This window comes from Castanea sativa, chromosome 6 (genome assembly GCF_040712315.1).
Source record: "Castanea sativa cultivar Marrone di Chiusa Pesio chromosome 6, ASM4071231v1".
In the NCBI taxonomy this organism is placed as follows: domain Eukaryota; kingdom Viridiplantae; phylum Streptophyta; class Magnoliopsida; order Fagales; family Fagaceae; genus Castanea; species Castanea sativa.
Window position 1 is genome coordinate 37,850,534 of NC_134018.1, and position 72,089 is coordinate 37,922,622.

The following is a 72,089-nucleotide window of genomic DNA, read 5'->3' on the forward strand; positions in this document are numbered from 1 at the left end:
ATCAAACTTTTTTTTTTGGTAGACGATTATATACGTTTAGTGCATATGTCTTATTCCTTTATCCATTAACTGCTAATAGTTAATCAAGGCGTTATGTATGCTTTCAGACAAAAAGAAAGATATTTGATTTTCTACAAAGAATGGTTAACTTCCTATATCAAACTTCTTATGAAGTGAAAAGTTGCTAAAATAGGTAAACTCAACTTTCCTTGAGTTGATCCCTCTTGCTTGCTTCTAGTTCTAGTACTAAGGAGAAACAAATCTTAATCGAACTTATATTTGCTCAACGAATACAATGTGCTTGTGGTAAAACTTTATAGATGTACTGGTAGAGCTTTACTTCTTTCTACATTAGCGCAGCCATCTAGTGCTATTTGAAATTCAAATGGTTGGGCATAAGCACAAGGATACTCGTCATTAAATGCATCTATACATATGCATCGGGCTATAAGCTAGTGTTGTTTTCAAGATAAGCAGTTTAAACTTTAAAGGCAGCAAAAACAAATATAAGTGATCACTAGACCTTTAATTAGGAAAGGTTTAAGCTTTAAAAACAAGTGATTATGACATGATGAGTTGTGCCTAACTTTTAACAATCATTTATAATATTCTTATAAAATTATATCTTAAGTTAAAGAAAATAATGTTAGAATTTTAGGCCTTAGTAATGAGTCCAATAGGTTAAACATAGCTATTGTAATTTTAGGCCTTAGTAAATGTGTACGTCTCTCAAAGTCCATTGGATTAAATTATTCTCTATTTGGAGCTGCAAAGTGTAAATTGGGTTAGATTAAAGTGAATATGGATGCTACTTGGCCGAAAGATGGGAAGGTAGTTGTGATTGTGGCATCTTGTGACCATATGGAAAAAAAGCATTTGTGTTGAGATTCAATAGGTATAAATCTCTCTTTAAGAATTAGATGTGGTCAAACCACGGGCTGTGAGGAAGGTTATTGAATTGGCGAGTGATGTTGCCTAGATTATTAAGATACTTAAAAAAACCCTAAACCTTAAAAAGAAAATATAAAGTAAAGAAATTAACCATTCAAGAGATTCAATCTCTAATTATAATTAAGGGTCTAATAAATGAGCGCCCTTAAAACATTTATTAATAAACAATTTTAGGAAAGTTTTGATACTATTGTTACGGGAAATATTAAAAATTGTAAGAAAAAATCAATTACTTTTTTCTTTTTCCATAAAAAGTTTCTAAGAATATTTTTTTAACCAATGCTTTTAAGGTATTTGTTAACTATTCCTAATAAATAAACAACCAAGAGTAGCGTGAAGAAAGTTTTTAACACCAAAAGCATATGGAAATGACAACGTATTGAAGATGAATTTTCACTCATTACTTATACTAATAAAAGAGTTATTTTGTCCATAACTTAGAACAAAAGTTGACAACATCATAAACAGCAATCTATATTATTGTCTTAAATCATAATATGAACATTTACATAATAATTGTTATGTTTATTCTTGATTTTTTTCTAAATATATGTCAAATATTTTATATTCCTTATGTTTATACATGATAAATTTTATTTTCATTCTCACTGAATTCAGCTAGAATAATTTTTTCAAAAAAAAAAAAATGATAATATACACAACCAAGTTGATAAATTTTAGGAACCAAAAGTGTATATTGGCCTAAGTGAAAGTATCATAATTCTAAATAAATAAACAAAAGTATCTTTTACTTTGTGTGGGTTACACACTAGTTAATTGATAAAGATAGTTTCTCAAAATAAACTTTCCTTAAACATCTTGAGAAACAATACTAGTTGGACAACAACTTACAAGGCAACAAATCCTATAAAATGAGGTGCCACCCAATCTTCCTCAAGTTTTGAGTCTTATTGTTGCGGCTCTACTTAAATTTCTTCAGTAATTGATTGGGTTAATTTCACTTTTTCACCTCTTATCTCAAATGGCACAAATTGAAGGTTTAACAAAGTCTGTGACAATATTGCTTTGTAAAATTTTGGATGCTCTTAGCTCAATTTTGGTGATCATGCTCGTTGATTTTTATGGAAGAAGAAAAATATTGTTGACAACGTTGGTTTAAGTATTTTTAATTTAATTTGTTTAGGCTTCCTACTTGGTAAAATTGACAAAATGGTAAATTTTCTGACAGCCTAGAAAATGAAGCGTCACCAAAACTATCGCAAGTTTTGAGTCTTATTGCTGTGGTTTTAATACAGTTTTTTCAGTAGTTAATTGGGTCAATATCTGTTTTTCACCTCTCATCTCAAATGGTGCAAGTTGTAGGTTTAACAAAGTCTGTAACATTATTGCTTCCTAAAATTTGGATGTTCTTAGCTCAATTTCGGTGATCATGCTCATTGATTTTCTTGGAAGAAAGAAAATCATGTCGACAACCTTACTTTTAGTTATTTATTATTATTATTATTTTAAATTAATTGGCTTAGGCCTCCTACTTGGTAAAATTGGTGGAGTGGTAGAATCTCAGACAACCTGGAAATGGAGTTTGACAAACTATCTTAAATGATAAAATGAACATATACATAATATTGTTACGTTTATTCTTGATTTTTTTTCAAATATATTAGTAAAATGTTTTATGTTCCTTATGTTTATACATGATAAATTTTTTTTTCATTCTCACAAAATTTAGCTAGAATAATTTTTTCAACAAAAAAAAATGATAATAAACATAAACAAGTTAATAAATTTTAGGGACCAATAGTGTATATTAGCCTAAACAAAAATATCATGATTCTACATAAATAAATAAAAGTATAGTTTATTTTGTGTGGGTTGCACAGTACTAGTTAATTAATAAAAGATAGTTTCTCAAAACAGACTTACCTCGAACGTCTTGAGAAACAATATTAGTTGGACAATAACTTGCAAGGCAACAAATCCTAAAATAAGGCGCCAGCCAATCTTAAATTAAAAAAAAAAAATTAACAAAAAAAAAAAAATTAACTTATGAATGTAGTTACTCTCTCTCTCTCTCTCTCTCTCTCACAGATGTATATTTATATGGTCTTTGTACTATTTTTTAAGAATAAAATTTATGTTACGTACATACTGAATACAATATTCTTTTTACAATGCTTATGAAACAGCTAAAATTAAAATGTTAAAAAATATATACACATGTTGTGGACTAGAAAATGTGAAGCTGGGTTATATTGCTACAATACCCAATTTGATTATTCGGAGGTCAAATAACCTAGCACAAGATCAAGGCTAAACATAACATCACTAACATGATAAATGCTCAATAACAATTTATTATTTAAAAATGTATTCAATCAGATCATATAGATATATCTTCAACACAACATAGGTCATTAAAAGGATCTCAGAGACTTGAACTTTTATTGTATTTGAAAAATGTTTCTAGAGGGATCTTAACTGATATTGTTCATCATCATTTAACCATTACATTAAAATTGGTTTTCGGTGCTGGTTATCTAGTTACAAAAGCAATCCAATCCAAATTCATTGCATTACATTGCTGGAATTCATGTTGATAACAACATAACCATTGACAATAACAACAATTTTAATAAAGACAAGTTGACCCATTGTTACTTTATCTTTTTTTACTCTGCTCAGAAGGTCTAACTGGGCTCATTCAAAAAGCTGTGAATGAAGACAAGATCAGGGAGTATTCGTTATGTTGGTATGGCCTACAAATATCCCATTTATTTTTGTTGGTGATAGTTTGTTGTATTTTCATGCTCAAATGAGTGACATTCAAACTATTCAAGAGATTTTGGAGTTATATGGAAAAGTTTCGGGCCAACAGATTATTATAGAAAAAACCACTCTCTTCTTTATAAGTTTGTTTCTCTTGAAGTTAAAAACTCTATAAAATTCCCTCCTGGAGTCCCTAAAATTTTATATATATATATATATATATATATATATATATGAGAAGTATATGGGATTACTAGTGGTGGTAAGCACAAATAGACAGGCTAGCCTTAGTTTCATTAAGGAAAGGGTGTGGGGAAAATTACAAGGTTGAAAAGAAAAATTATTGTCGCAAGGTGGGATGGAAGTTTTTTTGAAAGCAGTAGTGCAAGCAATTCCCACGTTTGCTATGAGTTGCTTCAAGTTACCAGTGGGCCTCTGTAAAGATATTGAGATGCTAATCTATAAATTCTAGAGGGGACATTGTGGTGATTGTAGGAAAATTCACTGAAAAAAATGAGAGACTTTATGTAAGCCAAAAATGGAGGAGGGTATGGGTTTTAAGGATTTATGTAAATTTAATGAGGCTATGTTGGCTAAGTAGGTTTGGAGACTTATTCACAATACCGATTACATTTTCTATAAGGTATTTAAAGCCAAGTATTTCCATAGATGTTCTATTTTTGAAGCAAAAGTATCATCTGGATCTTTTGCTTGGAAAAGTATTCTCCATGCAAGGAAAGTTATCTCTTTGGGTGCAAAATGGAGGATTCGGGATGGTTCCCGAACCCGGATTAATGATTCAAATTGGCTGCCAGGGGAATCACAAGGCCATGTGATATCTCCCTTGTCTTCTTTGCCTAAGGATGCTTTGGTTTCTATGTTGATTGACCCTGATGCACATATGGAAACCTGGATATAATTGACAGAAATTTTCTGCCCTTTGAAGCCCAAAACATTAAGGCTATCCCACTCTGTGCTACGACCTAGCCAGACCTTCTGTATTGGCCACGTAGTAGAGATGGCTCATATGTGGTTAACGAAGGATATCAATTGCTATGTGAGGAAGATAACAGGGAGTTAGCTTCGGCTTCTAGCTTTGAAGGAGCTAATTATTTTTGGAAGAAAATTTGGGGGTTGAAGGTTCCCGGGAGGATTAAACACTTCATGTGGAAAGCTTATTCCAATGCTCTGCCAACCAAGCAGAACTTGATGAAGAGGAAGATCATTAGTGATTATGTCTATCAGTTATGCTCGAGATAATTTGAATCTACTATGCATACTCTTTGGGAGTGTGAAGTGGTTTGATCTGTCTGGGAATCTGACTTTTCCTGGATTGATTGAACTGGAATGGCTAGGTGCTCCTTTGAAAACCTGGTGGATAAGGTTCGGGACAAACCTCACCTACTTGAACTCTTTACTGTAACTGCTTGGTTGTTATGGACTCGATGGAATAAAATCCGAGTGAAGGAGAATGCTCTCCCTTTGAATCAGGTTGCTCTTGAAGCTAAGAGATTTTTATCTCTTCATGGATCCCATGGACGATTCCCAGGGAAGAAAGCTCGACCTAAATCAGTGAAGTGGAGTCTCCTGACATACATGGCTCTAAAACAACTTTTGATGAAGCCGTCTTTCAAGATTCGAGTGAAGCTGGGTTAGGAGTGGTGATAAGAAATCATGAAGGTGATGTTATGGTTGCTTTGTTGGAGAAAACTCCTCTGCCTTCATCCGCTGTAGTTTTGGAAATGCTAGCAGCTCGACATGCTGCCCTCTTTGTCCATGAAGTAGGTCTTCATGATTCCATTATGGAGGGGGACTCATAAATTGTCATCAATTCTCTTACAAAGGGTTATATGATTCAATCTTCATTTGGTCATTTAGTTAAGGATACTTCGTTTTATGTTCACTCTTTAAGGAGTTTTTGTTTTTCTCATACTCTTAGGCAAGGAAACTATGTTACTGATGCATTAACTAAGAGAGCTAAGTCTTCTTCTTTTTTTGTCTGGATGGAATTTGTTCTATCAGATATTAGTAGTTTTGTAATGGCTGATAAACCTATTTCCTAATGAATGAATCTTTGGATTGTTCTTAAATAAATAAATAGACCTTCTTGGTGAATTTGAACACAGTACTCTTAGCAAAGGTGGCAGGCCCAGCTCACCGTTGGCTGGGCCTGAAGTTAATTAGTTCTAAAGTGGGCTCACGAGAAGGGTCAAGAGCTAGGGCCTAAAGTGGGCTCACAAGAAGGATGAAGAGACTCAACACAAACGAGTTCGAACATAGCCTCAAATTTCTTAAAGAGTAGTGTTTGTTGCTTCTTAAATTTCTTAAAGAGTAGTGTTAATTGTAAATTGCAGTAATGTGTATAGTTAGATTTGTAACTTTGTTAGACGCTGAAGAGATTAGAGTGATGTAACTAACTGCCATGAAATAATTATGAGACCAGATTCATGCAGAGATGGACATATGACATATCATATATGCGAAACCAGACCCGTAAGTCTGGGACTTATTCAAAAACTTAAAAACTTAGTGAACATCCCTCTTACAACAATAGCATCCCTTAAAACAAGAGGGGTAATATCGGCTGGAGTATCCTCCAACCAGACCTGAAGACCTGTCACTGTGCTCTCTTTTTTTGCGAGAGCATCAGCAACTAAGTACAAGCTCGGGGTACATGATAAATTCTACCAATTGAAAACCCGAAACTAGTGCACGAATGTCCTCTATAATATTTCCACAGCTGGTCAGATTGCCGTTGTCCTTGGTAAGCGCATTTATGATCACAGCTGAGTCTCCTTCAATCACCACCCAAGGCAAACCAATTTCTGCAGCAAACTTCACCGCTCGGCGAGACGCTAGAGCTTCCACAGCTGCTACTGATTGAGGCAGTGAAATTGGCATCGAAAGAGCACCTACAACCTCCCCATCACAATAACGCACAATGCCTGCTGAATTGGTGGAACTGAATGTGGCTGCATCAAAGTTCACCTTATAGAAATTATGTTCAGGGGGTCTCCATTTCTGCATAATGATTGGGCCAGGGGTCTCCACAGCAGCCATGCCATGATTGAGAAGAGCCATGCCTAGCATTATGCCCATCACACGCGCGCCCTTTAGTCTCCCTCAGGTTTGGCTCCTCTATTTCTTCCAGTTACACCCTGGTTATTCCTCATTGAATTAATAATAATAATTCAGCTCAAAAAAAAAAAAAGAATTAATAATAATAATAATAATAATAATAATAATAATAATAATAATAATATTATTATTATTATTATTATTATTATTATTTTGTATAAGATTACACTAAGACAGCGAAAATATATATATTAAAAATGCAGTGCATTATTTACTAATAGTCTATTCTTAAAATACCACCCATAATTATGACCTACCATCAATGGCGGCTCCAGGATTAATTATCAGGGTGTTCTTCGGTGGGCTTGCTCTGTTACAATTTCTTTTTTTTCAGATTCTCTGTTACAATTTTTTCTTTTTTAGATTTAAGTTCGAATTTTTTTTAGCTTTTTCTTTTTGCTTGAAAGCAATGTTATGAATACCGTTTTGGACCATGTTTCGGTTTGTTTAGTGGAACGGAATATTTCAGTACAGATCTATTTCGACGTACCGTTTCAGGGTACTTCGGGGTTTTTAAAAAAAATTAAAAATAATATATATTTATATTTTCTTATACAACATAAAATTATTGATCTAAATAAATAAACCTCAAATAAAACAAATCATTTAGTTTTTCTTTTTTGACACTCAAATCATTTAGTTATTACATAACAATTACTGTTTTAGAATATTAAAACATAAATATGTAATTAAATAATGAAAAACAACAACAAAAAATAGTACAATAAGAGTGTATATATGTATATCATATTGGGAAGAGGCAAGACTCAATAAATAAGTTTGAAAGAATATTTTGTTAGCTTTTTGAGTTTTGTCACGTGGGTGGGGTTAGCAAGCTAAAAGTCTAAAAAACAAACTAAAGAAAAAACTTGACAAAGCAAAAACTAGAGTAAAAAAAGAAAGAAGAGGTAGACTAGCAGAACGTCTGAGACGAAGCAAAGAAGACGAAAAGGAAGAAGAAGAAAGGGTGACCTTTGCAATAGCTGGATTTGTTTTTTAGGCATTCGACGCAAGTAATGACATGTTGTGCTGACGAGTTTGTCAGTTTAAGAGTTTTTCTTTTTTTCTTCTAAAAACTGGTACCAGCCAAAATGTAACAAATAATCTACCAAAATTTAATTTTATTGGCATAAAAAATTTTTGAGAGTGTTCCTAATTTTTTTTGAGGGTGTTCCTAATTTTTTTTAAAGGTAGATAAATAAATTTTTTTTATTATATATATATATATAAAAAAAAAAAAAAAGAATTGGGACCACCCTGACCTATATGTGGCGCCGCCAGTGCCTACCATTTCACTTTAAAGTACATATTATTTAAAAATTTAAATAATGTGATACTAGAAACACTTTTAATTAATTCTAAAAAAACATACTTTTAATTTTTAATTTTTAATTTAAATTATAAAATAGATCCATTTCAAATTAAGAATATTCTTGAGATACTATAATTTGATAAGAATTAGTCTCTTTATTCATACCAAATAATCTCTTTGTAGTTTTTACAATGAGGAGAAGAAATTATGGCAGTCTTAAATCCAAACTGACATACCCATCATTTTTTTTTTTTTTCAAATATCCATCATTCTTCTTAGCAAAAGCAACAAACGCAATAAGGTGCCAACTGCCATGCACATTATGTTCTCAACAAAAGAAAAACTAAGACAATTAATCTATATCATATATTATATAATAAAATTTGGGTTTAGACGTCGTGGTTGTACCAAATGGCTTCACCAAATTGAAGAAAGTTTTTTAGATTTAAAAAAAAAATAATATATATATATATATAAAAGTTATCTTCTCCTATAATTTCTAATTTGATAAAAATATTAATTTGATTACAATACAAACTCTTCATATAATCCTACGTAAAAAATGTCCATTTAATCCATATTTTAAAAAAAATATATTATTTTACTACACGTAAAAATTGCAATTTTTTTTAGATCTATAAAAAATTAGATATAATTATTTTTAGTCTTATCTTCTTCTTCTCCTATAATTTCTAATATTAATTTGATTACAATACAAACTCTTCATATAATCCTACGTAAAAAATGTCCATGTAATCCATATATTTTTTTAAATTATATATATATTTTTAAAAATTATGTTACTACATGTAAAAATTGAATTTTTTTTTCAAATCTATAATAAAAATAGATATAATTTTTTTATTCTTATCTTCTTATTCTCTTATAATTTCTAAGTTAATAAAAATCTTAATTTGTTTACTATCCAAATTAATTTTATCTAATCCTTATCTTAAAAGTATACGTTTAGGTCCATCTAATCCTTAATTTTTAATTACTATACGTAACAAAAACAAAAACAAAACAAAACAAAACAAAACAAAACAAAACAAAACGTATAGCTAATAAAGTTTATTTTCAAGCAAATTATCTTTAATATAATAAAGAGTTTAATTTTGAATAAATTTTCTTTCTTTTAATGTACAACCATTCTTTTTTATATTAAAAGACAATTGTTCTCTTGGGTCTATCCAAAAAAAAAATCTCTTAGGAAGTGAGAACTGAGTACATATCCAGATGTCTAACCATCAAAAAAGTAAAATCAGTTCTAATTAAACTCTTTGTCTCAAATTCAAACTCTTAATAATTAAACTTTCCCACCATGTCACAATTATTCATAAAGTGAAGGAAAAAATATGTTAATATCAACATTAAGTTTTTGTGTCTATCCAAAAATAAATAGAGGAAAGTTGACAAGAAAAATTAAATTTTTGTATTTATCCAAAGATTAGTAGAGGAAAAGTTGATAAGAACAATTTTTGTGTCTATCTAAAAAATTGCTGCAATTTTTGCTTACCTTCAAGTATATCTGAAACTTGCGATTATATCATAGGGAATAAAATCAATCAGGAAAAAAAATTATATTATAAATATTTTTGCTCCACGTCCCTCAAACTTCTAATTCAAACTATGCTCTCTCTGTGAATCTGTGATGAAGGTTATATTTTTTTGTATTCTTAGTTTTTTGTGTATATTTTTAGTTGGATGGTTTTGCTCTGTAATGGGTTTATTGATTTTTAAGTTTCAAGGTGTATCAACATCCTAATCTAATAGGAAATGGGTTAGCAATTGAAGCTATAATGGAAGCACCAGAGTTACTGTACCAGTCCAGATTGTGTGGATACTTTAAGGATGCCTACAATGAAAGCTCCAAGTTCTATTTTCCTCTCCAAGGTTATTTAACTCTTTCTTTTTTTCTTTTTTTTCTTTTCTTTTTTTCCTTTTTTTTCATTATGTTCATAAATACATCATATTTTTTAATACTACAAGTAACTATATTAGAACTCTTTGAAGCTATAGAGTTTGAAGGAAACTTTGAAAAGCTTAGTTACTATATAAGCTTGAATTGTTGGAACTTAATTAATTAGATCTTCATCACTATAATTTATTGGGATATGATCGCAACAAAGGATTCTCAAGAGGAATAAAAATGTAGTTGGCTTAGAAAGTTTGGGTCAATTAAAATATACACCGGAATAAAATAAGAAAATAATTTCTAAAATGAGATTTATTGAAGGTGTACGGTTAAAAAAGAATATTGGTCAAAATATGGCATGATCCATTAAAGTTTTAAACACCTTGAATTTATAACCTATATTCCAAATGCATCATTTACTCATAATATAGATTGTTGTTCACAAAAATAGCCTAGGAGGGATATGCAGAACCTCGCAAAAAGTATTACTTTTTAATTTTCATCACATCTTAATGCTAATGAAGCTATTTTCAATTATTGATGCAAACTTATTTTCAAGGTCTTAAAGGAAATAATGGCTAGCTGGCAGAAAGGGTCGTCATCCAAAGAGTCCCTAAAAACTCAACTTCCACCCACCCTTCCATCCAACCTTCCCCCTATCACAACCACAACCGGAACTAGCCTGCTCCCCATGGATAGCCTGAAGAAGAAAAGGAAGGAGCAGGAACTAGAGGAGGGAGAAGTGGTTCCCCCAAAGGGGGCCAAACAACAGAAAAAGGCCAAAGATAAACAAGTAACTCCTACAAATAATAGGGAGGAGACAACTGCTCTCGAGGTGCGCCAACAACGCGTTTGGGCTCCTCAGCTGGAGGTAGAGGGGGCTGCCAGCCCATTGAAGGCCTCCATTAGAGAATTTCAAAAAGGGCATTGAGCTTATATCGCTGAAGCCTTGGAGCAACCTCTACTCCTACCAAAGGACATGGACGCACTGAAGCGTATGAGGCAGCCAGACCTCTTCCTGTCGCTGAAGAGGGACCTTGCTATAGTAAATCCCACCATCATATTAGTTCGATAAACGCTAAGGCACTTTTTATCATTATATTATTTTTGTTTTATCTTTACCTTATTTTTTTTTATGGAAGCTTTACTATTCTTATGCAGGCTATCCAGGAAGTCTTCGTTGCTGAGGAGTGGATCAAGGACGCTAAGAAGGAGACCAAAACCGAGATCCAAGCCCACACCGAGACCATCAAGGCCCTAGGGACTTTGCAGGAAGAGAAAAAGGAATTGGTTGACAAATTGATTGCCGAGGAGAGAAGGCGGAAAAGTGCTGAATCTGGCATAGAGAGTGCACAGAGGCAGGCTGAAGATCAACGCAAACAACTCCATCTCAAAGAGATAGACCTCCCCATTTAGCAGAAAATGGTTCTGGACCTTAAGGCTGAGCTGGAGAAAGCCAAAGCCACTACTCGGGCAACCGAGGAAACTGCAGTGGCAGCAATACAAGCATCCTGGGAAATTGCATTACCATCCTAATATTCGTGAGATCCCGGTTACCCTCGCCATTATCCCAGAATCTTCTATACAGCCCTTGGCTGCGCAGGGTCTTACTCCGCCCCCCGAAGCCTCTAAAGGATCCTCCCAGACCAGTGATGAAGGTCAAAAAGGTGAAGTGAGCGAAGATAAAGGCAAAGGAAAAGAATTTAAGACCCCCTCAGAAGCCAAAGATGCTGCCAAGGCTAAGGATGATGCCAAAGCTAAAGAAACTGCCAGCCAAGAAAGCCACTAAAATGAAAGAGGTGGAGGCCAAGGAAGATGACCCCTCTCCTAAATCAAACAAGAAAGATGACCCTGCCCCTGCATCCAAGGTTTAGACTCCTAAGGTTTTTATTTTTTATTTTTTTTAGTGAATTCCCTTTGCTTTTGTAACTATATAATTAGATTTTTGTAAGCAAATTATCTCTTATCAAGAATTAAATCAATGAAAATTATAAGTTCCTTATTCGTGACAGTTATGTTTACATCCTTTCTTAGTGTAATTCCCTCTTTTTTTTTTCTTTTTTTTGATACTTAACTAGGGGGATAATAAGACATTCCCTACTTTGTTGTCTGCATAAGGAATACAACCCTCCCATCTATCTAATAGAATCAAAAATTACTAAGTCAACAATAATGTCTAAATCACAAATATATACATGTCATGCTTACGAATGCTTTAAGTGATGCTCATGGACTTTCAATTATCCAGATCACTGTAATGAGAATCCCCAATATATCCAATCAAAGGGACAAACCATGATCAATATGAACTTCAACATTTAGAGAACTAACTTGAAGTGTTACTTTACCTAAAGTAGGTGATTCGAGGAATCAAACATAACTAAGGGTTTGTTCAACACCTAGAAAAATGTTGGATGATATCAATTTTCACAAGGTATATGGTCTAAGGAGTCAGGCATAACCAATGTTCTGTTTGACACTTGGAGATAATGGAAGATATTAATTTTCCCAAGGTATGTGGTCCGAGGAGTCAGGCATAGCCAAGGTTCTATTTGATTCTTAGAGAAACAATGAAAGATATCAATTTTTCCAAGGTATGTGGTCCGAGGATCCAAGCATAGCCAATGTTCTATTTGATTCTTAGAGAAACAATAAATGTAACGCATACAGTAATAGGCTATATAGAACTGAAAAATATTTCATTAATAATAATAATACATTCGCAGGTTATTTACATTCCAAGGACGTGGTACAACCTTTTCTTCCAGATCTTCAAGATAATAGGCCCCTATTCCAACTACTAAGGTGATGCGATATGGCCCTTCCCAGTTTGGTCCTAGTCTTCCCCAAGCTGGATTTTTTGTCGTGCCCAAAACTTTCCTTAACACTAAATCCCCTGGCGTCAGTAGTCTTAGCTTCACGTTCGAGTCATAATCTTGTTTAAGCTTGTGGTAGTAGTATGCTAGCTGAACCATAGCATTTTCTCTTCGTTCTTCAACCAAATCCAAACTTCTCTCTAACAATCCATCATTCTTGTTCGGACTAAAAGAGCTCGGCCTCAGAGTTGGGAAACCCGTCTCTAGAGGAATTACGACTTCAGCCCCATAAGTCATTGAAAAAGGAGTCTCTCTGGTGGACCTACAAGGTGTAGTTCTGTAGGTCCAAAGGACATGTGGTAGCTCTTCCACCCATCTCCCTTTAGCATCATCCAATCTCTTCTTAAGCCCATTAACAATTACCTTATTAACAGCCTCAGCCTATCCATTCCCTTGCGGATAAGCCGGAGTGAAATATCTATTTGTAATACCCAGATCACAGCAATATCTTCTAAATGCCTTACTATCAAACTGAACACCATTATCCAAGATAAGGGTATGAGAAATTCCAAACCGGGTGACAATATTTTTCCAGGCAAATCTTCTTGCATCCAAATCTCTGATATTTGATAGTGGCTCAGTTTCAACCCATTTAGTAAAGTAATCCGTGCCGACCAGCAGAAATCTCTTATTCCCTGCTGCCTTGAGGAAGGGTCCTACAATATCCAAACCCCATTGAGCGAAAGGCCAAGGACTGGATAGAGGATTGAGAACTCCTCTAGGTTGATGAATATTGGGAGCAAACCTTTGACACTGGTCACACTTTTTTACATACTCCAGTGCTTCCTTCTGCATATTAGGCCACCAATATCCTTGAGTAAGAGCTCTATGAGACAAAGATCTTCCCCCTGTATGACTTTCACAAATCCCCTCATGCAATTCTATTAGAAGCAACTCTGTTGCTTCAGGGTGCATACATAGCAGATATGGTCCAGAAAAAGAACGCTTGTACAACTTTTGATCCTCAAACAGCCAAAACCGAGGAGCCTTCCTACGTACTTTGTCAGCTTCAGACTTTTCCTCAGGTAAGATGCTCTCTTTAAGATACAACACAACGAGGTCCATCCAACTAGGTCCCATTTTGATCTGATGAACATAGACTACGTCTACATTTATCTTAGTAGGAGTATACAAATCTTCCACTAAAATAACTCGAGGTAAACTCTGTGCCGAGGATGTTGCCAAAGTGGCTAGAGAGTCGGCATGAGGGTTCCTGTTTCTGGAAATTTGCACTAAAGTGAAAGATTCAAAATTTGATTGCAACCGTCTAACTTGACTTAAATATTCCTGCATTCTCGAGTCTCTGGCTTCGAGCTCCCCTTCCACCTAGCTTACAACCAACCTTGAGTCCAAAAACATCTCCACGTTCTTCCCTCCCATTTTCTGAACCATAGTCATCCCTATTAGCAGAGCTTCGTACTCGACTTCATTATTCGTGGCCAAAAAACCCATTCTCAAGGACTTTTCAATGACGATCTTGTCTGGAGAGATTATAACCAGCCCCACTCCAGATCCTCTTTGATTTGCTGCACCAGCCACGTACACCTTCCACGATAGAGATTCCTTCAGGGAGATCATGCCAACTAATTTTTCATCCATGTCTGATCTCTTTGTATGTTCTTCTAATGAGGGCTCAACAAACTCAACTACCAAGTCAGTAATGACCTGACCTTTCACAGAGGTGCGTGGCATATACTTTATATCAAAGCCCCCAGAATTGTTCCCCACTTGGCAATCATTTTCGTATAATTAGCGCTCCGAAGTAGAGACCTGAGCTAGAGTTAGGTTAGAACCACAACTGTGTGAGACTGGAAGTAATGGGGAAGCTTTTGCGCGGCATGCACCACCGCCAAAATGGATTTTTCCAGCGGTAAGTAGCGGATCTCAACTTCATGCAACAACTTACTTACATAATAGACTGGCCTCTAAACACCATTGTCAACCCTTATTAGTACCAAGCTAACAGCATAGGAAACTACAGTGATATAAGCAAACAATACCTCATCTACCTCAAGCCTAGACATAATAGGTGGCCGAGAAAGATATTCTTTGAGCTGTTGAAAAGCCAAAGCACACTTCTCAGTCCATTCAAATCCCTTCCACTTATTCAGCAACTGGAAGAAAGGCCTATATCTGTACGCAGACCGAGAAATAAACCGATTTAAAACATCCATCATTCCTGTCAATCTCTGAACTTCCTAAGGATTATGAGGTAGCTGCAAATTGTTAATTGCCTTAATTTGGTCAGGATTAACTTCGATTCCACGATGTGTAACCATGAAGCCTAGAAATTTACCAGATCCCACACCAAAAGAGAATTTGAAAGCATTTAGGGACAACTTATACTTCCTTAGTGTCTCAAAGACATTTTCAAGATTCCCAACATGCTCAGACACCATCTTACTCTTTACCATCATGTCATCCACAAAAACTTCAACGCTCTTCCCCAACTGTGACTTGAATATCCTAGTCATCATCCTTTGGTAAGTAGCCCCTGCATTCTTCAAATCAAAAGACATTACCTTATAATGATAGTTTCTAGTAGGAGTGACGAAGGCTGTTTTCTCTTGATCGTCCAAAGCCAAAGGTATTTGGTGATAACCTTGAAAAGTATCTAGGAAACTCATCTGAGGATGCCTAGTCATGGCATCCACCAACTGATCAATACGAGGCATGGGGAAAGGATCCTTGGGACACGCTTTATTTAAATCAGTAAAGTCTACGCACACCCGCCATTTGCCATTCTTCTTCTTAACCACCACCGTATTAGCCAACCAGTCAGGGTAAAACACCTATTTGATAGCTCCTGCCTTCTTGAGCTTAATTACTTCTTCTTTGACAACTTCAGAATGCTCTTTAGATGATCGTCGAGGTGGTTGCTTCCTTAGTACCACAGCGGGGTTGACATTCAAATGATGATAAATGAAACTCGGATCGACCCCCGAGGCCTCATAAGTATTCCAAGCAAAAACATCAAGGTTTCCCTTAAGGAACTTCACCAATTCCTCTTTCTCCTGAAGAGGCAGCTAAGCGCCTACCTAAAAATACTTTTCTTTATCATCACCTATAGCAACTCGCTCTAAAGCTTCACATTCTGCTTCCACCGATAGACCCCCTGATAATCCCAGCTCCTTTAATTGCTACAAATCATGATCATCTAATGTTGAGGACCCTACTCAAGACTGATGTCTAATTGCAACCACCATACACTGTCTCGCCGTAGACTGGCTTCCGATCAGATCTTCAACCCAATCCCCAAATGGATATTTCACCTTCAAATGCAAAGTGGAAGGGACAGCCCCCATGGCATGAAGCCAGGGTCTCGCCACAATGGCTGTGTATGGAGAATATGCATCCACCACTATGAAGTTGACTTCTACAACTTCTAACCCTATTTGTACCGGCAACTTGACCTGTCCCATTAGTATAACCATCTTTCCATTGAAACCTACTAGAGGTGAATCATAACTAGTCAAATCTTCTGGTTTTAATCCTAAACCTCTACACAAGTCGAAATACATAATTTCTGCCCCACTACCCTGATCCACCATAACACGCCTCACGTCATTCCCCCTATCCTGAGTGTGACCACTAGAGCATCATCATATGGCTGTATAGTTCCAAACTTATCCTTCTCCAAGAAACTTAATGCTAGTTGCAGTGTAACCTTAGCTCTCTTCGGCCTATGATTAGAGTTCTTGGATAGTGGCCGAGCTACAGTCATTACCTGGGAGGGACACGAATCCACCTTTCCAAGAGTCACAAAAATGACATTAATGGTGCCTAACGGAGGCCTCGAAGAAGTGTTCCCCTGAGTACCTAAGCCTGTATGACCGACTTGCCCATTGGCCTTATATAGGAACTGTTGTAACCTTTCTTCCTTAACTAATTGTTCCAAATGATACCACGAATTTTTGCAATTCTCGGTGGTATGTCTGCGCTCCTGGTGGTACTGACAATGAAGGTTCTGATTACGTCTTGTGGGGTCTCCATTCATCTTGTTAGGCCATTTGAAGTATGGTTCATTCTTGATTTTCTCCAGAATTTGATGAACTGGCTCTCGGAACACCGTGTTAACGGCTTGTGGCAAAATACCAGCCCCAGTCTGCCTAGTGAAGTCTCGCCGAGGACGATTATCATTGTATCTGTCCGACCTAAATTCCCTCCTATCTTGAGAGACCACCTTCGCCTTTCCTTTACCTAACTGCTGGTTCTCCTCAACCTGTTTATACTTATCAATCTGGTCCATAAGCTGGCGCACATTACTAACTGGTTTCCCAGTTAAGGACTTCCTCAAACCATACTCGGCTAGTAAGCCGACCTTGAAAGTTTTAATGGCCACATCATCAAAATCCTCATCAATCTCATTGAACATCTCCAAATATCTATTTGTATATGTTTTTGAGGTTTCACCCTCTCGCATGGCCACAGACAACAAAAAATCCAAAGGCTAAGGGACTCTACTTCATGTAATGAAACGAGATCCAAACGCTCGAGTAAGTTCCTTAAAGGAATTAATAGACCCTGATCCCAGGCCATCAAACCACCTCATCACGACAGGCCCCAAGCTGGATCGGAAAACCTTGCACATCAACGCCTCATTCTTGGAGTGCACAGCCATCCTCTGGTTGAAATGGCTTACATGTTCCACAGGGTTAGTTTGACCATTATACATGGTGAACGTTGGCTAAGTGAAACGCCGAGGAAGTTTTCCCCCTTCAATCTTACGTGTGAAGGGTGACTTGGAAATTTGATTCAATATCCTACTCATAGCATCAGTTGCTAAGCCCATACTGGATGAATTCCTATTCCTGCGGTTATGGGGGCTACTCTCTTCATACGAGTAAGACTCACCAGGGGGAGTTCTCGACCTTGGCCTATAGCTATCCTCCTTATTCTCATTCTCACCAGAAGAAGAGTCAGAGATGGACTGAATTTGCCTCCGTCGTTCGTGACGTAACTTTCTCTTTAAACGGTCAATTTCCAATTGCATGGCCCTGGCATTCTCTTCATGGGAGACTCTGCTTCCACCTCGTGACTGACTCCTGCTCGTATGGGTGGTATGTACACTTCCCTCCCGATCTCCACTTTGTTCAGGATTGTGGAAGTCATCCTGACGTCGGGACCCCCTAGACTCTACCTGGTGTGGACCTGAATTTGCCATAAATAGACTTTAGACTCACTAAAAACTCAAGATTTCCCACAGACGGTGCCAATTTTAAAGACGTAATTTGTGCCTAGGTCCAACAAGAAGGAGGGTATAGGCCCAAAGAATCCAAAACAATAAATTTATGGAGTATGGGTCAGAAACCTTGTTTCTAATGAGCTTACACAGTAACAACAATAGCCCAAGATTACAAAACAATAAGGATGAATGAGTTTATATGATGAAATTTATCCTCGGACTCAAGCCGAGGACCAGGTGCTTATATTTCTCTTCACCTAAAGATTAATTACCAACGTCCAGTCTGCAGTCTTCTTCTTTCTCTCCCTCGATCCCCTCTTCTCCGGGGCCTTCTTCCTTCTTATACTTCATTCCTCCCTTCATCCCTACTCTCCACATGTAGATCTAGACTACTAATATGGATACTTGTCCCATTAGCACGTTCTTGAAATCTTTAGGTAAAAGCTGTAAGGCTGAGAATTACTGTTCAGATATCACTTCCTCATTAATGCGGCCAGAGACTTAGGTACAGAGCATTCAATGTGGTGGCAACAGTTTTCTATGAGATATTTCCCAACCGCCCTTGCTCTCTGTGCCCTTATGAAACATGTCTTCATCCCCAAGACCTTCCAAAATATCATTCTAGTCAATATGACGTACCACCTGATCCTTACTTCACTTAGCCGAAGATGTACTCCTCCTCAAATTATCTACATTCACTCCGTCCGCCATATTTGCTCTTGGGTTTGTAAATTTGATATCATTATTACCTTCAATTCGTCCTCAGACAAGTAAACGTCCTCAGACCAAGCCCATAAAACATATCTTGGACCTTTTATCCCAACAGTTTAGTCTTTTTTTTTCAATAATTTTTAAGTCGTGAATCATTTGATTCTTTAATATATTTTGGTCTTTCAGAAGTTTTAATATTCAAATTTTTGAGTTTTTTTTTTTTTTTTTGCTGTATTTGAAATTATCTGACAAATTTTTTGTAACCCATTGTAAGCTTAAGCAACGACTTCTTCATCAAATTGTAACACAAATTGAAGTTATACAAGAGAAAATCATGCAATGGTGTAGTTTCTTAAATTTTTTATAAAATTATTTATATATATCTCACAAACAAGTAGACTCTCGTGCATAACACGGGTTAGCGACTAGTGTATATATAATCTAAACATTGGACTTTTGGTTGACCTCACCACAATTTTCCGCATCAGCATTTTTTATTTATATGTTTAAATTTGATTTGATTCGATTTAATTATTTTGATTTTATAGAACCAAATTGCAGAAATTTTATTAAATTTATTTTTTTTAAATTAAATTATGTTGTTTGGTGCCATACAACCACTATACTTAAAGGAGACCTAAATTATCACCTAATCAGGAAATTTTTAGATAATCCTAAGAAACTATATAATAATTCCATTAATATAAATATATCACCAAAAAAGAAATATTTCTCCATTAATTTGATAATTTCTATGTTGATGACATTTTTATAAAAAAAATTCTATCATATTTCCTTATATCTATCAATCTCGTTTTCTTTCTCTTCTTTTTTTCATTTTTTTATATTAATATTGATTAGAAATTATATTTTCAATAGGATTTAAACTCAATAATTATATCAAATGAGACTCAACAAATATATATATATATATATATATATATATATATATATATATATATATATATATATATATATCATTTCTAATTTCAATAGGATTTACATTTTATATCAAATTGACTCTATCAACATATCATCCTTTAAAAAAAAATTTATATAACCAAATTTGATTAGTTATCCATAACCCTAACCAAATTTGATTAGGAATCCATAACCCTAAATTATATTATAAATAGGTCTTTTAGGGATTATTTGTTACAATTTCAATTGGGCTTTTCATTCCTATATTATATTTTAAATAATTCTTTTTTTTGGAATTATTCTTCCAACACTACTCTGTTGTACAGTCTTTTGCATTGATTTTGGTTCTTGAAGCGCCTTCAAAACAAAATTTGATATTACATTTTAAAAAGTTTTTTTTTTTTTTTTTGAAATTATTCTTCCAACACTACCCTGCTGTACAGTCTCTTGCATTGATTTTGGTTCTTGAAGCGCATTCAAAACAAAAAGTATGTAAAGTTTTCTTATCAACTTTAATGTTAATATATACGAGAGATATTTTGGTCAATTAGAAAAATTTGATGAAACATAAAAGGAAAAAGAACTAAAGAACACACAATCTAAAAAAAAAAAAAAAAAATAGTGACTGTATTAGGCAGGGGCTTTTAGAGATTTTTGTTTTTATTTTTGGAATTCTTTACGTTCATGTGTATGTATTGGGTTTGATTGAATTGGAATTATCTTTGAAACTTTGGTTTTGATTGAAATGAAAATGACAGAAGAAATATGTTCCAATATTTGGAGTCTTCTGTATATGTGTTGTTATATTTAAACTTGGTATTTGAATTTTTAAATTGTTAATTCACGGTTTCATTCTTCATCTATTAATCATAAATAGTAATATTACCATTTGCAGCCATCATGATATGGTATCAATAATGTGATCATTCCAAATGCTTTCCTTTAGAGTTTAGATAGAGTCTATTTTCTGATTAAAAAATTTACAATTAAAAGACTTTTAAAATTACATTTTTAAAAAAAATTATTGGATACGTTGGATCTTAAATGGCTTCTATTAAACTCCATCCTTTATGGCATCATTAAAAAGAAAACTCATATAGATAGGTATTAGGATATTATTTGGAACTATCATAATAGACTAACGTATTACACATGATACGAATCTAACTATAACATCATATACTATAAGATAAAAATTGGGCCTGTGGTTATCTTCTCTTTGCAAAAAATGGTTAAATTCTCATTAATTGTGATAGTTCACTTTTAGGTAAAATAGAAATTCTATTTACTAAGCTTTAAGAAATTTAAAATACTATTTCAAAAAATTTAAAGAACATTAGATTTTATTTTAATTATTTTAAGAATTTTATATATATTGTAAAAGAATAAAATTTATACATTACATACAATCATTACTTCAATTACCTTCTAAATGATGGAGGATGTGAGAATGCAATTTGTAGATCTACTATCAAGATAACATAGATTAGATTGATGGTGGATAATTGCAGTTGAGTATTGTATGAAGTTATCAACATAGAATAGCTCAAGCCGGGATGTATTATGTGAAACCAGTGATACGAAAGAAAAAGAATGGTTCTAAACCACTATATTGAATAAAAAATTACTTATTTTTATTAATTTTCAAGTTATACATTTTTTTTAAGTCAAGTCATAGACCTTTAAGCAAAATAAATACTTTTAATTTTTATTTAACGATCCCGTGCATTGCACAAGTTAGTGACTAGTATATATATGATTTGAAAAACATAATGTCTTCTATCCTAGGGTCCAGCTCAGGGTGCACTACCTTAGCTGAGTTTGATTTATGTGGTAGGTTAAGATTTTAAAATTTTAGGGCAACAATATATATATTAGGAGCAACAAAAACATATTGATCTGGTTTAAGGATTATTATCTTCCACTGCTTTATATTCAACACAAGAAAAAGTCCGCTTAAAACAAATGAAAACTTCTGTACTATCAAGGATTTTTTTTATTAGGAAAAAAAAAAAATCTAAATCTTAGTTGATGCAATAAAAGAAATAACTTCCAAACCTCTCATTGCCCCTACAGCAATTTCTTTTCCCGGATAAGAATAAAAGAAAAATTATTTAATGCAATAAACGACACGAGTCCAAAACTCTAATGTCCCTACAGAAAAAGAGTATCACTGCTATAAGTAACTGAATCCTATTTATCAAAGTCATACAACGCAGCTGATTGGCTAGACAAACTAGCTCACTTCAGGAAAGTATCAGCAGAAACTAAAACTTTTCTCGCCAACCAAAAGTTAAAAATGAAAATTATTATGTCAAATCCTTTTCACATATTTATTAAGGGATTATTTTTTCACTCCCTAATCAGTGTCCCTTCAGTTCGTGGAATGTTCCATCATCTTTTTAATCATCTTAATTTATATTATAGAAACCCAAAAAAAAAAATTAAAGAAAGAAAACAACTTGGAGTGGAACTCTATGTAACATTTGTCAGACAATAAATAAATAATAAAATGTATATAAAGTGTGTTTTAGATTTTGCTATATATATATATATATATAATTTATTTATGAGGCTTTAATTATTTCAAGCTCTTTTTATACACTATCTATACACATCATATCATATGTTATTATATACTTATGTACAAAATGTGACATTCTTGAAAAATATGATTGCCTAACCAATTAAAAGCCACTAAAATTTTATAACTAGGTAATAATTAATATAATTAGTTCCACTTCAACAAGTTTATGAATAATTATTTGAATTACTTTTTATAATTGGTAACATTTTAATTTTTAAAATTTATGTAGTAAAATTTATAATATATCTAATATCGCTTATATAAAAATAAGTATATGTATATAAAATTATGTATATATATTAGGGGTAGGAAGTGTATATTAGAAAGCGTCAAATGATAATTTTTCTTTATTTATTTATCCCAACCCCAGTCCTTTAAGTCAGTTAGAAGCGTCATCAAACCCTTAGTGACAGCAACATGGCATCATTACCCAAAGCAAATCCAAAAACCATCTCAGAATTTTCAAAGAGACATAGAGCATACACATAGACAAGGTCTTGTGTGCTATGAATTCTCAACCTGCCACATACCCATCTTTGCATGCTGATCCCAAATACTATGCAGCCACGCATATTACCGCCCATAACTCTCTACCATCCTCCTCATGCTTCTCCACTCTCTTTCTCTCTCTTCCCCTCTCTCTCTCTCTCTCTCTCTCTAACCTCGCTTTATATATTTCAAATCCTCTCGTGCCCTTCTACATCAACATCACACATTATTTTTAGTCCTTTCTCTCACATAAATACACACACAGGATGAGCAGCATTTGTGCAGAGCAACAGCACAAACTCCACACCTCTCACCAACTCATCTCCTCCAAAAATTCACTCAAAACCATTGATATCCCACCAAGAAAGCTCCTCAGTCGCCGCCTTATCTCAGAGCCAGACATGTTCTTCTCCGATGACACCCTCTTCCAGAAATTCCTGTCCAACAACAACGTTTGTGGTGACAATCTTGATGGTTCAGATTCAGACTCTGACCCTTACTCCTCTGACCATTTCCGCATGTACGAGTTCAAGGTTCGCCGCTGCACGCGAAGCCGGAGCCACGACTGGACTGACTGCCCTTTTGCTCACCCTGGTGAAAAGGCTCGCCGCCGTGACCCCAGAAGGTTTCATTACTCGGGCCAGGTGTGTCCTGAGTATCGCCGCGGCTCGTGTAACCGTGGAGATAGCTGTGAGTTTGCTCATGGCGTGTTTGAGTGCTGGCTTCACCCTGCTAGGTACAGAACTGAGGCATGCAAAGATGGGAAGAATTGTAAGCGCAAAGTGTGCTTCTTTGCTCACACACCTCGCCAGCTTCGTGTTCTGCCTCTGAATTCTCATCACTCTTCGCCTGAGCTTGCATGCAAGAAGAAATTGACATCCAATCATTGCTGCTTGTTTTGCCACTGTGCTAATTCTTCACCGACTTCAACACTATTGGGTATGTCTCATTTGTCTCCGCCACTTTCACCGCCTCTCTCGCCAGTGAAACACCGTTCCATTAATGGGTTTTCTCCAATTTCTCGCTGTGCTGACCGGTTTGTGAGTTCTGAGTCCAGTGGTGGTATGCATGCCCAGATGAATAATCATGGGGTTCAGAGCTACAAAGATGCATTAACTGAGTTAATGTGCTCCTTGGAGGGTATGAATTTCAGTGAAACCTCTTCACCTTTGTCTGCTAAAAACCCAAATGTGCCTTGGCTTGATGTTTCTTTCAACAATATTGAAGATCAGCAACAGTTTATTCTTTCTCCTTCAACACCAAACCCGCTTTCTTTTAGGTCTGCAAATTTTTTCTGTGGCGATTGTTCAAGCAAGAGCTTTGCTGATGAAACCAACAACAACAATGAGGAGTACAACAAGGTCAATGAAAATGGCTGGTCTTGCTCTGATCCGGATCTTGGTTGGGTCAATGAGCTACTGATGTAGAAGACTAATGATCTAGATGTTGACAAGAAAGATGGTGAATTTGGAAGTGTACATATTGCACCAGCCGTATATATGACAGTATATATATGTGATTTGGTGTTATATTGTTAAGATAATTGTCACTGTTAATTATTGTTTTGAAGTTGTGTATTTTTCTTGTTAAACTTTCCCTTTCTTGAGTTTTGAGCCTGAGTCTCTCTTCTAAGTAGAGAGCTCAGAGCTAGATCTAATCTTCTTTCATGTATTGATAATGAAGTATGAACTATTAAGAAATTAATGAAATGGATGATGCTTTTTCTTTCTTATGTTTTCATTTTTCTAGTTTTTGTTTTGTTTTATTTTATTTTATTTCTTAATTTTCGGTGCATGTAATAGTTTACGTGTTAAACCTAACCAAATAACCAAAGATTTGTGAGTTCGAAAATCATGCTTAATATATTTTTTGGGATCTAGTTAGCTTAGGTAGCATCTCAAATCTTCGAGAGCCAAATGGCAAGCATGCAGTGTATGATAGCGTGGCTTGATTAATTAGGAGATTATGGGATGCGGTGGCTTGTTAGAGAAACAGTTTTTTCGGTCAAATATAATATTATTTTGGCTACTTCTTGATTCTTGTAGAAGAAAATTTCAATCCAAGTTGTTGACCTGAGTTGAGAGTTCAACTCTCACCGCCAACCTGAAAGAAAAAGAGTATAACTCAAGGGATATATAATTTCCAACTAGCTATTTGAGGTTCATAATACTTTGTCATATGAGTTTCATCTAATAAAGCAAGCACACATTAGAAATTGTTCCACAAATGCATGTATTTTATATTCTATGGACTATTTAGATCGTCACACTGGAATTTTCTAGATAATAAAATGGGATTTTTGCATTGGATCCTTACAGAAGGATAAGTCAATTTTTATGTCATAATTTTTCATGGTCCTGACTCCTGGTTATGTTTATCATATATGCTGATTCAACATCAAGTGATAAGGGACAGCTGGACAGGGTATAAACTTTTTGTTGAAATTTCGACTTCAAAAATCAAAAGCAAGATTTTAAATGATAAGCACTGAAGTTTCTAGCTTAGCCTAAGTTCCTTGAATCAGTCTTAATTTGTACTTGCTTGTACAGGTGGCACAATCTTCTTTTTTTGCAGATCCCTAGTTTGGTGTTCTGTCACAATTCCTGTACCCTTAACTTTGGGAATAAAGTTTCACTAATAGCAGTCAAACAAAAACACTAACAGGGTATCCTGCAAATTGATTAGCTAATGAATCCAAAAGAACAATAATCCACAGGTTAAAGAAGAAAAGGTAACAAGGAGCTCTCATAGTAGCCTTCTTATAAGACTACTTTCAATTGATGGCACAGAAAAAAAAAACTGTACAATTAATGCTTTCCACAACTTATTGGTTGGTAAGTTGTCATTAATGTCATATCTTTCTAACATGGTTGGTACTATTTTGCTGACAGGTTAAGGAAACAAATTGTGAACTCATTAATTTTGATGCCATTTTAACTTGTTAATAGTTTTGTAACTTAACAGTTGGCACTTTTAGTGTTTTCAACACCATCGACCATAATTAACACTCGATGCCGGACACCATGAAAGAAGAGAATTTAATCACAAACGGTACGTACTGGGGCTAGTGTACCACTCTTATCATGGCATATTATTGGTTTCCTAGCAGGAGGGCTACTTATCTGAAAGACAGCTAGGGTGGTGGGGGAGAAATGACCCATAAGGATGTGTTTGGAATATATTTTGGTAGTGGCTCTAGCAGCTGCTAGGTGCAATGCAGTGCGGGGTTAGCTGGTAATTGCAACTGACTCACAAGAAATGGTGTGGGGATAGGGGAGCAGCCCATGCTAAAATGACCCATAATAGATAGGGTTTGGGGTCCCCTGCCTGCCTCGACTATTGGTATTGGGGGGTCACATTTTTTTCTTTTTCATTTATGGGAGATAATATTGAATGCATTGTTCCAAATATGGGACGAGAGGCCCATACTTTCTAAATGCATGTGACATTCACCCTATCCTAAGGCATGGTTGACACCTGTAAAAATTGGTACCATTTTTTTTAGATCCCCATGATTTGAATCTACGTACGTACATTCATCTGATTCTTCTGCATAGACAAAGAGAACTATTTGTCTACAGATTGATCTTCTTGACAATTGGCTTTGTGGTAACTAAGAGCAAGACTTATGAGAAAATTTAATTGAGGCAAATAGGGCAATTGGCCTTTCTTACTGGTTGGCTACTAAAAACATATTGGAAACCCAGATTTCGAATTTAAGTATTTATAAGAACCGCCGGCAACAATATATAATTGGGGGACCATCGACATTTTTCCCTTTTTAATTTTTTTTCTAAGGAGTTGTTTTTAGCTCAGTTTCTTTGCTCAGAGGGGATGGGCCAAGGTTCCAAGGTTCAACACTTGGTGCAGTGTGAATAATGTAATTTTTTTTTATGTCTTGTATGCAAAGTTTGTGTAAATGTTGTCGCCCATCAGTACTTTTGAAATATTTTAACAAATTATATGAAAAAACATATAGCATATGCAAAGACGGTTTTATCACAAACCCAGGTAGAATATAGTGGTCCCTAAACGATATTAGGGCTCCATGTATTACACTCTTCATCATATAATAGCATTTGTAGCCATTAGGGCTTTACGCTGGAGACGTAGATTGTCAAAGCCGAACTACGTAATTCTTTGTATCTATCTCTTATCTTTCTCTCTTCCGCACTCTAGTCTCTACAATTTTTTGTTTCTTCCATTTATTTAACATCATATTAGAGCCACCAATTCTTGGTTCCTCAATCCCAACAAGTCACATCCACTTAGATCCCTAAGTGCTCAAATTTGTCCTCATCAGTCTGTGTGGGTTTGATACCAATCCAACCAATTAGGTTAGTCCGGGTTTTAAAGTTATGCAAAAAAGTCAAAGTGGGCAAGTAAGTAAGGATTTTACTAACGTGTGCCTTAAAGCTATACAATAGTATACCATTTTTTTAAAAAGCTCTATCGATAATTGAAAAAGTTTTGACAGCTTTTTCAATTCCCAATAAAAATTTTCTAAAATCGGATTTGTTAATGTATACTCTAAAGGTATACATTAACCGGACCCAACAAGTAATAGTAAAAAACAATGAGTGTATGGATAATATAGTTCTTTGACAATATAAGATAACATTTGTGGAATACTTTTCCTCCCATTTCCACTCAATATGGGAGGACATCAAATTTTAAGCTCAGACAAAACTCACTCCTCTCTTTCCTTCCTTACAACCAAATAAGAGAAAATGGCTTTCTTTCTTTCCTCCTTCCACCAATCCAAAAACGGTGTTAAATAAGGCCTGAAAGACAGCTATTATATGCTTACGGAGAAGCATTGTACATTTAGCTTTTAAAGGGCATGCACCAAATACTTTGATTTTGATCTTGATGTTTTTTTACTCAGCTATAAAGGCCAGATAAAAAAGATTCTCTCTTTGGTTAGTCCCAAGTCAGAAGTCAGAAAAAAAAAAAAAAAAAAAAAAAAAAAAAAAGTGTTAGCATCAATGCCCAAATCTTTGAGAAGACTCTAGGACCACGTAAGAGATTTCTCTAGAATATCCATAAAGTCAAAACTTGATTGGGAAAAGAGTTGTGAAGGACCATGTATCAGATACCCGTACTTTTTAAAGGAAAATAGTACAGAACAAATAATGGTATTATTGTGAATGTGATTTCAGTTATCTATATGCAGATTTGGGAGAAGCAAATAAAGCTAAAGATGGTGATTTTGGTTCTAACTCAGCTCTCTGATATGGTCAGTGGTCAATGGCTGATAAACAAAAGTGAATAAATTAACAAAAGCAAAAATCTAATTACACTGTCTTTTGAAATCTTGTCTTTAATAACACAGGATGTTTGATAATATTGTTTTAGTAATATTGTTTGTATTTTTTAAAAATACACGTAAGTAAAAAAAATGTGTGAAAATACTGCATGTACCAAACACCTCCAATCTCATGATTTCAGTTAAAACTAGAAATTGTGCTTTAAAAACATTATTTCAGTCATATGACCGTGCGTGTACAATGTGTAATAAGGGGTGTATGGCTATCATTACTTAACAAATCTCAACTAATGAATACTTAGCATGCTTAATTCTTACTTTTGGTAGTCCAAGATTTATTGATCTCATAAAGGTACAACAAAAAAAACAAAAAGATTTTAAAAAAAAAATGCTGTGATCCGAATTATTCATTCTTACCAGACCAAAAATAAATATTATATATACCATTCATTTTTGTAAGTTATACCAATCCGATATCTAGCAACCTATATGTGCTGCATACATTGCTGGTTTATAACCAAAAAAATAAGAAGATGCTACAACTGTGGCAACTAGAAGATGTTAAATTCAATCTGCTGGATTAATTGTGTAATTTAGTTGTCTTTATTTCTGGAGTAGCTTGAAGACAATCTGGACTGTGTCTGAAAGAAATCAAATGGGGCTCCCGATCCAAAAGACCTTCGAGTATTTGGTGAATCTGATAGTAAAGGTTCATAAACTGGATTCCTGTTCTTGGGCTGAGTTATAGACAAAGGGGAAACCTCTTTCTCTAAGATGGGTCTTGGCTGTGGTTCAATGCTCCCGAGAGACAAAATAGGTCCACCCAAGCGTTCAGCCTGCTGAAGTATATTGATTTTACTTGGTCTGTACGTATATCGGAAGTACTTGAGAGCTAGAATTGGACCCATCCCAGCAGCAACTATGAGCTGCAATGGAATTCAAGTGTCATCAGTACATAAACTTGGCACTACTAAGATGGGTATTTGCTCCCCTCCAGGGCTGTGCCTCTCAGGCACGCATTTTAGGTTTGGCAGAGAGGGTAGCTGGGCCTTTTGTGTGTGTGTGTGTGTGTGTGCACGCGCGCGCGCGTTCTCTTTCTTTGCTTGAACTATGGCAGCAGTTGGTAAATCATTGAATCTGAAGAGCAGATAAAGGGGTAAGAACAACAGTGCCTTGCTAGTCAAACAGGACTACAAGAGAGTGAAAGGTCTGGTTCATCTCCTAGAATAAAATATGAGGGAGACCAAATCATAGTAAAAAGTCTCACTGTCATCATTTTTCCCACAAAAACTGCAACAATTAAATATTCCCTATCTCTCTCTCTCTCTCTCTCCCCCCCAAAAAAAAAAACAAAAGAAAAAACAAGAAGAGGCATTAACTAGAAAGAGATACTTACGAACACAGTTGTCCAATAAGATGGTTGTCTACACAACCGAAACATAATTGTATACATCCCTGATGATGGAATGGCACTGAAGATCCAATTGATGAAATAGAAGGAAGCCAAATTCCCCCATATAGCAATACATTGCAGTATTGTAAAGGAGCTGCATGCGTCAAAGTAGTTAGAGCAGACTCAAATCATTTTTAACCTTTCTAGAAAGTTTCAGGAAAGCTTTCAGGGCATAAAATTATGAGCAATACTAAAAGGAATAGACATGTTTTAAAGTTAAAATAAATGAATCTTCTATAAAGCGTTTCACACATGGGATGAAATTTATCGCTGTACGGTGAATAAAACAGTAATGCTTGTCTTTCATTCTTGGTGATTAAGGAAACACCATCAAAGCCCTCTTTTTAATATTGTATTGAGACCAAAAGGATATAAACAATGATTACGAAAGCCAGTTTAGTGCCAAAGTTAGTTCAGAGGACTAGCGTGAAATTTGCATTTGTGACCAAGTATGAGATTGAATCTTACTTGGTTTCCAGTGTCACAACAAAAGCCTGCAACCAAATACATCCAGAGAGAGCCACCATTGAAACCTCCTCCATTTCACTTTTTTCATAGGCATACGCATGTATGCTGATTACAAACACAACAATTGCCTGCAGATCATAGCCAGCGTCAATAGGTAAAAGTAACTGGTATAAAATTTTATTGAGCAAATCAACTCATTTGGGTAGAAACTTCAATTTGCTTTTATATACGGGGAAAATACCTCTTATAGATATTATTAAATGATCTGAGATGAACTCCTTTTTTCTTTTCTTTTTTTGGTTTTATTTTGTTAATGAGCAATGACTCATTGAAATTAACACCAAAGGGGAAGCAAACCATTTGTACACAGAAGTTATACAAGAGAAGCACCAGAAAAGAGGAAAAGGAGGAAGAATCCATAAACAAAATCTCCTAAATGAACAACAAACAAAGCCTTAGTCCCAAATTTTTGAGGTCGGTATGGATCCTCAATAGGTTAGTTAGGGTCAGTTGTATATATTATTTTCTTCCATTCTACTCTATCTATAGTCATACTCTTTATTACTCCCCTAATTGTCATGTCCTCCTTTTATTATTTTTACTAATGTACTTTTTGGTCTTCCTTTAACTTTTTTCGTTACTAACTTGGATCAACTCACTCTTTCTTACTGGTGCATTAGTCACTCTCCTTTGAACATGATAGAACTATCTTAAGTGACTCTCCCTCATCTTTTCATCAATAGGGGCTACCCCGATCTTAAAATAAATTTCGTCATTTTGAACCCTATCTTTCCGTATATTTCTACTTATCCATCTTAACATTCTTACTAATAGGGGTACAACTCTAGTACAAAAGAAATTATTTGATTAGAATACAAGAAATTAACAAGGGAAACACCAAAAGTGAAAGAAAATATGCTCCAACTAAGCTAACAAACCATGGGTGCAACAATGATAGTAAAAGAAGAAAATAGGACTCACATGGAAGAGAGATCGCCCAAACCATCCAGCAAATGTGCTAGGATTTAAAAGCCTGTTTAAAAATTGATACTGTGAGTTCAGTGACCATTGACCAACAGTAATTTCCAAGCTCACATCCCCACAAATAAAAAAGTTATAAAATCTAATACATAAAATTTGAACAAATAAGGTGGATAACAATATGAAATCAAACCTCCCCGCTTGGCAGTAAAATAAAATTTGTGGATGCTGCATAACTGTTTCTTCACTAAGATCTTTGTCAAGGACACTGACTAGAACAGGAATACTAGTGTAGAAAACATTGTAAGCCATCAAGCTGAGAGAATTGAAAAGACTAGTTCCAGAGACACCTGAAATAAAAGAGAAACTGAAAGCTCTCTAATGTCAGTACATCAGAAAAAAAATTAAATTTGAAGGAAGTCTAATACTCATGATTGACCAAGTCCACAGAATCAAAAAACATCAAAGTAAATATGATACTGCAACATGCAAGACTATCAAGAACCACAATAGAGAAAGGCATAAAAATGAGGGACACTATATATGGAAACTCACAAGATTTGGATGAAACAAATCAGAAGGGATTTATAAAAGGAATACTGGGACAGAAACGCAGTACGGTTGTATGAGTACCGCCCATGGACTAGTATCAACCGCTTCAGAAACCTGAACTCTGCAAAACAAGAGAAGCAGTCAAAACATTTCAATATTATTGTAATATGATACTCCCTTTGTCCCAAATTGTTGGTCCTATATTCCATTTTGGGATGTCCCAAAATATGGTCCTCTTTGAAAAGTTAATAAATATTTTTCCTAACTTACTCTATTTAAAAACTCAATACCATTTGTTCACTAAAGTTTAAATTAATGAGGGTAGTTTTGGGAACTTATACATTTTTTATTAAAAGACAACACATTAAATCTTGTTCCCTTGAAAAGTTGAATTTTCTATATAGGACCAAAAATATGAGAGGGAGTATTAAAAAAATAAAAAATAAAAACCTAACATTAACCATCATGTGTATGTGACATGATGAGTTCAAAGAAAAAAGAAACAAAACTTGAAGGACATTATAAAAAAGAGAATTTTTTTCATTATGGAACGAGCATTAAATAAGATGAAGGCAAATGATCCTAGCAGGCAAAGAAAAGCCATCATATGAACAACATTTTTCTAGTGCAGTTCTGAATTTATTAATGACAAATTCCATAACAAGATATGAATTTTTGAGAGGTAACTAGGGACATGGCCTTAGATATGGTCAAGTTGTGCAAAAGGATCCATCTAGCCAATCCCAATTAGTTAAGGTTAAGGATTAGTGGAGTTGAGTATAATTCCCAAAAGAGAAGGTAAACTCGCACGGTTTACTTCTGAGACAGAAGGATCACGTTTGAGGGAGCTAAAATATCTTGTAAGTAATAAAAAATTAAATCATGCAAAAGACATCTTCTGGTAGACAATATTGCAGTTCACCAGATCTATTCACAAATACTTCAGTTTCGACAGGAAATTCTGAAATGAAACCCACAAGCATAAAATATGCTCGAAGAAAAAATTTGTTGCACATGATCATCACTGCATTATTAGTTATTTAGTTACCAACAGCAATAGAACCAATGCGTGATGGATTTATAATTCCAGTTGAGGACACTATTGGGATGGTTTGAGCAACTTGCATAAATTGACAACCTCTTGCCATTTGATTTTATGTAGCTTTATCAAGATCATAAGAAAATTGTGTGAATGTTTCTAGCTCTGTAAGAGTGATAGGAACAATGATGTTATCACCGCCAATCATAATCTAACAATCTAAGTACAGTTGATGTAGTTGAGGCTAAATCAAAAGGTAGTCTTGGGGGGTGGGATCACTTTTATATACATATAGCATATAATATAATCTGATTGTCTCTTTTAAATTTTGTAGCGTCTATACAAACTTAAATAGTTTCTCTTACACTTCCTAGCTCTATCTCAAATGTGTGGAGCGTTTCAATGTCAAAACAGGTATCAGCACATGGAAAAGCTAGGGAGAATTCATTTTAAAGCCAAGTCAGCATCGAAAGTTGAAACTTCAATGGAGCATTACGGATGTTCACACACAAAACCAATAAAGATAGCAACTAACATTTTGCATTTGAGAATTCCTTTTACAGAAATATAGCATTTGAAAGAAATTAATAGCGAAGTTTAGCTGTAATTCACAACCATCAAACAAAAATCAAATGCAATACAAGTACATACCTATAAGTTCCTATCTAAAACAACTTTCTCATCCAGATATTCACACACAATACAAGCAGACATGCATGGATAGGTATGCATTAACTTACTCCCAATACTATAATCAGCTGCCCTCGCTGCCTGCAGTCCTTCTCTCCCACTGATGCCAACACCAATATCAGCTTGTTGTATCATCCTCACGTCATTCCCACCATCCCCAATGGCTAATGTCCTATAGTCGCATGATTTTAAGAGCTCCACAAGCTGCAATAATTAGTATAACAAATATTAAATGTCTACTCTACCAGACAAACAACTGCCCTTGCAGTTAAGAGTATAAGTGAGAGAAGAAGAAAAAGAAAATTAGGTTTTCTCCATAACAAAAGTAGTCATAGCATGTAACCAGCAATTAAACAATCCTTCAAGACCACTAAGACAGAAGGTCTTAGTGATATTTCTGATACAGAGGATGCTATATCTAGAGATTCAAAGCACTTGCATCAACCAAGTCTTAAAAATGCACCCCGCCCGCCCGTGGGCGGGGGGGCGGGGGAGGAGGGACTCTATACAAGAGACACCAAAGAAGTACAAGCAATACATAGTAGCCATCCAATATGAAATTTTCAGAATTTCCACATCAGTTACTCAACAATAATTTGCAGCCACTCTAAGCATTAACTATCTAAACTTGCAATGATATGTAGGAGGTTAGATGCAGCCATGGAAGATTAATTTGTTTCAGCTTAGAAATTTCGCCAATCCAAGATTTAATTTATGAGGTCAACATGTGAAGTCTAAGTGAAGCAAGAGTCACAAGGTTTTAAAAGTCTAGTTACAAATTTTTAAGGGTTAAAATGGTTTTTAATTTGGGTTCTTATGTTACAAGACAAATCTGAAATTTCAGCAGTACCTGCAAAATAATATTTTTTATTTTACTAGTCAAATTAGAAGTCTTTTAATTATGTATTTGTGCTGAATATAGTCAACGAATTCAGAGAGTTGGTTAAGAGAAAAATTGAGTGTTTTGGACAAAAGAGAGCATCTAGATTTTCTTTTTCTTTTGTGGGTACTGTTCACGGTCTTTGAAAAAAAAAAAAAAAAAAAAACTGTCATTTTCTTCCTTCTTTGCAACTCCAAATTACAACTTTTCCCTTCCCCTATCAAACCCTAAAAACCCTACATACTTTCCCTACAAATAGAGATAACATTTCAAACTCTAATTCATTCCACAAACACCCTAATTCTTTCTTTTAAAATCCTAAACCCTAAACCCATAAATTCTCGTAACCTTAAACTCACCACAAGCACATGTAGACAAGTTTTCCGTCAGTACTGGCAAACGACAAGTAATTTTGTTTTTTTCTTTCATGCTTTTTTCTTCACTTTGGAACCCACATCCCTAATGGTAGGTATAAAGCAACTCTTGCACCTAGACAGCAGAAAAGGAATTTAAACACAATATAATCAATTAGTTGAAACATCACTTCCTTCTGAATATCTGCTTTAGGTTATGTTGATCATTTTTAGACATGGCCTACCACCAGCAGTAGCTTCAACATAGCTAATATTAGATTTGAATATCTTGAGGCATCCATTAAATTTGGTTATCGGAGGTTTAGTTTTCTAGGGCTGAAATTTAAAAATTTAGAGATTCTTCCTCCTGGATTTTAATATTTGATTTCCATAGTTCACAATTCATTAGCTATTAGAAGCTTGGTGCATCTTATATTCATATTAGTATAGCAGTGAACCTCATTCGTGGGGAGGAGGAAAAAAGAAGAAGATAAAACTATATAAGCAAGAAAATAACCAAGTATATAACCAAGTATTTGCATGTATGAAGATAAAAAGTAAACTTAACAAGCCAAAGGAGTACAAGGAAAAGGAATACAAATATAACAAACAAAAAGTTTGATGGGGCCACCTGCGCCTTTTGTGATGGTGTCACACGACAACATATAGCAGTCCTTGACAATATTGCTAATTCAGTAAAGGCTTTCCGATAATACTTAAGTGCAATTTCAAGAGCCCAACCATCAACAACAAATGCCACATCCTGCTCAAAACATTAAGGCATAAAATGAAATTATAAGAAAAATTTTATCTTAAACAAGGTAATGCTTGCTTAAAGTTATCAAAAAATATATAAATATAAAAAATAAAATAAAAACTCCTGTTCAATTACATGTAGAAATGCAGCAGGCTCCCATAAAAAATATAAAAAATAAAAATAAAAAGAAATGCAGCAGACCACAATAACCATCACTGTTGCCAAACCTAGTCAAACAATTATGACTTCAAGACTATATCATCCGCCAGTAAAAATGCAATGTAGGTAAATCTGTTTTAGACTGGACTCTGGAGTCATATTTCACATGGTATTATAGTGCTTCAATACTTCTATAATAAAATAAAATAAAAGACTATTCCAGCCCCAAATACTTCTAAAAAGACATTAGAATATTTTTGTCATGATGCAAGCAAAGCACTAGCCCCATCTATGCAATACCCAAAAGGAGTAATCAATTTACAATTAGAACTCCCTGTCATCACTTATGAGGCTCAAGTCCACCTAGAACATGCCCAATATAAGACTCAACACAAACCTGTGCAACGCCATACACAATCCAAATCCAGACAATCACACAATTCGAGGTGTCACAAATCTCCCTCACTCAAATTCCTAATGTCTTGTGAGGGCCCACATTATTTTGCAATGCCCCTGAGTCAAAATGGCATTACCAAGTTGGCCCTAATACCATTTGTCATGATCCAAGGAAAGTGTTAGCCATATCTATGATATATCCTAAAAGGACTAGTCAAATTACAACCACACAATTCGAGGTGTCATGGTTTTATGCACAAACACTCACGAACTCAATTTTATTTATTGTGTTACGATTCACATTTTCAATAGATCCAAATTCAGTTCATACAGCAAGTAGTATTATAATACAGATATATATCATTTAATCATTACATTATATTAATTTAGCTCCCAAGAGTGTCAATGGATGCAAATAACTCATGACTGAATTTCAATTTGATTGACAGACTGTAAAAGCTGTACCTTAGGTTCTGATGTTGTTATCCTCATTGTGAGTAAAACTCTCTCTAAACTTTGCCGAACTTCATCTTCAGTTTTGCCATCAATTAATAGAAGCTGCCCTTTTGGCTCTGTCAATTCGTTAAAAAAATGCAACAATTAATGGTTCTGATATTTGGTAATGTCATAAAATTATATCTAATGAAAAGTTTCAGTCTTCCTAGAGCTTTCAAAAGCAACATTCATGCTGTAATACCTGATAAACCAAGAACACCAATTAAAAGAATATTATGCAACACTCATGTTAGAGATATCTGTATCAGGGAAATATTTCGAACAATAATACAAGGACTCATTTAAAACCCAACATAAATGTTACATAATCCTTTGAAGTTCTAGGTTCAGTTCCCAATTTTCATAAATTTACTTCATTATATAAATCAAAAAAAAGAGAAAAATTGGAATTAGATCCTTAGCACAAGTTAAAACAAAGAACATTTGTGTCAAACAGGTATATGGATGGACAGAAGTATAGAAACCCAGATACTTAAAGTCAGCAGGTGAAGCATTGCAACAAGAGAATCACACAGAGCTTGATCCTATGTGTCTCAAAATTTAAAAGACAAATAGTAGAACATTGTTAGAAAAAAGGGATAAGACAAGAAACGAATGAAAATGATAGCAACTACCGGGGGAAATAAAATTGCATGAGAGAGCAATCTGTATGGCAGTGTTCTGCTTGTCTCCAGTCAGCATCCAAAAGTTTATCCCTGCTTTTCTTAGTGCTTCTATTGTTTCTGGTACACCATCCTGAAAATTTTAAAACAATTGGATAAAGTCAACATTTGATGATAAGTGGTTTTTATCTTCTTTTTTCCTTTCATGTTTGGTTCTTGTGGATAATAAGTAGAAAATCATATCCCATTCCCCCCCCCCCCCCTTCTACCCCAAGGATCAAAAAGAATGAAATTTCATGCAATAAATAAATAAATAAAATATACGTCAACTATCCAACTACAGATATTCACCTGTAGACGGTCTTCTATTGCAGTAACTCCAAGAATTTCCAAATCATGTTCCAACCTTTGGCAGACTTCAGCAATTCTCCACTGCAAAAGTAAGCAAATTGAGGAAACCACGTGTCGATATACTTGGATATATCTTAACTAGAATATTGAGATGTACATTTTACCTCCCTATCAACTAAGGTGCTGTTGGCCTCTTTAAACAACAAAGACCATTCTTCGTATTCATCTTCCTTTAATTGACGCCAAGCTAAACATAGTGTACGCAGCCCCAATTGAGAATACTGTTCCACAGCTTCAAAAAAAGCCCTTGTTTGCTGTCCTGAAGTAAACTCAGGGTTAGCAGAGTAAGTAATTTAAATTGGTTCGATTTTTTAGATAACTAATACAAATGGCCGAGTATTCTCAGCTAAATGATCAAAAAATTATTATTAGAATCCACCTTTAGAATCTTTTTTTTTTTTTAAATGCTGAGGAACCCCCTCAAGTTATGGGCCAGTGGGACCACCCTTGAGGGGTAAAACCCCGGATGCCTAAACACCCCCACTAAGTAGGCATCGGGTAAATCGAGAAATGCCTCAGCTAGGAGTCAAACCAAAGACTTCTGGATTTAAAGTTAGTCCAGACACTCTCCTTTACCACTGAGGCACCCCCAGTGGGGGTTCACCTTTAGAATCTTTACACAATAGTCAAGCCTTGCAAGAATTAATGAGCACCACCTTTTTCTTTTTGAGTCAAAAAGAGCCATGGTATCATAGCAGCCAATAATATTTAGTAATGAACATAACTCATTCCATTGCAAAAGAATGAGATAAATGAAAGAAAATACAATGAATCATTCAATCAGAAGGGTAACAGTAGACTACATAATGTGAAGTAGCCTTATCCTCCCAAATCCCCGTTTTCCCACGGGTGAATCCAATACCTTCTTTTTGCAAAAAAAGACATTATTAAGTTCATAAATAACATACAAAAGCAAAAAATTTGCATTAAATTACCACTTCCCCTGGGGGGTTGCTGTGACTATATCACCACTTTGAACATCAGTATTATGTCTACCATTTAATAGCTAAAGGTCCATCTATCATATGAGAGTCACCAAACCTCTTTATTCCCAGTGTTCCCTGTTACATCCCGCCTGTGTAATAGAATGGAACCCTTCTAGCTTTCTTCTTATACAGTATTACCCAAAAACAGGGGGGCAGAGAATGATACAGCCTTCCTTTTTTATTTTTTTCCTCTTTAAGTAAATTGTAAAGGAGGGGATGGGAGCAAAGGACAAGTCTCATAAGCAAAGTCCCTAGCCTATTTGAAAAGCAGTACTTTGACTTCCAAGATAACTTAAGCACTTATGATCATCATTTGAAAAGCACGATTTTTTTTTTTTTTTTTTGTTGGATAGGTAACGAAAAAATTTTACTAACCCGAGTACATTGGGGATGTACTATGGGGGCAATAGAGTCACACTCCAAGCAAGGAGAGTATGTAAGAAAAAAAACTTAATCTCTAACAAGGGCCGCTCAAATCCCTCAAAGCATCTAGCAATGTGGCACAAGTCTCCAAAAATCTATATTGTGATGTCGCCCAAATTTGCCTTGCCAAGACTCAAACAACTCAAATACCTTATGTGGCATAACCCAATGAAGTCCAAACAAACAAAACATCAAAAACCACAGCTCAAAAGCTATGGGGCAATGAAGCAGAAGATGATCCATATATAATATTTATTAAAGTATTTCAAAATACATACCTATGAATTAATTATTACTTTTTTCATATGATAAGCATAACAATACAAGTATTAATTAATTGAAATATTCATACCATATAGTGTCTTAAATTTTCAATAATGGATGTATTGTCATTGCCATATATATATATATATATATATATATATATATATATATATAGTATCCCATTTCATGCTAGTGCTTCTTAGGTCATCATCCATCCTCCCTCCTCAGCAATATAGGATCCCCTCATAAATTGAGAAGAAGAGGGGAGAACGAGATTCATAAAAGTTCCAAGATAAACCCAAAAGGAATGGCAAACATCCCCCCCCCCCCCCCCTCCTGCTCAGCCTAATTAATTTGTCTCTTCCTTCCATCATCACAAGCAACAAGAATGCAACACAAAAGCAGGCTACAACACTGTCAACAGCAACCATGCAGGGGCCTGATCCCAAAACCGCAATACCTATGCAACGACATTAGGGTACTAAACTTGTAGACAACCTAGGACAAAATGACCATTCTAAATAGGTTCACTCTGAGCCACAGTTACACCTACTTGTTTGACTCTATACTTCGACTCTGACCTTCTAAACGGATCAATCTAGACTGCACCATACTCTGAATTTTAATGAGTTGCTTATTCCCTTTCCTGGGAAGAATAAAAACCACAAATTTCTGCTAATGTAGATTTCTGACCCCTAATATAGGCGCCTAAGGATATTTATTTAAATAAAAGTAGTATCTGCTACTCTCTCCCTCCAGCGAAAAGAGTACCAACTTCAAGAGTGAGGGAATTGATGGTTCAGTGTTTTTATTCCATACCTAAAATTACACAGCTTTTAGTAACCAAATGGGAGTGATTCAGTACCAAATTCATGTTTCTCTTCATTAAAATGAGCAAATAAATAAATAAATAAATAAATTTTGTTTCTCATATGGAACATGAATTTGGAAGGAACTCCCTAGCTACACATCTTATAATGCTTTCCTACAATCCTTCTGAAAGAGTTAAAAATATCATCAATAGCTAGGGCTTACCAGGACATGCAATAGGCAGAATAGCTTCATCTGCTCCCTTTGTCAAAAGGAGGATCTTTCCATTCTGGCAATCTTTTACAACTACTGACATTCTTTTCCTATCAGAAGTGAACTCAAGAGTTTCCAAGACTTCATATTGAATTGTTGAACCATTGAACTTGATCTCTGCAATAAATTTAATGTAAACTATATCATCACCCTCACTATCTGCTACATGCTTTCTATTACAGCAAAAAGCAAATAACTTTTACCAAGAATATTTGCATTCTTATTGACAAAAACCATATGCAGCCGAGCAGCAGCATGGACAAGAGCATCTTCATCCTGAGACTGTGCCTTGTAAAAGATATCTCCAGTTTTGCTATAGGCAACAGAAGAAACAGAAGAAATATTTCAAAACTACAGTATATGTGCATGTACATCTAAAGCAGACAAAAGTAGAAAGTTTCCTTGATTTGAATCTGAGATAGATCTCAAAATCCCAGCAGGAATTTAACCATAAATCTATACTCACGTCTTCATTGGTATAACTGTATTACATATTGCCATAACTGTAAGAAAATGTATAACATCAGGAGAACGACTGGAAACTGCATTGTGAAGCTCCACATCTGTGTATCAAAGCATGGAACTGATCAGAATACAAAGTTTTGCAATCTAAAAGAGTTTTTAGAACGGACGGAACAAATAAAGAGAATCAAGAAATACACCAGCAAATAAAACAAGTTAAGCTTGATAATTCATGCATTAGTATAAACACTTGCATTTTCATTAAATGTTTCCTTCTGTCCATCATGTTAGTTGATTGGACAAATCAAGGGATTATAGCATGACAAACTCGAGTGAATTTTCCATTGAGTAACCATGTCCATGTGAAGCACATGGTCAAGTAACTCAATCCAACAAAAACACTACTTTATAATTGGTCAAAGCAAGGAAATGGATGAAAGGATGATGAAAGACCAATCATGAAAAGCTTAAGAATAACGGCAGACTAGAGCATTAGATTAACACAGCAATGATTGGCTTAAATCAGCACTAAGTGTTTGGGGTTAAGAATATAAGAAAAAATCAACATTCATGCATTGACTTTCTACATAAAGAAATTTTAAATATAAAAACCCTCAAATTTGGCTGTGATGTGAATCAAGAGAAAGAATGTATGTGTTTTGCTATATTCTAAAACATCACCGAACTCTTCAGTACATGATTCTATATAGGTTTTGTTTTAATAAACATGATTCTATATAGGCGACTCAACTATATGACAAAAATAAAACCCTAAAAAAATCCAGAGTGATTACTTTTTGACGAGTGTCCAGGAGTAATTTTTGACTTATTTATATATCCTGAAACCCAATTTTGATTTCACTATGCATTACATAATATATTGAGAAAAAGTTTGCAATGCAACAACTAAATGTGACAGATATTGCTTATGGAAAAAAATAATAATAATAAAAACAACTATATGCGACAGAAAAACAAGAAAAAAAGAAGAGCTCCAACACTGCTAAGAACCAAACCTTTTAAAGCATCTCCACTATCATTTCCATAGAAAACGCCATTGATACAACATCTTCTAAAGATCATTTTGTTTTCAGTTAAGGTACCAGTTTTGTCGGTTAGAATGTACTCAACTTGTCCCAGGTCCTCACTTATTGCTGTACTGCCACATAAAACAAACACCTCCTAAAGATATATGCAACACAACATTTTTCATATGGTAAAATTTGTTGAAACTTTTTTCAAGTCACTTACTTTGTTGCATGGGATGGAGTACCAGTTTCTTGGTCAATCATCTCGTTGTCCCAATCAATAAATTTTGCATATAAGCTCTTCACAAGATCCAGGGATACCTGCCAGAAATAAACATTTCAGATTTTCTCATTACTAGTAATGGCTACACTTTAACATCTCTGCACAATCTCATAATGATCCAGAAAATCAATCAAAGCAAAATTGTCTTAACTAAAAATTTTCAAGTTATTATTATGGTCCCCCATCATTAATCTGGCAATAGCAAGAAAATATGCAATGCTAAGGATCTATTCTATATGGAATATTACACCTAAAATAAGAGAGGGTCTTCAACGTAAGTGGTATTTTCATTAAGACCACAAAAATTGAATTATCCCCTTATTTCTCTCTCTCTCTCTCTCTCTCTCTCTCTCTCTCTCTCTCAAAAACTCCAAGAACTACTTCCTTTTTTATAGTTAAAAATAATTTCATTCAGCAACAGTAAAAAGTACAGATACGAAATTTTCAAAAAAGAGAAATCATAGTCAAATGCAAGCTAACTAAGAACTCTAAGAAAGAAAAGGAAGGGATGTTTCCTAAGACAACCATCCACTAAAACAAACATCTTAGCAACAATTGCTTGATATTATGAATTGGACACTTGACACCACAAAAAGTTCTACAAATATGGTCTTGCCAAATTATCCATAAAACAAAGGAACAGCATTCTAGGCTTCTGAACATCCATAAAATGCATAAAGTTCAACTATTTCTGGATTTTTTTTTTAAATGAGATTTGGTTGTGTTAAATAATATTAGCAAACATTCCAAACCATTATAGTGAGAATATAGACAATCTAAGGTTATTAGCATCATATGCAACAGCTTACCTTAATTGATATGGGAATCATGATGGAACAAAGAAGCTCAAAGCGAAGAGGGATAATCAATAGTTCAAACCATGGACTTTCCTCTGGATATTTAACATACCATTGCTACCAAAAAAACAAACCAAGAAGGTGAGTATATGTTTGATGATAATAGATCTATATCTAAGGACAGTTAAATTCAAAACACAATTTAAAATTCAGATTTCATGCAGAAAGACAACATGCTTCTGGATAATGACATGAATCAGCAGTTAAATATGGAGAAAGGGAAATTTAGACTGATTAAAAAAGAAGGAATGAATAGAGAAGAATTGAACAAGGGGATAGTCATCAATAACAAAACCAACAAGAACAAAAAGGAACATGTACAATAATAAACTAATAAATTCACCATATTTTATATCTTTCAAGATTGTTTCAACATGTACAGGCAAACCAATTCACTTTAGTTCTAAATTACTTGGGTATGGGATTCAGGTGTAGATATGTGTCTTAAGTGTCTGACTCATCTAATGTTCGAAACTTGGGAACAAGGATCCAAAATTGGGTACAAGTAATTGGAAATGCCATGTCAAAAATAGTTCAAAATTCTATTCTTTAAATCTTATCAGTTCAACTATTATATAAAATACATTATTGTTATTTTATGGGAACCCTTTCTTTTTATATCTTTCAAGATTGTTTCAACATGTACAGGCAAACCACTTCACTTTGATTCTAAATCACTTGGGTATGGAATTCAGGTGTAGATATGTGTCTTAAGTGTCTGACTCATCTAACATTCAAAACTTGGGAACAAGAATCCAAAATTGGGCACAGGTAATTGGACACGCCAAATCAAAAATAGTTCAAAATTCTATCCTTTAAATCTTATCAGTTCAGCTATTATATAAAATATATTATTGTTATTTTATGGGAACCCTTTCTTTTTCATTATTATTATTATTTCTTATCTTGGCATGATAAGTAAAAATTAAATCATTTTACGTGAACATTAAGAACCATCCCACTTTTCTACCATCAGAAGTAAGGTTTAAATATTTTTTATTTAGGTCTTATCAGTTTTAGACTGACACAACACTCAACTCCCAAAAAAAAGGGGGGCCAGGGGAGGAAAAAGAACTACAATATTAGCCAATAGAATAAAAATGAAGTACGGGAATATGAAGGAGCTCACCACATTTAATCGAAACTTTTATATGGCCATTAAGCATGCATTATAATTCTAATTATGCTGGAGAGTTCATCCCCAATCCCACCATATTGTGCAGAAATCATGTTCCATATTATGAAGATCAAAGGAAAAGAATAGCAAAGAATCAGTTCAAGGGCAAGTTGACAACAAACATTACATCAGAAATTCAGCAATTACACAGAATTTCTGGACCCATGAATCCAAAATCCTATTGGAAATTTCATGGTCAACTTAAATAATAACAGTGAATAGGTCTTTTCAGAAGCCAAAGAATGTCAATATGCAGGGTTTTTGGTTGTCATCATAATCAGTAGCACAACTTATAAAAGGCCATACCAACAAGTTGCAAATAAACCAGCAGTGGCTATGAAGTTCTTGCCATCAGGGACAAGTCTTCAACAAGATAAGGAAGTCTCAATGAGAGTTTTTTATTGGATAATTGAAATGCTAAGTGGTCAACAAAGACATCCTACACATGCTAGAAAGACACGTAAACTCTTCTCTAAGAACTTCATCAAGAGCAAAAGATCAGTTGTGATGTACCTTCCTTGCTTCTGTGTCCTTCCAGACATTACCAGCAATCCCAAGAACAATAACAACCACTATTTGAAAAACAAATATAGCTCCAGTCAACTTGTCAATCATGGCATCCATAGCTGTAAGCTTTGGTTCAGGTATCCCCCTACACATGCCCAGCTTGGTTTCATTGCCTGAAAAAGTAGAATATGCAGAAATCACAAATCAAGCAATAGCTGCAACTGCTCTCAATACCATCATGGCAACTCATGGGATTCAGAAATTGTCCCAAGAAACCAACAGCAATTATAATATATATATATATATATATATCTCTTTAGGTAATTAAAAATTTATGGAAAAAAAAAAGAAGAAGAAAAGATACAAAAGAGGAATCAATGAAGTATTTAAGATTCCTTACAAATAGCTAAAAATAAAGAGAATTAAGGAGATTGTATAGCGTAGGTAGAAGCCATGTGCTATATTAAATATAGCATGCGATTAATATGTTAAAATTGTATTCTAGCATGTGATAAATGTTACTTAGTTATGGATACTTTCATAACCAATAACTAACTCCTAGGCTATAAATATCCATGTACAACCATTATAAAGGAGGTCTTCCGTTAGTGAATGAAAATAAGCCTTTGAGAGCTTTTCCTCGAGAACTTTGGGTTCTTTGCAGAGGTGCCTAACCACCTATCAATTTGTTCTAAACAACTCACATCACATTTAGTTCTAATTCATATCGTAGCCCATCAATTCCCTGCAACATAACCTCAACTGTCATATACAAGCATGCAACTGAGAAAAGAAGGATGGATGGAGCCAGCCTAATTTAAAGTTCCTACGAGGCTATAATACAAAACTAGACTTAGTCAATATCAAATTTTTTGCACTAAGATAGCTCTAGATATAATTTTACTTCATCGCTCACTGCCATACACACAGAACTCTATAATACATGTTTATTGTGCTCCATCTTTTCGAAGAAAGAACATATCAGATAAACACATTTTGCTGCTTAAATAACCATCTTGACGTATGTTTACTTCTTTTTTTCACTTCTCTAAATTTCAGAAAGGATTAAAAATAAGGGGCACATGAGAAATAAACTGATACGTCCTATAAGACATTTCTTATTCTTAAGAACTTACCAGTGTAGACAGCTACTCCACAAGCCCACTCTGTATTCCGCAAGTAACATGACTGGAGAATTGTGTTTTTTATTGTTAAAGGGCACACATCATTATCAAGAAATGGGGGGAACAACCGTAGATTTGCATCAAATCTCCTAATGTCCTTATCTGGACTAGGACACTCAATAACACCCTGTTAAGAAAAAGAGTGTAAGAAAAGAACATACTAACCACCAACGTTGCAAGTTGCAACATAAGGATAAATGATCAACAAATCTTCCATCTAAGATAATTTACAAGAAACTTGCCTTGATCTTATGCAATAGTTCAGAATCTATTCCCATGCAAGCAGAGGGTATAACCCTTGTCTTCAAATCAGTTTCGCCATCTAAGGCAGCAGTCTGTTAAACATGTTACGTCATGAAACTCTACAAATTTTCTAAAGGACATCCAAAAAAAAAAAAAAAAATCTCAATACTAGCATCTAGCATCCTTCACAAAATAACATATAGAGAATCCATTAGATAGATTCAAAGTTGTTATTGTCTATTGCTTTTTTTTTTAATTACTATTACTATTACTATTATTATTATTTTGATAAGTAACAATCTTTATTAAAGCAGCAAAACTTCCAAGTATACAGGAATATACAAAGAAAATCCAACATCAACATTTCAAAGAACAGTGCTCTAACAAATCTAAAAAAGACAAGAGAAAGCTTGAAGAGCCCTAGCCCAATCCAGCATAGAAATAATGAAAAAGGATTTAAGCTCAATGATAGATTCAAAATTTTTTTTATACAAGAAATTTATCTTTCCTTGGAAATTGCAGAGCCTTGTAAATTTGTCAGAAGATATGAGGTATAAAATCAAAGAAAGAGAAGAAGTATAGAGGAACCCTAATAGACGAGCCATAAATTAAAATAAATAAGCCCAACGCCCATCCTACCTTCATTTCGACTTGTATTGCCATAACTTAATTTGGGTTGACCTTGACCGATACTTAGCACAGCCCCAAAACAAGCCCAACTTGCAATACAAGCAGACTGGTCTATAATTTGCCATGATCTTGTCAATCTCACAGTCCAAATGACAAGCCAGCCATTTAGTTTCTCAATCAGATCAAAAGGCACAACTATCATGCAAATCAAATGTACAAGAAATGTAACATCACTGAAAAGTTATACATTGCTTTACTACCATCAATCTGACCAAAACCTAATGAATTATATATGTAGACTAGATGGCATAACGAGGTCAGATATCAGCTTTGTCCCTGTTCCAACTAGCTCGACCACATTTTAGACCTGACATCCTAGCCCCGGCCCCTTTCTGCTATCACAGTTGACTTGGGACAGTTGTACATGAGAAAAAGTTCAAATAAGGTCTGCCAACCTGATTTGGTGGCAAAGAAGCACCAAAATCCATATTGACCATGAGCACCATATAATCATGGTTGCTTGCTACTTTCCTAATGGGGAGTAATTATATGACACTGTAAAGTAGTTAATACCCAGCGATGTAATACTACAACAACATACCTTGGTCCCAAATTTTGGGGTCGGCTATGGAGCCTCAACAAATTAGTCAGGGTCGGTCATGGTATTCTATTCATGCCTCTCTTTTTATTTCTTTTAATTTACACAATGAGAATTTGAGTTTTTGTTTAAGAAATTTTTTTTATGCTCCCATGAATTATAACTCAACTGGAACTTCCTTCTCGCATTATAATTGGTTAGAGGGTGAGGTTTTTTTTAACGCAAAAATGAGCTATAGCTCAACTAGCACTTTCTTCTCTTATAATACCATAATAATTGGTAGAGGGGTGAGGTTATGGGTTCAAGATCCACCGGATGCGTAACTTACCAATAAAAAAAGAAATGCTTTACACAAAGTAGGAATCTAGTTTTTTTCGTTTGTTTATTTTGCTTAAAATTAAGCTGGCAAAAGTATAGTTGTACCTAAAAAGGTTGAGACTTCAAAAAGCTATACATTCTCTTTTAGGATGAAACTAAGCTAAACCAAACAGGAACTTGGGGGGGGGGGGGGGGGGGGGGGGGAAGAAAGTCCAAATCCTCTGTTAAACAGAAATTTGCAAACATAACTCACATTTGAGCTCACTTGAATACATAGTACAATTCTATTTTCTCTTTCCTGTTCTACTTTCTATAATCAGGGAACACTTCGAAATAACAAAATCAAAATGTAAAATAAAACAAGTGTACTGCTGATAACATCAACCTACGCAAATTCTCAATCAGAATGATATATGGAGCAGCAGATTTACCTCTATATAGCAAACACCCTGTGGATCTGAGGTACCAATCAAAACAAGATCACATGGCACTTCATCATTCTCCCGGAGCCATATAATGTTACCTACATGAATATCCTGCGCTTGGACCTACAAGTCAATGCACCACCAAGAGATAACAAAAGGTTAGATTCACAAATTTTAAGAAAAATGAGACGACATATATCTAATCCAGGAAAGTATTAATTAGACAAAATCTAGTTGAACAGTTATATCATTGGACCTTCTCGCCTTCATAAAATAACATGTAGTTTCTATGCACGAAGTCTATTTAACTCTTTAAGTTTATCTATAAAAAAATCTCGTAAAGATAAACTACAAGAGTTAAATACGAGATTTTCTGGTTGCTTATATATATATATATATATATATATATATATATATATATATATATATATATATATATATATATTTCACAAATCATTAAGTTACACTCTATAAAGTAAGGGATGGACATGAAGGTTCTCCTTGCAGACATTAAGTTGTGTTAGAAGGAAACCCCTGTATATCCTGCTGCTACATCATACTCTAAACCTTAGTAACTGAGTGAAGAGGAACAGGAAATAGGGATAGGGGGCCTTATTGCCTCAACCCTTTAGAGCTACCAAATTGGGTTACCGATAGGCAATATGGAGAAGTTGAAGAATAGGTAAACCTAGTCGCCGTCATCAGTGATTAAAGGGATATGATTGCTTCATAATTCAGTTTCTTGATTATGTTATGATAGTGATACTTAAGGATTTCACAATAATGATAAATGAATGGTGGTTATTTTTATGAATACTCTTTTTTTTCTCTTTTCTTTTTTTCTTTTTTTCTTTTTTTTGGGATAGGTAATAAGACTTTCATTAAAAGAATTGAACTTTGTATTCACGATGGACAAGAAACAAATACAGATAGTTCAAGAACTAAAGCTAACAGATTGTAAGAATTCAGAAATTGAAATACAATGCGTAAAACCCCAAATATGAGCCCACTGAAACAAAGTACTGAAGATTTTGCCAACAAATTCATTTACCATTATTTATTGTTAAAGTAGAGCAATAAATAATTAATTACCCACCATTAATTACAACACATGCATCAAGTAACTACAGAGTAGAGCAATAGGTGCTGGACACGCCAAACTATTTGATCAATTGCCAACAGAGCAAGTTAACTTTGCTCTTTCATTTCAATTTGAAACATAAACAACAAATCAAACCACAAAATGAGAAAGGGGTTTTAGGAAAAGTTTCCATACAAGTTTTCTTATGCCATGCATAACAACCCAGACTTCCTTCTCATTTGCCTTCTTGTCTGATAGATATCTATTATAATCATCCCATGCCTCTTTTGTTGCAGAGACTGCAAAAATAAAAATAAGGGGACCCCAAGTACTGGCAGGATTCACCGGAGTAATAAGCGGCCATAGCTGAAGGCAAGCAATCAGTAAAAAGTATTGGTTCATGAACCGGCTGAAAATAGAAGAAATAAAATTAATTAGAAAACCAAAGAAAAGAGGAAAAATAATTTCAGAAAACCATTAAAAAAATATTCAAACATAAAATCATACTAGACAAAATTTAGAAAATGTAATAAGCAAAAAAATAGTGATAAGCATAAAATCAACCAAAAAAAAAAACCAAAGGGCCAGTCCACAAGAGAAAGATGAACTACCATGAAATGAACAACACTGTCCAAAATGAGTCTATCTAACATGAGTGCAGCTCGTGCTCAAAAAATATGGTTTGAACAGTCAACCACAAGAAATGAACCATCACATCATGGCCAAATAATCTCCAGGCATACAACAAGTATAAACAAGTCCAAGAGGGAGAGAGAGAGAGAATTTGATTTTTACAGAATATTCTCAATTTTACTCAAGCAAACTACTACAGAAGTTATGATGAGAACCAACATAAAATCAACAGCATTAATTAAAGAATCACCTGAACTGTTCCCATAAGTTTTTTGGGATAAAGTTCAATAAAGTATATTTTCTGTTTGATATGCAGTTGTCACAGTAAAGATCACGTGCTGATTCATCGTCGTTGATGTAAACGTAACGCTTCATTGTTGAACTAGAAGCATCTGATCATGTTTAACTATTCTGCAGGTTCCCTACAGAAGCTGCCACAAGAATTAAAGTTCATACCTTCATATCCTGCCAAAATAAACCAAACACTGCACAAATCACAATTTTCATCCATATAACACATAGCTGGCATGTACTACTTAGGGCACACAAGAAAGAAGCCCAAAATAAACATTATGAACATGGTATGTTTCTACTTCTTTGCAATTGTAACAATAGTATGGCCACTTGCGCACCAATATTCAGCATAGGGACTATGATGCTACTTTCAAGAATCTAATGTCTAATGTCTCCTAACAGCTGGTTACATGCACAAATTAAGAGAGTTCTTGTAGGTGCCCACTACCCAGGCAATGTATCGACAAATTTTCACTTTTTAGACATATATTGTGAGAAGGACCTCAATTCAAAACACAGTTTATACAGTCATTGTTGGAGCTCAGTTAGTGGTATCAATATGTCAGGCTACATATGTGCATGTGATGCATGGTTTATAACTCTATGAGAAAACTTGTAAGCTGAAATACCCTGTATCTCTTAGTGGAAAATCTTTTTTTTATTGGATAAGTAATAAGTTTATTGATCTCAAAAAATGGGGAACACCCTAGTACATAGGGAGTATACAAGGGGTCAAACAATCAAGAATAAAAATTACAAGAATCTAAGAAATCAAGAAAAGATCAAATGATTGGTTCCGCAAAGCAGTCAACCAATCCATTAAAGTTATAAAGAAAAATAGTTTCAAGTCTGATATTGATTTCTCCTTATCTTCAAAGCACCTACTATTTCTCTCTCTCCAAAGACACCACAATAAGCAATGGGGAACAATCAACCATATATACCAATTTCAATGACAACTAAATCTGCCTTGCCAACATGCTAAAAGCCCCGCTACAGATTGCGGCATACCCCAACTCACTCCAAACAATCCGAACACCATAGCCCACAGATCCGTTGCAACCGAACAATGAAGAAAAAGATGATCAACCGATTCACCATTACACTTGCACATGTAGCACCAATCCAATATCCAAATCTTCCTTTTTCGTAAATTGTCAATCATTAAGCACTTCCCTAAAGAAGCAGTCCAAACAAAGAAAGCTACTCGAGAATGAATCTTCTGATTTCAAATACTTTTCCAAGGAAAGCAATAGTCATTAGAGCCCCCTAAGAGACTATAATAATCCTTAACCAGGAAGCCCTTCTCTCTATCAAGTTTCCAGTACATCTTATCCTCACCAAACCCTTTCACTGAAGCACCATATATGGTATATATGAAACCGGCCAATGCTGAGGCATTCCCAAGCATGCACACCCCTAAAGAAACTTACATCCCAAAAAAGGACTCATTATCAAGCTTCATAAGCTCAGCCACACTAACCTCCTTGTCTTGGCAAACTCTAAACAGTTCAGGATAGCTGACTGCAAGAAAAGTCTCCCCACACCAATGGTCTTGCCAAAATTTCACCCTAGACCCATCCCCAATATCATATAAAATGTGGTGAGAAAAAGAAAGCCATCCCCGACTAAGATTTTTCCACAAGCCAACACCATATGGACCATTAACAGACCTAGTACACCAGCCACTCCATTCACAACCATATTTCACCTCTATCACTTGCCTCCAAAGGGCAGCCCTCTCCATCCCAAATCTCTATAGCCACTTCCCAAGCAAAGCTTCATTAAAAAGTCTTACTTTCTTTATCCTCAAGCCACCTAAAGCAATGGGACTGCAGACAGTATCCCATTTAACCAAATGAAATTTTGGTTCATCTCCAATGCCACCCATAAGAAATTTCTCTAAAGTTTCTCAATTCAGTTAGTTACAGCTGCAGGAATAGGAAATAAAGATAGAAAATAAGTGGGTAAATTAGATAGAGTGTTTTTAATTAAAGTGACTCTACCTCCCTTGGATAAGTACAAACGTTTTCATCCTGCTAATCTCCATTCTATCTTCTCCAGAATTGGGTTCCATATTGCCTTATCCTTGAATTAAGCTACCAAAAGAAGACCCAAATACTTCATTGGAAGAGTACCTTGTTTAAAGCCAAGGACATTCAACAATAAGTCCAAATTATGCACCATACCAACAGGAACCAACTCTAACTTTTCCTCAGCTGTTAAAGGCTGAATCTCCTCTCTAACATCCAAATCATTCAATTTGTTCCAGAGTTGCTGTTTCTTAATAGTGACATTACCAAACTCCGCTTCATTCCACGTTTTTAGATCCAACTTCAAAGCTGCCAACTTCTTAGCTAGTATAAAACTCGGATTGCCTTGGAACAAATAAGATGCCCACCAAGCCTTCACTTTATCAACAAAATTCTCTACCCTCAACCACATATTTTCAAAACGAAAAGGATTTCTACCTCTCCAATGACTTCCCCCCTCCAACAAAATTGGGAAGTGGTCTGAAAGTACTCTGGATAGCCTTTTTTGGGAAAACAGAATGAAGTGATCCACCAAGAGCGGAGAGAAAAGAAATCAATCTATTCTAGAAGTGGAGGAAGTATTGGACCAAGTATACAGGCCCCCATCCATAGATATATCCATCAACCCATGGAGAGAGACAAAATCAGAAAATCCATACATAGCCCAAGTACAACTTGCAGCCCCTAATCTTTCCGATGGGAAGCGGATTATATTGAAGTCACCTCCTAGACACCATGGCAAATCCCACCAACTAATCAGCCCTGTCAGCTCCTCCCACATTTTGCTACACCTCTTGTTCAAATTTGGCCCATATACACCTATAAAAGCCCACTCAAATTGATCCCAACATTTTTAAATTTGCATGAAACAGAAAAATGCCCCACTGCTTTCTCCACTATTTCTACCACTCTTCGATCCCACATCAAAACAATACCTCCAGAAGCACCTTCAAAATCCAGGTACAGAACAAAATACTATTCTAAATGTGTATGTCTATTTAAATACCAATTCAATTTATTTATAAATAAATAAAAATTTAAAACCAAAGTTTTTCTACTTGCCAATGCACAAAAATGACATCAAAACATTCAAGAATGAAAAAACCACTTCTTGTTTTCAGTATAAAGAATTTTTTTGGACTTAAAAACTATCTCTAGAAAAACAAAAACAAAAAATGAAACTTGTTTGGTAACCACAATTGTTCAAAATTCAAGGAGCTATGAAGGGCTCCTTCCCTCTCCTTTCGTCCCTTCAAACCTCTCAAGGCCGAAACTGCTGACCACCACAACTCCCACAGCCCAAACAACACTACCAAAGCATCATCACATGTTGCCACCACCACAAATATCCCCAGAGTTCCCAAACCTGAAGCACCATCCACTCTCAATTTATAAAACATCATAATGGTCCTTTCTAGCATACCATCATCTTTACAACAAAACTAATGTAGGAGCATAGTGACAGCTTAATGGCCGCCATGTAGGCAACATGTGTCATTTATTTTATGTGTCTAGTTATCTTTTATTTGTCCTTATTATTCAGTCAAAGTTATTTTTGGGGTTTGTTGGTAGTTGTTACAGCCATTTAAATTCCAAAAACCAAAGCAAACAAGTCCTTTGTTACATATAGTTTCTATGAGTCTATTCTGACTTTAGCATTGAAAAATGTAATGTTTTGAATTTTAATTCCATTCTACTATGCTTAGAGGGCTGTTCTAAGCAACTATAGAAGCTACTTGACTTCTACTTTAACACTAATCCTTTGGGTGGATTTCCTTTGGTTGGTGAGTTTTGCTCTCATCTCTATCAGCGGATTCCAAAGGAGTAGCAAGTACTGCTCTTATCTCTACTGGTGGATTCCATTAGAGTGGCGAGCTTATCTATCCTTTGAGTGCGTTCTATTTCTCCTCAACGTTCATCCCTCTACTAGTATCAAAACCCATGAACTCCTTTCCCAGTTTCAATCTAACACCGAGTACTGCAATAATTCAATGCCTTTGGAACAATAAAATCACCTAAGAAATACCCACTTTCTTGGATCTCACAAAATCAAACAGAGTAACCAAGTAAAAGTCACCCTACAATGCAACCATATAATAGCAATCAAGAAAATACTTCCAGCACCCACAGCATGCAAACTAAACAGTTCGGCAAATGCCCACAACTTCAAAACCACCAAGCATCACCACTCTTTTGAGAACTACCACTCACCTATATGCATTAAACCTCTAAATCACCGAGCACTACCACACCACCAATCACCCATTAGATCACCTAAATCACTGCCCAAAAGCTACCCTTAACACCCAACAGCTCCAACTACTGGGATTCCCAAATTTCTCTAATCCAACACCAAAATCAAAACCACCACAAGGCATCCTAATAACCCCCATCAGCCCAAAACTGACATAGATCAAAGACAAACAAAAGAAAAATTGCTAGAAAAAAGGGTGAGAGTGAGAACTCAATGGTACCGTCTACAAAGCTCCTATTTTACAAAAATGCCATTAATGAGACGAAGCTGTTCTTATTTTTTAAAGTACTAAAAACAACACAGACTAAAAATACTGAATACAAAAAAATGGTGATTTCAAAAAACAGCAATTTTGAGTTACATTTTTCATAAAACCAAAAACAAAAACTGATCCAAAATCAATTTGTCTCTATCTCTTTTCCTGTTTCTCGAAACAGGAAAGGCTTTTTAAGAACAAGTCCAATCAGCCCATACATTGCAATGCAGGGATGCTTATACTTATGCAGACACAAAAAAGATTAACAATACAGTAGAAATTTCAACCATATAATTAGAAACATATTGACAATTGATTACAGTCTAATACCTGCAAGGAAAATGGTAATACTGTACTCGGGATTCAACTAGAAATTTCAACCGTTGTGATGTTGCTTATGCCTTGTGGGGTGAAGTGTTTAGGATGTTTGGGATTCATTGGGTAATGCAGAGACAGTTGCAACTTTATTCTTTGCTTGGAGAAATTGGTTTAGGAAACATGACTCGGGTGCATGGAACTTGGTGCCGGCACGTCTGATGTGGATTGTGTGGAAGGAACAGAAGAGCCGAACGTTTGAGGATGCTAAATGTTAAGAGATCCTTGGATCAATTGAAAACCTTGCTAGTCCATACTCTCTTTGATTGGTCTCGGTTTTGGGATTTTACACATTGTTCTTCCATTTTAGAGTTCCAAAATTCTCTTGGATCTTCCATTTGACATTCTTGTATTTTTTTATGACACTTATTACTTTATATTCATCATCGTGAACATAAAACATTCTTCATTATCAATAACATTTAAACGTTATTTAAGTTTCCAATCTGCTCTAGAAACTCTTGATTCTTGCATCTAGTTCCTAGTTGGGATGCTAACACATAACAGCCAAAAATAATAATAATAATAATAATAATAATAATAATAATAAATAAATAAAAGCAGGGGAAAGGAACTTATTTATACACCCATTAAGACAGTCATCTACACAATACAAGTCAATCACAATTTACTCAATTTTTTTTTTTTTATAAAATAAATAGCCAATACAATGAAATAGTGAATTAAAACTAAACAACAAGAACCAATCTTGAATGTTAAATATCGCATTAACACTGAGACTGAAAAATAATCCAAATCTTTATAATGGGTTCTAACATAAAATTCCAAACCTTCCACAAGAACTATCACACGAGGGCTTCAATTCCTAAAAGCACAAGGTAGTAAAATAAAAAATAAAATAAAATAAAAAAATAAAAACAAGAAAACCCAAAATGGCCATAGTTCTATCCAGGAAAGAAAACCCATTAATGAAAATCAGTTTCAATCAATGGGTCGTCAAGATTTAAATCAAATTCGATCCAAATGCTACGGAATTTCAAAAAAAATCTTTCAATGGGTTATCATATTTTCGGAACTAAAATCGAAATATTGAGATTGAGAGAGATGCAAGAAGTGGTCAAAGATACCTTTTCTGTTGTTCTTCTTCTTCTTCCTCTTGCTGACGCTGGTTTGTGTATTTGGGCTCTCTCTCTCTCTCCGTTTGAAGAAGAGAAACGCTAATATGTGTCCGTTTGTTTGTACTGGTTTGACTTCGTGTAAATGCAGTGGTGGTCGTTGCCGTTTTTACGGTAGGAGGAGAACGATTCAATGCGGTGTTTTTTTTATGAGTATAATTTACAGCTCCCTTGATCTTGCCATGTCAGCTTGTGTTAACATTTTTCCTGGGGTAGAGTTAAAGACAATTGGTGCTGGATAAGCTGTAATGGTTTTTTCTATGTTTAGGGATTGATTACTTTGCTTATATTTTTACCACGGGGAATCGTCATTCCTAATAAATGGTTGAAATAACTATTTCTTAGACTTAATAATTTCTGAAGTTAATATATTAATGGTTAATATTTCATATTCACATTCTTTATATGATTTTTTTTTTTTAAATGATATGTCCGCAACATTTTTACAATAAATTCTAATTGGCAGGCTGTTACCAGTTGTTATTGTTGGGGTAAAAAAGTAATCTTAGTGTTAGGTTCAAATTTGAACTAATAACAACTAACCACATGTGATTTGTTGTAAAAATGTTGTGGATATATCATCTCTCTTTTTTCATAATTGTTATGTGAAGATGAAATTGGTTGAAAGCAACTAATTTTGTGGGTTCCAGTTAGTTCAACTAGTAAAGTCTCTAATTGTTGAATAAAATATCTAGAATTCAATTACCGTCTACATCAAAACTTATTGGTATCTTGGTCTAATAATAAAGAATATAATCATCACAACTGTTAAAGTCTTTGATGGTTGAATAAAAAATCTAGAATTCAATTCTCATCTACGTCAAAACCAACACTGTAAATTGAAACTTTATAAATAAAATAAAATAAAATAAAAACCAATCACTCTCTCAAATTTAAAAAATATTAATTTTTAAAAAATATAATTATATAAGTAAGATATTTCATAAAATATATCTTCAAGTTTTATTGTAATGTGACAACTTACGTCTAAACTTATGTATAGATTTAGTTATTTTATTCCAACACGTCTTTTTTTTAATTTTTTGTGCTTTTTCACATTTCATTCAAAATAGTAAAAGCTGTACCGTATACCAAACGTACTTTTTCTTCTTTTTTGAAGCAAAGTATACTAAACATTCTCTAAGCAGACATGAGACAACTAACCATTGATTTTTCTAAAAGGTCACATACGTGGCTCCACATAGGACATATCAGACTTATTTAGGCCCACAACAATCCTAATCATGGACATTATCATTGGGAAAGTTCCATTGACATTTCCTTTGCAACGTCACTTATTGGCATTCATATGGAAACTTTTACAGTTTAACCTCACCCAAAAAAAAAAACACTTTTACAGTTTTGAACCTTTGACACACAAATAAAATCTCACATAAATTTTTGCACCATCTCCTATTCGCTTATTTTTTTCTTTAGGTAAAAAAGAAAATTAGATTAAAACAAAGTTAAGATTATTGAGTTTATATTTATATTTACTGTATGGTACCCGGCCACAGGCCCAACTACCTTAGGCCTGGGCCGGAATAGAACCATAGACTATCGGGCCAAGGCCCAATATCATGACCGGTTTTCACGCCCGCGTATGGGGGGATTGGCAAATTAGACCTGTGTTGCATGGATGATTACTCGGCAACTCGGGAGTGCCTTGGGGTATCACGCTGCCAAGCAAATTTCGAAGGTTGTCATTAGTTCCAACATCCTTTACGCTATTTCTAATTAAGCTTATCCTCTGTCAGGAATAATCAATTTGGGCCACACTTACACGAGTGAAATAAGCTTCCCACTAACCTCAAGCTATAAATAGGAGAAAATAACACAGAGAAAGGGTTGGATATTTTTTAGAGAGGGAGAGAGAAAGAGAAGTCAGTGGTAGTGAGAGTGGTTGAAGGGTAATAGGGGGAACAGCGATTATTGGGCCAATTCCTTATTAAAGCTCGGTTGAGGAGCTACCCATAGAAGGAAACTCATCAATCACTATACAAATAAATTAGAAGCCCAACTCTAGGTCCAGTCCATTATGGGAAATTGGGCTCGTACAATTGGCGCCATCAGTGTGAATCTCCTACAAAGTTGTAGTTCTGCCGAGAATTGACTGAGGAAGATGTCTGAACATCACTCGGCTAGCTATGCCGCTAGTGGTTCGGGAGGATCTTCTCGGGATTCAAGTTGGTGAGAAAGAAGGCATAAGAGAAATGAGGATCAACGTCACAACCAAGAAGGGGGACATTCTGGTTCCGAGGAAGGATCGTCACAAACGTATCGATCAGCATCAAATGTCTCTGGCCACAAACATCATGATAGGAGGGATCAGGAGTTAGAACACATGCAGAGAAGGATAAGGAATTTGGAGCTAGAACTACAAGAAAGGCGCCAACGAAGGTACCACAATAAGCATGCTGAGGGGTCTGAAATAATGAAGGGTATCCATGGAGAAGCATCCCATCAATTAGGCTCGCACCGATCTCGAGGTTTTGGCAACAGAGACTCGATTTCCCTTGAGCGACGAAGGCCCTGGAATGCCGCACTAGATGCTATAGGCTAAGCGTTACGCAGAGCCGCTCAGTCGCCATTATCGAAAGTAATTGAATGGGCGCCCATGCCAAGTAGATTTACCAGACCCCCGTTTATTTCTTACAATGGAAAAACGGACCCGGTGGAACACATGAGTCATTATATATAGATGATGTCTTTGTATAATCATAATGATGCATTGATGTGCAGGGTGTTCCCTTCTAGTCTTGGGCTAACCGCTTTGAGGTGGTTTAATGCGTTAAGGAAGGGGTCAATCCATAGTTTTGGGGAGTTAATTCAGGAGTTTGGTGTTCGGTTCATGACTTGTAGCCGAGTACCGCAGCCAGTGGATGCTCTGTTATCTATGAAGATGGAAGCTAGGGAAACACTTCAGAGTTACACTAGCAGATACTAGGAACTGTACAACGAGATTGGTGGAGAAAATGAGAAGGTTGCGACAAGTACATTTCTGTTGAGGTTGCTTGAGGATTCAGAATTACACAAGTCATTGACGATAAGGCCACCCGAAGATATGAGGCAACTTATGAAGAGTATTGAGGAGTACAAGAGATTGGAAGATGATAGGCAACAAAGCGAGGGGAAGGCATTAGTCATCCTGCAATATTCGAAAGAGTCCCAGCAAGGGGGTTTTCAGTCTAGATCCCGAGGGAATTTAAGGATCTAGGAGCCTGGTGCTAATGCTGGGGAGGTTAATGTGACATTTAAGGAACCCGTGCACAAAATTCTGGACTGAATTAAGCATGAGCCATACTTTCAATGGTCGAGCAAGATGGGCGGAGACCCCACACGAAGAAATCAGAACTTGTATTGTACGTATCACCGGGACAAGGGACACACCACCAAGCAATGTAGAGTTTTAAAGGATCATTTGGAGCAATTGGTGAGGTCGAGACATTTGAAGGAGTTCGTGGTGCACCTTGGAGGTCAAGGAACAAGGCAAACCTTAAGACCCCAAGGTAACCCTCTCCCACCCCCGTTAGGCGTAATAGAAGTCATACATGCTGCTTCAATGGGTACTCGAGTGACTCGTAGAAAATGGGTATTGACCGTGGTGCTAGCAAAAAGTCCTCAAGAAGAATAACCATCCAGGAAAACGACGAAGTATGCTCAGGAACCCATTGCCTTCAATGATGAAGATTTGGAAGGAATGACCCAGCCTCATGATGATGCATTGGTGGTTACGACCCGGATTAACTGCTTTATAGTAAAAAGGGTGTTGGTGGACCAAGGAAGCGGTGCTAAAATAATGTATCCCGATCTGTTTAAGGGGCTTGGACTGAAGAACGAAGATTTATCCCAGTATGATACTCCTTTGGTTGGGTTTGATGGCTGAATGATGGTTCCTAAGGGGCAGATTTCACTCCCCGTCAATATGGAGAGGAAAGAGGTAATGGTGACGGTCATAGTGGTTAATTCTTTTTTCCCATATACAACCATTCTTGGTAGGCCATGGATTCATGCAATGGGGGTAGTCCCATCCACGTTGCACGTCAAAGTAAAGTTCCACACCAAACATAACATCGAAACGGTGAGGGGAAATCAACAAGTGGCGAGGCAGTACTTAGTGGCGGCTGTCAACTGAGAGATAAAGCAGAAGGAATTAGTAGATGAGGTTCCTTTATAGCAATTACCGAGGGCCCCAGGGGAAAATGCGGCCAGTTGTGTCGAGGAGCTGATCAAAGTGAGTATATTACCAGATGAGAATAGGAGTTTCCAAATAGGAGCAAGTTTGTTAAGCAAGGATAGGGTAGAAATATTATTATTGTTAGTACAAAATGTGGATGTTTTTGCTTGGAGTCCGTACGAGGTGTCTGGGGTAGATTCGGAGTTCATAGTTCACCGACTTAATGTGGACCCATCATACCCCCCCAAGAAACAGAGGCCGAGGAGAACGGCCAAAGAACATGTGGAAGCTGTTAAGTAAGAAGTGGAGAAGTTGAAAAAGGTGGGGTCGATAAAGGAGGTCTTCTTCCCGGAATGGTTGGCAAACATAGTAGTTGTGAAAAAGAAAAATGGTAAATGGAGGTTATGTGTGGATTTTACCAACCTTAACCGAGCATGCCCGAAAAATCCATTCTCGGTACCGAAGATCGATCAGCTGGTAGAGGCAATGTACGGGCACCCAAGGATGAGTTTCCTAGAAGCTTTTCAGGGTTACCACCAAATCGCTTTGGCCACCGAAGACCAAGAAAAGACGTCATTTATCTCTCCCGATGCTAATTATCATTATACCGTGATGCCATTTGGTTTGAAAAATGCTGGGGCCACCTACCAAAAGATGATGACAAGAATGTTTAGGGAGAAGATCAGTCATACGGTGGAAGTGTACATTGATGATATGGTAGTTAAAAGCAAAGCAGAGCAAGGGCATGTCAGTGACATCACGGAGATATTTGAAGTACTCAGGAAGCAAAGGTTACGTCTTAATGCTGACAAATGCACCTTTGGAGTGGGGGTTGGCAAGTTTCTCGGGTACATGATCACTCATTGAGGAATAGAAGTGAATCCTGACCAAATTAGTTCCATAGAACATCTCAAGTCTCCTAGCAATCCTAAGGAAGTACAGGTATTGATCGGTATGTTGGCCGCTTTGAATAAATTCATTTCAAAGTTTGCTAATTGGTGTCACCCTTTTTATCAACTATTAAAGAAATGGAAAGGATTTCAATGGATCAAGGAATGTGAGAAGGCCTTTCAGGATTTGAAGAATTATTTGGTACGGGCACCAATATTGTCGACACTAGAGCCAAGTGAGGATTTATTCATGTATCTCTCTGTATCCGAGCATGCTGTGAGTGCCGTGTTAATGAGAGATCAAGGTATATAGCAGCCGGTTTATGATATTAGTAAGACTTTAGTCAATGCAGAGACCAGGTATTTGCCCCTAGAGAAGTTGGCGTTGGCTCTGGTACATGCCACCCGGAAGTTGCCCTATTACTTTCAGGCTCACATTGTCTATATGTTGACTGAGTACCCACTGCAGTCCTTGCTGAGAAGGTCCGACTTCATGGGCTGGATATCCAAGTGGGGGACTAGGTTGGGTTTATTTAACAAACGATACAGACTCAAAAGTTCAATTAAAGGTCAAGTTCTTTCTGATTTTGTTGCGGAGTTTTCCTCGAGAGGAGAAATGGGAATTGTGTGCCACTTGGAAGTTTGCCCTTGGAAAGTATTCGTGGATGGGGCGTCCAGCATAATGGGAGCGAGGGCTAGGATCATTATAACCATGCCAGAAGAATTACGGGTGGAACAATCTTTTAGGCTGGGCTTTAAGGCTTCCTACAATGAGGCTGAGTATGAAGCCTTACTTGCCGGACTAAGAGAGGTATTTGATTTAAGGACACGAGAAATAGAAATTTACTTGGACTTACGACTAGTCGTCAACCAAGTCCAAGGAAGCTTTGAGGCCAAAGATCCTTGGATGATAGATTACTTGAGGTTAGTGAAACAAACCATGAGTCTATTCTAGAAGGAAAAGTTGATTCAAATTGCCTGGGAACAGAACAGACATGCGGACTCTTTGGCCACTTTGGCGTCATCATTAACTGAGGAGGTACCACGGTTGATTAAGGTAAAAGTTGTGAAAGAGCCTAGTATTGATGTAAAGGTGAATATCTTGACTGTTGCGGTACTTGAGCCTTGTTGGATGGATCTGATAATTGACTTTTTAGCCGAGGACCGTGTGTTGAATGATGAGAAAGAGGCTAAAAGAATACGTAGGATAGCTGCTCAGTATTGGCTGTCTGAAGAGCGTAGACTGTACTGAAGATCTTTTGGGGGACCATATCTTCTATGTTTACATCCGAGCAATGTTGATGAGCTCTTAACCAAGCTCCATGAGGAGTATATGGTAGTCATGTTGAAGGAATCTTGTTGGCCTATCGAGCAATAACCCAAGGATTTTGGTAGCCCCAAATACAAAAAGACATTGTTGATTATGTCTAGAAATGTGAGCAGTGCCAGAGACATGCACCATTGATACATCAGTCAGCAGGGAGCTTGAATCTTGTTAGCAACCCATAACCCTCTGCACAGTGGAGGCTGGATATCATCGATCCGTTCCCTCGAACTACGGGAAACTGAAGATTCGTCTTAGTAGTCGTGGACTATTTCACCAAATGGGCAGAGGCTAAAGCATTGGCTAATATCTGTGATGTAGACGTCAAAAAATTTGTGTGGAAGGACATATTAACAGGGTTCAGAATGTCGGAGTCTTTGGTATCTGACAATGAATTATAATTTGATATTAAAACATTCTGCAAGTTTTGCAACGACCTCGGCATTAAAAACATGTATTCAACTCTAGCGTATCCCCAGAGTAATGGCCAAGCCAAGGCAATAATAAACAATTGTTAACAAGTTGAAGAAAAAGCTAGAAGGGACTAAAGGTAAGTGGGCTGAGGAGTTACCAAATGTTTTGTCGGCCTACCGAACAACGCCCAGAAGATCCACAGGAGACTCTATTTTCATTAACATATGGGGTAGAAGCAGTTATACCGGTTGAAGTGAGTTTATGTAGTGCCCGGGTCTTCGGATTTACCTTAGCCAAGAAGGAACAGTTAATGGTGAAGCAACTGGATTCGTTAGAAGAATGTCGGGAATTCGTGATTATACAGTTAGCAGACTACCAACAGAAAGTTGCTTGGCGATACAACAAGGACGTGAAAAAAATGGAGTTTAGCGCTGGAGACCTTGTGTTATGGAAAGTTGTTAGGAATGTCTGGGATGTTGATTCTGGGAAATTGGCCTCGAACTGGGAAGGACTGTATAAGGTTACTGCTATTGCCGAAGCAGGAGCATACTATTTGGAAGAAATGGAGGAGAGACCACTTCCTTGACCTTGGAATATTCAAAATTTGAAGAGATTTTACCATTAGTTGTAGCAAATATAACCATATGGGTTGTGTACAAACTACTATGTAAATAACAATGTTTATATGTGAATGTGCGGAAGTTTCAGCTCAATTATTCATTAAATATTTAAGGACAGAGGTCTAGGTTCGGTTCGATCCCGGTTACCAGTCAGGTGAAACCTTATTCCTTAAAATTATCTAAGGACAGAAGCCTAGGTTCTATTCGATCCCGGTCACCGGTCAGGTGGAAACCTTATTCCTTAAAATTATCTAAGGACAGAAGCCTAAGTTCTATTCGATCCCGGTCACTGGCCAGGTTTTAACCTTATTCCTTAAATTATCTAAGGTCAGAAGCCTAGGTTCGGTTCGATCCCGGTCATTGGCCAGGTGAAAGCCTTATTCCTTAAAATTATCTAAGGTCAGAAGCCTAGGTTCTGTTCAATCTAGATCATCGGCCAGGTGAAAACCTTATTCCTTAAAATTATCTAAGAACAGAAGCATAAGTTCGGTTCGATCCCGGTCACTGGCCGGGTGGAAACCTTATTCCTTAAATTATTTAAGGACAGAAGCCTAGGTTCGGTTTGATCCCAGTCACCGGCCAGGTGGAACCCTTATTCATTAAAGTATCTAAGGACAGAAGCCTAGGTTCGGTTCAATCCCGATCACCAGCTAGGTTGAAGCCTTATTAGAATGTCAAGGATAATAGTCCGGTCCGGCAGTATAACATTTACACAAACCGAATAAAAATATGACAAAAATAATCTGACTTTGACAAGAAACAATAGTAATAAAATTGTTCATAGGTATAAAGGTTTTAAAAACCAAGGTAAATGTTTGGTCACCACATCCCCGTGACCATAGGCAAGACTTAGTAAACAAAAAAAAAAAAGACAACAATAGAGCAAAAAGAGTCAATTTCCTTAAGCAGCAGGGTCTCGAGGTATGTCCGGTTGAGCTGGATTCACGTCTGTGGCTGGTTGGGCGTTAGGGTCCGGGAACTAAGGGTAAGCTGAGTCCTTCACGGATTTGGGGTTGCTAGTGATTTCAAGATCAATTAACTTCGCATAAGAGTCAATTTCCTGCACCAACTCCCTCGTGTTAGGAGTATCTTCTTCTTCTTCTCCAGCACATGTGGGGTATTGTACAGGGGGAGAAGGATCTAGGTAGGGTATTTGCTCGAGGTTCCTCATAACTTGCAGTGCAGCCATCCACCCTTCACCAAACCAATATCGCCGAGACTAATAGATGATCGACTCAACCGAATTCTCGACGTCTGCAAAACCTGCATTGTACCACTTGTCCTCATAGGCCTCCAAAGCAGCCTTCAGTTCAGCAATTTCATTAGCAAGTGCTTGAATCATACTCTCAACCTCGGCTAGCTTGAGTTCCGTTCCCCCCATTTTGACCTCTATCTCCATCAATTTCTTCTTTGCCAATGCCTAGGCTCCCTCAGTCGCCCTTGCCATCTCCTTGGCATCCTTCACAACTTTGTCTTTATCTTTTGTTGTGGCCTCAACAAACTCCTTTAGGGCTTTTTCATTGTCAGTCACCTCGATAGCATCCCTCAATTGGTCTTCCATCATATAAGCCAATTGGGCTACCTGTTATAATAATATCAATGATTATAAGAAGAAAGAAATAATATATATATATATATATATATATATATACACACACACATATTCACCTACATAGCAAAAGAAGGAAAAAAAAAGATTTATTACCGCGATTGAGTGCCACAGTAACCGAGTGGCCAAGGCCTCATTAATGCCACCGGAAAAGTAGTGCACATCTTCAGGAAGTTGTAGGCCTTGTCCAAGGCTCCAGGCAATTCGTCCCCCCTCGCCTTGGGCCCATTTTCTTACATTAGAGGTCACTAGGAGAGGCTCATTCCCTGAGCCTGAAGCAAGTGTGCCATCCAACAGCTAAAAGGGAAGAAAAAGATGCCACATTGGACCCGACCTACTCGGGCGGACGTACACCTCCAGCCGGCTCCCAGGTAACCACAACAGCTGGGGTAGAAGCTAGGGGAGTCCTAGGTGGTGTTTCTTTCGGCCTTTTGGGGGGCTGGTTGGTAGTACGTTGCCTCTTCCAAGTACGGGCAGTTAGAAGGGGCTGATCCTTGACTTAGGTCTATTGTTGCTGCATAGTGGGGCGGCCGCCGGGCAAAAACCGGTTCACTGTCATAGTTATCCGAACGACCATCTCGCCCTCTGCTTGTTCGGCTTCGACTTCCGAGGAGTTTACTGACTCAACCTCTGCTTGGTCGGCTAGATAGACCTTAACGCGGTTTTCCTCAACTGGTATATGGACGGAACGACCTTGAAAGATGGAGTTAGCCGATGCGTCTCTCACAGCTACCAAGGAATCCACCCTGACCAATCGAGGGCCGAAGTCCCGAGCTTCGCCTACTATTAGGTTTGGGGGAAGAAAATTCAGATGTCATACGTCGATATACGATAATAATGGACTGTCCACCAATAGAGCCTGTCCAAAAGGTTGGTAGCTTGTATAAACTGGGGAGCAACTGAGTATAAGATGGGACACCTAAAGTTGTCCGTCAAAGTTGATGAAGATCTCTGAATAGAGCACAAAATTCAAGTCCCTCACATGTACGACCCTGATGTCCAATTTTATTTTTTTACCTTCTACATCAAGGCAAACAAAAATGGTTAGTACATGTTTAAACGATAGTAAAAATAAGCAAATCGTAGTATAAGTTAAAAATAAAGCTAAGTGTGCACAGTGCTGACCAACGTCCTGAGGCAAAGTCGGGCAGGTTAGTTCGTTGGCATGCCAATTGCTGCTCACTCGAACAAACTCTCCTGCTGAGTTTCTGTTAAAGTCGGGAAGGCATGATATTAGCTATACCTGTACATCCCTAACATTTAAGTAGTATGTTGTTCAGATACTACTGCACAAGCTATACATATAGTTTATATCATGTTGGTCTAAGCGTAAACCGTACAAATGATTTAGTCGGCTGACACAATTCACTACTTGGTAAAAATTAGGTGGGAGTTGGTCAGGACATAGACCGTAAAACCTAAGGGTTCTAAGTATTAAATGGGTCCACGGGGACCTAACCCCTCCTTCTAGGATGGCCATCAAAGGGAAAAATACTACGTGGGGACGCCATTCTAGAGCTATGATGTCCTCGTGACAATATGATACTTCCATATTGTCAGGGATAGCAAACCCAACCCTAAAATTGACTCAGGCTACTTCCGTATCAAGAAGATGAGCAAACCCCATTTTTAACTATAGCAGAAAAAAGGGAAAATAGAGTAAATTAGGAAAGGAAATGAGCACTAAGAATTACTGTAAGCACTAAGAATTTTGTGTTCTCAAGTTAGGGATTCATGCTCAGGAAGCAAAGTGTGCTCGGTAGCAAAGAACTTAGAGAGACAGGGGAGTGAAAAGATGATTTGATGGGAAGAGGGCCACTATTTATAAGAGGAAGGTAGTTAATGAAAAAGAAGCGCAACCTCGGTTTCAAATCATTTTTTTAACCCTCATACACGTGACCTCGGTTCACAAATCGTCAGGATATAATTGCAATTTAATCTAACAAGTTGTCATAGCGCTCCTTTTGAGAGAGCATTAATAACCATCTTATCTGCTCTTAAATGACTGACAATTAAGCTTCCCCAAAGAGATGTTGCCTTGCCGAAGTGAGTCCTTGATTTGCTATCGGCTACCGGAGGCGATTCAAGGGGGGCTATTGTACTGTACCGGCCACAGGCCCAACTACCTTGGGCCTGGGCCGAAATAGAACCATAGACTATCGGGCCAAAGCCTAATATTATGACCGGTTTTCGCAAGCTCAACCCATAGCTACAACCCGCGTATGGGGGGATTGGCGAATTAGACTTGTGTTGCACGGATGGTTACTCGGCAACTCGGGAGTGCCTTGGGGTATCACGCTGTCGAGCAAATTTCAGAGGTTGTCATCAGTTCCAACATCCTTTACGCCATTTCCAATGAAGCTTATCCTCTGTAAGGAATAATCAATTTGGGCCCCCACTCACACGAGTGAAACCAGAAGGTAATCATAAGCTTCCCATTAACCTCAAGCTATAAATAGGAGAATATAACACAGAGAAAGGGTTGGACATTTTTGAGAGAGGAAGAGAGAAAGAGAAGTCAGTGGTAGTGAGAGTGGTTGAAGGGTAATAGGGGGAACAACGATTGTTAAGCCAATTCCTTATTAAAGCTCAGCTGAGGAGCTACCCATAGTAGGAAACTCATTACCCACTATACAAATAAATTAGAAGCCCAACTCTAGGTCCAATCCATCAAGGGAAATTGGGCTCATACATTTACATTTATTTATATCTAAAACTTAATATTTAATATTCTTACTCTCTTATTGTGTCACATTATCTACTTATTTCTATCTATTACTTTTCCATTCTTAACTCTTTTTCTCTTTATTAATTTCTCACTTTTTTCAATATTTCCCTTTCTTTTACATTTTTACCTTCCCACTCCTCTTTATCCTACTAGTACTCTTCCTCCATCCATTTATCTTCCTTTTATTTTGACTCGTCTTATCCCCTCTTCTTTACTATAAATAAACTATTATCTCTTATTTAATCAATATTTTTCCACACAAAAAGGTAATCTCTCTCTCTCTCTCTCTCTCTCTCTCTCTCTCTCTCATATTTTTTTCTTTCCTTTTGATGAGTTTATAATTATTTCTTGCATCTTTACTGTCGCTTAATGAATTTTTGTTTTAAACTTCTCTCCCATAAAGAAGGGTGATTATTAGCTCTACATATATATATATATATGTATGTATATGGGTTGGATTCAAGTTACACCAATGTAACTCTAAGTAATGTTACACTAATCAGTATCTTTCAATTGGATGTGAATTTAAACAAATCGACAGTTGGATTATATTATCTTTGTATTTTCATTCTTGCAAAATTTCAAGTTATTTAAAAATCAATAGTCATGTCATCTATCAATTGTATAAATTCAAGTTTTTGTAGTTTAAATAAAGCATAAAATATGAGTTTATAGATTGAATAGTAAATAACATCAGGTTGGTATGAAAATTGGCATGTATTTTTAGAACATATAGAACATGTAATCCAACAGTGAAATTTTTAAAATATAAATTCATTAACAAGTTATTGGGTGGTGTAACATTGCTTAAAGTTACAACAGGTGTAATTTGAACCCAACCCTATATGTGCGTGTGTGTGCGTGTGTGTGTGTGTATTGGTGGATTTTTAATTCAATCTTGCATCTTTACTTTAAGTTTATCTAATTTGATTTTTTTAAAGCTGTTATCTTTTTATTATTATTATTAGATGTGATTCTATTTTATTATTAAATGTATTATAAAATGTTATTCTATTACATATGCTGGCTTGGATAACTTGGTAATTACAACTATATTTTTTGTTTTGAATATTCTTCTCATTATTTTTTATTCTATAAATTTGTTATTCTCTTCCCAAAAAATGTGATTATACTCTCTCTCTCTCTCTCTCTCTCTCTCTCATCTCTTGGTACGTTTTGGTGTTGTGTTTTTTGAGTTCCCATCACAAGTCCTCTCATTCCCTCTTATAGTTCTGGTTTGATCTTTATAATCCTTAGTTTGGAGGCGAAATTTTGAGTTTATATCAAAACACAATCCTCATGGCTATGCATTTAAATATGTCTATCAATTATTTGAATAATATCAACTACAATTATGTGGTAAGTTTTGATTATCATTATAATCTCTTTGAGAGAATAAAAATTTTAATAATAAATTTGAAACTTAATAATTTTAGTTGTACAAAAAGAAATTAAGAAAAATATAATGCATGATAACAATATTTAGAAGAATATGGACCAAAGAATAATATCAATCAAAAACACAAAAAAATGATAAATTTTATTTGTAAAAATAGAGAGATAAAACTTACTTTTAGAAATTGTTTAATTTTTAGGAAGAACAAATTACATATAGTTAAATTTAAAGAGTAAATTATAAATTATACTACATCTCCAAATAATCATATACTTCTCATGCATCATGTAAGTCTATAACTAGTATTAGCTAAGAGCTAGTAAAAAATGCAAGAGCAAGAGTTAAAATACACCACAAAATGATCACTGAAAATATTCCCTCTCCTCGCCAAAAGATTTGGCACATTGGCTCCCTTCACAGTGAATATCTTGGATATGGCTTTCTTCAAAAAGCTAGAACAAGGACTTGCAGTCAAAAATCATAGCACTGCAAGTGTGAGATGAATCAAATAGATTGCTATGTGATGTGAGGATACCAACCTTGGCATCAAATTCTATGTGAATTTTGCCGATGTTGAGGTTTTGTGTTAAGACCATCTCTACTCCCCCGAAGTTTTGCCACCATAGTATAACTGTATAAGCAATGAACATGGTTAGATTGGAGAGGTTCAAGGGTTGCTTTAATATCTTGGTAAAATGGTGAGGAAGGGCAAAGGAGTAGATGTTGATTGTCATATGAGTCCCAAGCATCAACCCATTCACTCATTTGAACCCGCCACAAACACAAAGATATAGGAGATTTGAAAATTTCTGTAAAATTTTTGGTGCCAATAAACTTAGAGCAAGACTTAGGTATAGTATAAATGTGCTGTTTTTTAGATTCCATTTTTAAAATTTTGCTATGTGGATTTTTTCTCATGGGACAGAAGTGTATATTTTAGTTAAGTAATTACATGGCTTAATCTTAAGAAGAGAACCTAAGGAACAGCACCTAAGGTACTGTACCTAAGTTTTGTCCATAAACTTATTATATCATCAATTATTTCTATATAGGATAACTCACATGAATCAAAACCTTACCCTTTTTTTTTTTTTCATTTAACTTGTGGTGAGATAAAAATAGGTCAGATGTTTGTATATACCAATATTTGAAAACTGAAAAAAGTTATGTTAAGAATATTAAGATGCTTAATTTATGAATTAAATCATAACAAATAGTACATTTATATTTACACAAAATGGTTGAAATTTTTTTAATAAAAAAAAATACAATTTTCAATAGCAATTTGCACTTATTAATGACTACTACTAAAATATTTAGTTTATCGATAACATCATGTTAATTGACTAATTTTTATGACTTCAATTCTTAACTACATCAATAAGATAATTTTTAGGTAAAACTATCTCTACCGTATCACTAGATTAGAAGTTAAAACATTTATTAAAGTCAAAGCCATTTTATAGTTAATGGTTTTTTTTTTTTTTTGGTTGTTAGATTTTTATTTCTTCTCTCTATTAGTCCACAGGGGAGGAGTTGAGACTGGTCAGTAGATGAAAGGAAATACCCTTATCGACTTCAATATAGTTGTTTTAGTTTTTGCCTTGTTATTTGTCAACTAATAAAGGTTTAAATATGAATTATTTGTAAGATTGTCTTGCTATGGAAGCTTCCCTTGAGTATTTGTAAGATTGTCTTGCTATTTCTTAAGCACTTCTTGATGCAAATTTGTATATAGGCTCTGTGTTATTTATTAAGGGAAGAGAAAGCTCTATAGCTGTTATAGTCTTAGCATGTTAGGTGTGGGGAGTAAAAGGACCCAAGTGGGCATGTGGGCCTTTGGGCTCTAGCAAGGAGGGTTGATCTGTTCATAAGCTAGGAATTTGTTAGTACTATGAATCGGCCCATATGCCGAGGGTCCGAAGATACAGCCGAGGGTGAGTTCCTCCTCGGACCGTTCCAAGAGGACTCGGAGATTCACTACAAAGGTCAAGGCAGAATTCTGGAAAGACTGTTGGTTAAAAGGGGGAGGCCCTGAACCTTTTAGATGCACCAATGTTAAAGAAAATATCAAGAGCAAAGGCTGCCACCTCCGCATTAAAGACTCTGCACCTACCTCCCTGGCCGCATTAATGGGGAAGTGACCCCTGAACAGTAGGGCTGAAACTTCTAGTCACTGTCCAAAAAGCATCAGGGAAGGAAGTATTTAAGGGGAGTGAAGGCCAAAGAGAGGGGGGTCGGTAACTAAGAAAGAAATTAAGAATTGTAACCTTTAAAGAAAGAAAAAGAAATAATACAGAAGTAGTCCTCGGCTCACGTCCGAGGAGGTCTATTTGCAATTATCGTTTATTATTTACAAGTGTTTGTAACTTTTAGCCTGTTATCAAGTTCTCAGTACTTCTAACCTAGGTTTCAAGCCCACACTCTACAAATTTCATTATTTAAGGCTCATTGGGCCTGAGCCCGTAGTTGTCTTTGGGTCCAGGTGCAATTGTGCACTTACAATTGGCGCCGTCTGTGGGGATCTAGTCAAAAAGGAGCTGGGATACGATGGCAGGCCTAGGTTCTCACCATGCAGAATCACAGGGATCACAACCGGAGGATCATTTCGAGCGTCTTGAGTGTCAAAGGGATCGTGAGGGAAGTGTCCATACAGAATACCCCAGGGCTAGCCATACTCAGGGCGGGGGTAGCACCACCCACGAGGATGGTGCTAAAGCCATGCAGAAGGAGATTGGTCGTTTGAAAAGAAAGATGCGCCGCGCCAGATGTAAGTCTTCACCGTCCTCATCTAATCCTTCTTCAGAGGAAGTCCGGGGAGGTAGTTACAGCTCAAGGTCATGCTCACCCCCCAGCGCAATGTCCTCTTGTGAGGAGGACGACCAGCCAGCTCGCAGACGCAAGAAGCTTCCTTTTAGGGGCTTAGGGAACGATGCTATGAGTCGAGCGTTGCACCAACTCTCCAAATCTCCATTTTCACGGAGGATTGAGAAAGGGAAGCTTCCTAGGAGATTCACCCAGCCTACCTTCACCATCTACAATGGCCGGACTAATCCGGTGGAG

The 72,089-nt window shown here is 36.0% G+C and overlaps 5 protein-coding genes across 8 annotated transcripts; 2 read left to right on the forward strand and 3 right to left on the reverse strand.

Moving 5' to 3' along the window:
* Nucleotides 1-13,300: 13,300 nt before the first annotated feature.
* On the reverse strand, nucleotides 13,301-14,611 carry LOC142639898 (uncharacterized). The gene is made up of 2 exons (XM_075814027.1): nucleotides 14,262-14,611; nucleotides 13,301-14,138 (listed from the first exon to the last, which is right to left on the reverse strand). The coding sequence occupies exons 1-2, from the start codon at nucleotides 14,609-14,611 to the stop codon at nucleotides 13,301-13,303; spliced, it is 1,188 nt and encodes a 395-aa protein (XP_075670142.1).
* Nucleotides 14,612-16,095: 1,484 nt separating this feature from the next.
* On the reverse strand, nucleotides 16,096-17,342 carry LOC142639899 (uncharacterized). Its single transcript, XM_075814029.1, has 2 exons — nucleotides 16,647-17,342; nucleotides 16,096-16,497 (listed from the first exon to the last, which is right to left on the reverse strand). The coding sequence occupies exons 1-2, from the start codon at nucleotides 17,340-17,342 to the stop codon at nucleotides 16,096-16,098; spliced, it is 1,098 nt and encodes a 365-aa protein (XP_075670144.1).
* Nucleotides 17,343-22,912: 5,570 nt separating this feature from the next.
* Nucleotides 22,913-24,544, forward strand: LOC142638842 (zinc finger CCCH domain-containing protein 2-like). The gene has a single exon (XM_075812901.1). It carries the CDS (start codon nucleotides 23,079-23,081, stop codon nucleotides 24,237-24,239), a length of 1,161 nt encoding a protein of 386 aa, XP_075669016.1. The 5' UTR covers nucleotides 22,913-23,078; the 3' UTR covers nucleotides 24,240-24,544.
* Nucleotides 24,545-28,462: 3,918 nt separating this feature from the next.
* LOC142640451 (phospholipid-transporting ATPase 2) lies at nucleotides 28,463-55,950 on the reverse strand. 4 transcript variants are annotated; one of them, XM_075814554.1, is made up of 25 exons: nucleotides 55,821-55,950; nucleotides 49,771-49,985; nucleotides 49,083-49,296; nucleotides 47,813-47,929; nucleotides 45,835-45,927; nucleotides 45,545-45,719; nucleotides 44,415-44,581; nucleotides 42,677-42,781; nucleotides 41,808-41,905; nucleotides 41,573-41,715; nucleotides 40,561-40,657; nucleotides 40,298-40,407; nucleotides 40,047-40,211; nucleotides 37,443-37,597; nucleotides 37,279-37,359; nucleotides 36,940-37,060; nucleotides 36,275-36,381; nucleotides 35,129-35,260; nucleotides 33,315-33,468; nucleotides 31,539-31,656; nucleotides 31,177-31,350; nucleotides 30,984-31,035; nucleotides 30,003-30,130; nucleotides 29,478-29,628; nucleotides 28,463-29,007 (listed from the first exon to the last, which is right to left on the reverse strand). In XM_075814554.1, the coding sequence occupies exons 2-25, from the start codon at nucleotides 49,893-49,895 to the stop codon at nucleotides 28,675-28,677; spliced, it is 3,315 nt and encodes a 1,104-aa protein (XP_075670669.1). In that variant the 5' UTR covers nucleotides 49,896-49,985; nucleotides 55,821-55,950; the 3' UTR covers nucleotides 28,463-28,674. The 4 variants fall into 4 exon arrangements, with proteins under 4 accessions (XP_075670669.1, XP_075670667.1, XP_075670670.1 ...); XM_075814552.1 differs by having other exon boundaries at nucleotides 36,937-37,060; XM_075814555.1 differs by having other exon boundaries at nucleotides 28,463-29,218; nucleotides 36,937-37,060.
* A 6,883-nt stretch (nucleotides 55,951-62,833) lies between these two features.
* Nucleotides 62,834-63,259, forward strand: LOC142639900 (uncharacterized). The gene has a single exon (XM_075814030.1). It carries the CDS (start codon nucleotides 62,834-62,836, stop codon nucleotides 63,257-63,259), a length of 426 nt encoding a protein of 141 aa, XP_075670145.1.
* Nucleotides 63,260-72,089: the final 8,830 nt, after the last annotated feature.

Excerpts from the sequence above, each read along its gene's own strand:
- LOC142640451 (XM_075814552.1), bottom strand. The coding sequence starts at position 49,895 with ATGAAGCGTTACGTTTACATCAACGACGATGAATCAGCACGTGATCTT. Across the intron at positions 42,782-44,414 it reads AGGACACAGAAGCAAGGAAG|CAATGGTATGTTAAATATCC; the intron begins GTACATCACAAC and ends TTTTTTTGGTAG. Across the intron at positions 31,657-33,314 it reads AGCTGATTATAGTATTGGGA|AGTTCAGGTTTCTGAAGCGG; the intron begins GTAAGTTAATGC and ends CTTGTTTTGCAG.
- LOC142639898 (XM_075814027.1), bottom strand. The coding sequence starts at position 14,611 with ATGCCACGCACCTCTGTGAAAGGTCAGGTCATTACTGACTTGGTAGTT. Across the intron at positions 14,139-14,261 it reads GAGATGTTTTTGGACTCAAG|AAACAGGAACCCTCATGCCG; the intron begins GTTGGTTGTAAG and ends GCAAATTTCCAG.
- LOC142638842 (XM_075812901.1), top strand. The coding sequence starts at position 23,079 with ATGAGCAGCATTTGTGCAGAGCAACAGCACAAACTCCACACCTCTCAC.
- LOC142639900 (XM_075814030.1), top strand. The coding sequence starts at position 62,834 with ATGTTTTGTCGGCCTACCGAACAACGCCCAGAAGATCCACAGGAGACT.
- LOC142639899 (XM_075814029.1), bottom strand. The coding sequence starts at position 17,342 with ATGCGAGAGGGTGAAACCTCAAAAACATATACAAATAGATATTTGGAG. Across the intron at positions 16,498-16,646 it reads TGGATTCGTGTCCCTCCCAG|GATAGGGGGAATGACGTGAG; the intron begins GTAATGACTGTA and ends GGTCACACTCAG.